Source organism: Spinacia oleracea, chromosome 1 (genome assembly GCF_020520425.1).
Source record: "Spinacia oleracea cultivar Varoflay chromosome 1, BTI_SOV_V1, whole genome shotgun sequence".
Classification (NCBI taxonomy): domain Eukaryota; kingdom Viridiplantae; phylum Streptophyta; class Magnoliopsida; order Caryophyllales; family Amaranthaceae; genus Spinacia; species Spinacia oleracea.
Window position 1 is genome coordinate 86,237,144 of NC_079487.1, and position 72,089 is coordinate 86,309,232.

The window sequence follows — 72,089 nt, forward strand, 5'->3', positions numbered from 1 at the left end:
AAGTAAGAAATTTAAAATGGGCTCGCCCACCTTCAACGGGCGGGGTCTGCGTCACTAGCCGCGCAGGTCCTCAGTTTTCGAAAAATAAAGTCTTCAAATTCAAAATAGGCTCGCCATCTTCAGCCGGCGGGGTCTACGTCACAAACCACGTAGGTCCTTATTTTCAAAAAGCACAAACAAATTTCAAAACAGATTCGTCCACTTCTATCGGACGGGGTGTCCACCCTTAGCGGACAGGTTCGCCATCTTCAGCCAGCGGGGTCTACGTCACAAACCGCGTAGGTCCTTATTTTCAAAACATCAAAACAGATTCGTCCACTTCTATCAGACGGGGCGTCCACCCTCAGCGGACAGGCTCGCCCACCTTCAGCGGGCGGGGTCTGCGTCTAACCACGCAGGTCCTTAGTCACTGCAGCGATAACTTTTTTCGGTTTTCCCTTTTTCCAAAAATTAAAGGATTGGTTTTCCGTTTTTCCAAAAAAGAACGATGTGCTGGATTTTCCTTCGTTTTACGTCCCGTAAAAACAAGGGGGTTTTCTCGTTTAGCTAGCCCTGAAAATGAGAATCTTTAAAAACATTTTTACCTCGTGGTTGGGCTTGGCCAGGCCCAATTACACTTTATAGCTTTAATTTCGAAAACATCTGTAGCTACTCCCAATGACAAAGTGAGGGAGTTTCTACGCCTCTTTAGATACTTCCAATGACAAAGTGAGGGAGTTTCTATACTATCCGTTGACAAATCCCAATGACGCGTGAGGGATATGTCGACACTTCAAGTGATGACCCTTAAGTCAAATGTTATCACTCGGGGGCTCGTGAGACCCTCGCAAAAGCAGGTCACCATGACTTGTGTGGCGCACTCCGTCTAATACTTTGACCATCGTCTTACTCCAAGACTCAGTCAAAGTGGGGGCTAACTGTAGACACCTACTTTTGTCCCCATTCCCGAAAGGGAAGGTTCGATGATGAGAACATAAATCTCCACTTGACAACGCATCTCCTATAAAATAACGAATCTCAATTCTCCTTTTCATTTCACCCGAAACCTGCTATTTATAGAAACCTGCTATTTATGGAAACCTGCTAAAAATAGTAACTGCCGTAATGGGTAGTTGTTAAAAGTGGCAAGTCATAAAAGATAGAAACCTGTCAGAATTAGGTGTTGCACTCCAACATAAATCCCTATGAGAAAGAAATTGCGAGAGAATCCTATTCCTAATACGATTCGAAAATAAGAATTACGTATTAATTAAAATCCTAACGAACCTAGAGTTTGTAACGGGCCCAGACGCATTCCGTCATAAAGTTAATACGCACTAAAAAAACTCGGATAAGTCTCAAACACTCCGGATTCTAAGAGTCCAAATCTGACAAAGAATTCGGCCCAAACATCATTTTCAACGCCCAGTCCTGGGCGCTGAAATTGCCTGGATCCCATTTTCAACGCCCAGAGCTGGGCGCCGAAATCTTTAACGCCCAGCCCTGGGCGCTGAAATTGCCTGGGTACGTGTTCTCTCCTAATTCTTCTTGGATTAGAGCTCTACAATTCTATCTTTCCACGAACTCTTCCCTATAAATACAGCCCCAAATTCGACGTGAAACAACACACAATTCATATTCTGAGTATTGACTCCAACCCCTAAGCCTAAGCCTCACGCTGCGAAATTGATCCCGCGTTAATTCTGTCGCAATCGATCCAAAAATCGAACATAACGTATCCTGTCCCTTGTAGCTGAAGCATTAAGCCTGGAAACTTGAGATACGTTAAATAAAAGGAGAAATAGCAAAGCCAAAGTGGTTAGTTTTCTGAGAACCGTGACGCACCTCTCAAGGGTGCGTCGTAATGTGTCCCTTCGCATGATTTAATCGCTTTCCTCGCCCTTTTATAAATTGTTAAACTATTAAATTTGATTGTTCTATCACGCCTAATAAAAATAATATTTTGGGAAATTGAACTATCATGCTAGGTCCCTTAAAACAATCTAAATCAAATAATCGCGATCGATCTAGTATTATATGTTGCATATTGTTAAAATCAACTCAGATTAGTTTAATAGTTAACGCATGTCCCTTCAATTATTTATGCTGAGCTAGTAAGGATATCCTGCCTCTGGAGTTATCGAAGAGCGAGTACTCCTCTCGGTAGTTACAGTCCCCCGAACCCTCAATCTCTACCTTGCGGGTGTACGTTGAGAGATCCCCACACCAGCGATCACAAGGGAACCTATGGCCGTCGTGGTCAAACATAATTGCACTCCCTTTATGTCACGATAACCGGGTTTTGTCAGTTTTTCTCATTGTCGTTAAAAACTGAATGGCGACTCCTATATTACTAGTCAATTGGGTGTAAACTCACAGGAAATCCAATTACACTTGATTTGACAAAAAGAAACGTCACACCCACGAGGGACGAGGTCACGCATTAGCCTCGTGCTTTTTCGACCCCCCTCACAGATATGCTATAATTAAAATAATTACAACTATTTGATGGTACGCAGACCATATTCAAATAAAAACTTTGGTGCATTAGACCAATTTTACATTCAAATTAATGGTACGCAGACCATATTTACTATCCTATTTGGGCCATACTAGTCACTTTCCACAACCTGCAAAACAGTACATTTACAATATACCATTCATCCATTCATTTATCAATGAATGACCCACATGGCAAGTTAGTAGAAAAATATGCATCACTTAAACATTTGCAGCAACTAATAAAAGGTTCCAACAATCTACAAATTATTCAACCTTATTAGTTCTAATGGAGTTGTTTTAACCTTAAAGGAATAAAGACCTAATCAAGAGTTTAATGATCACAGAATCCAAGAATTTACATGCTTTACTAATTTTAAACATAAAATTGTATTTCCTAGTCCAACCGGAAACTTACAAATTTAATTAAAATTTAAAGCTCACATAACATTAATTTTAAATCCCTTTATCATTTTCCAGTTGATTAAAATTAATTAATTATAATTTTACCAAGGTTTAATTTTATTAAAATAATTAGTATAAAATAAATATTAATAATTAAATTAATCAAATTAAATTCCAAGAAAAATTAGAATTATGAAATTAAATGTAATTCAAATAGTTGTTCATCCGAAAATAAAAAAAAAACAAAACAAGTCATTTTGGCCAAGGCAAGGCTCATGAGCGCAAGGCCCATGCCTCGCCAAGGCTGCAACGTCGCAAGGAGCCAACCACACGCATGGCCGAAGCCATCGCACAACCCACCCCTCGCCAAGGCATGCTGCTCGCGCTCGTTAGGCATGCGCGCATGGCACGAGTGCATTTGTCGATGCCTTGTCGCCACCGCTAGCTGGGCGCAACACAAGGCCAGCGTATGCGCATGGCACCAAGGCCATCGATTCTGCCCGTGTCCGCATCCCACCCTTCGCCTTGCTCGTTCACTCGCACATGCACAAACCAGACAAGCCCATGCCCACGCGCGCATGCTCTCGCTGCCTAGTACCGCATGGGCGACGAGCTCCCTTGCTCGTCGTCGCATGCCCGAACTATGCAACATCCCTTAAGGGTAACACTTAGCTTCTATTGCTTCGTGCGTGCAAGATTGTGAACGATTCATAAAAAGTTAAAACTTTTATATTTAAATTTAACGACAAATTAATAACCAATATTAATTTCACTAAATTTAGGCGAAAAATCGAAAATTTATTAGTCAAATTAATTTCCGATTACATGATTTCTTAGGGGTTAAAATCTAGGTCATAAAATTAAAAACATTTTCTACTTTAATAAATTTTATGGTGGTTTTTAATCATATGATCCTAATTAAATTATCAATTAATTAAGAAAATCAAAAAAAATTCTAAATTATTTGAAATTCAACAAATTAATTATAATTACAAATTAGGTTGTATAATTATCAAAATTAGACCTTAAAATTGTTAAATATATACAGTAGGTCAATCATAAATTCAAGATTCGAAAATATTTAATTTAACATCATAAAATTTACAAATTTTGCATTCGAAAAACTAAAAACTCCGAAAAGTCATAGTTAGGTTTCGAATTTGGGAATTATGGGCTCGGCATCAAATCTTTGATTCTTGTTAAAATTTTAAAACGTTGTTTACATGCGAAATTCACTATAAAAACATAAGATTTCGACCATTATTGACAAAACTTCCGAAAATCCTGCGAACATATAATCAAATAATTGCACGAATTTGCAATTAATTACAATCACGAAATTAATCACCCCTTTAATTCATTTCAAATTTATAAAACTTAATCTATGTTAACTATAATTGATTATGGAATTAATTAGAGGCTCATGATACCACAGTAGGAATAATACAAACAATATAATTCATGCGGAAAAACCATAAAGCCATGAATCCAAATTAATTGTCACATAGTCAATTAGCATAATTTAGGTTACATACAATGTGATGCGTGCCTTCCCTAGCTGCTCCCGAACCGAAAATAAAGAAGTCTTAAGAGCTCCAAGTGTCGCCCCTCCGTAGAAAGTCTACAACACGTTTGGATCCGCCTTAAGTTCAACCAACTAGGATATTACTAAGGTTTTATGCACTCGGGTTAGAATATAAACTATTTTCTCCCTTGAACACAATATATGTAAAGAATATGTTTTGATGTATATGAATTATGAGGGCTAGCCTCATATTTATAGAGCAGGAAATAAGGAATTTGAGTCTTACTAGGAAAACAATTACCAATCCCATTAGGATTGAAATTCTTAACCAATTAGTATTATAGCAATAATTAAACTCTTAATTAATCCAATTCTAGTATGACTAGGAAAACTAACACTCAAAGTCAAAGTTACTTGGCGACTAAGTAATCGGACATTGCTTGAAGCCCAAGACGAAGCAACCAACGCAGCCACAAGGGCCACGCTGGCGCGCGTGCCTGGCTAGGCCCAAACGCAGTCGTTGCTGGCCCAAGGACTAGCACGCGTTGCCGTTTGGCCTCGGCCATGCGCTGCTGCTTGCCTTGGCTCGCTGCGGCCCACGGCTGGGCGCCGGTGCTGGGCTTCGCGCCTAGTGCTGTGTGCTCGGCCTTTTGCTTGTCGAGCGATGGGCCTGCTCGCTTGCCGGCTTGTCGCTCGTCGAGCTTCCGATTCGTTTTCCGATTCCGGAATCTATTTCCGTTTCGAACAAATATTTCCGATTCCGGAAATAATTTCCTATTCCGACAATATTTCCGATTCCGGTAATATTTTCGTTTCCGGCAACATTTCCGATTCCGATAATATTTTCCGATACGAACCATGTTTCTGTTTCCGGCAACATCCGTTATTTCCGAATGATCATAAATAGAGTACTTAATGAATAATATATTCACTTAAATACTTGATCCGTTCACGTACTATTTGTGTAACCCTACGGGTTCAGTCAAGAGTAAGTTGTGGGTTAATATTATTAATTCCACTTGAACTGAAGTGGCCTCTAGCTAGGCATTCAGTTCACTTGATCTCACTGAATTATTAATTTGTTAATTAATACTGAACCGCATTTATTAGGCTTAGAATTAAATGCATTAAATGCAAACTTGGACCAAGGACATTATTTCCTTCATTAGCAACGTAAAATAGGTTATGTGCTCTATGTGGATATGATCGAAGCAACTGAAGCAAGAAAGGAGGTAGCACCAAACCCCTCCCTTTCTGCGGAGGATGTCAAGAAGGCAGCTGAAGCATTGACCGAGTAGGAGAAAGACAACAAGCTTGTTCTGGTTCATGTTCTCCATCATGTGAATAGAATCTTGTTTGACCTTCTCATCACCAGTCGGTGATATTGATATTTCCATATATAAACCGTTAATAAAACAGATAGAAAAAGAAAATAATATAAAGAAGAGATGTTTTTAGAAAATAATTTGTTAGCGGAAATTTTTTGCGTCAGCGAGTGACACGTGTAATATACCGGAGTAGATAGATATGGATAGAAGATTGGATTCGGATTCCTAATCTCAAGTAGTCACATGGAGTAATGTACTCCCTCCGTCCTTTTATACTCGCACCGGTTTGACCGGTGCGGAGTTTAAGACATTTGAATTGACTTATTAATTTAATGAGTGTTAGTTGATAGTGGGGTATTTTTTAATATAGTTAGTGGGAAATGTGTAAGGGGTGGGGAGTGTTGAGTGGGGGGTGTGAATTTTTAAATGATTTTTTGTAAGGAGTAGGGGTATAGGTGGGATAGTAGGTAAGTGTGATAAATAATATAATATTGGTAAAGATTTCCATGTATAGAAGCGAAGCAAGTATTAAGGAACGATCCGAAAAGAAAAGCGGTGCGAGTATTAAGGCGGATGGAGTAGTTTTGTAACAAGAAAACTAGTTCAAGGATACTTTGGTAACCCTTGAGTTGAGTTGAGGTCCTCCACTCGTTTCCAACCCTATTTTTAACGGACCACGCTCATCACACTTCCTTCTTTTCTCTCTCTACAATCTCCTCTCTTTCTCTCTCCAACCTTCTCTGCGTTCAACAATGGCGGCCCGTTCAACAAACCCTGCATTTTCTCCTTTCCCAGCTCCTCCTTCTACCAAAACCCCTAAACCCCTATCTTCCATTTATGCCGTCCCTTTTCCGACAAATTCCAAAACCCCAACCTCCTTCCTCCGCCGCCCTCTCCAAGTCTCCGCATCTCTCTCCTCTCAACCGCCTAAGCCGCAAACCCTCTCCGCCGTCAAAACCGCTGCACCATCACCCCTCACCGATGATTTAAAAGCTGAACCATTTGTTTCCCGGTTTTCCCCTGATGAACCCAGAAAAGGCGCTGATGTCCTTGTGGAAGCCCTTGAACGAGAAGGTGTTACGAATGTGTTTGCTTACCCCGGAGGAGCATCAATGGAAATCCACCAGGCTCTCACGCGCTCCGATAGCATCCGAAACGTGCTCCCCCGCCACGAACAAGGTGGTGTTTTCGCTGCCGAGGGGTATGCTCGAGCTTCTGGGCGCGTGGGTGTTTGCATTGCTACTTCTGGCCCTGGAGCTACTAATCTTGTATCTGGGCTTGCCGACGCGCTGCTTGACTCTATCCCGCTCGTTGCCATCACTGGCCAGGTTCCTCGGCGTATGATCGGTACTGATGCTTTTCAAGAGACTCCAATTGTAGAGGTTACTCGCTCTATCACTAAGCATAACTATTTGGTTTTAGATGTTGAGGATATTCCTAGAGTTGTTAAAGAAGCTTTCTTTTTAGCTAATTCTGGTAGACCTGGACCTGTTTTGATTGATGTTCCTAAAGATATTCAGCAACAATTGGTTGTTCCCAATTGGGATCATCCTATTAAACTAGGAGGGTATGTTTCTAGGCTGCCAAAATCGATGTTTACGCCGAATGAAGAGGGACTTCTTGAGCAGATTGTAAGGTTGATGAGTGAGGCTAAGAAGCCTGTGTTATATGTGGGAGGTGGGTGTTTGAATTCAAGTGAGGAGCTGAGGAAATTCGTCGAGTTGACAGGGATTCCGGTGGCAAGTACTTTGATGGGATTAGGGTCTTACCCTTGTAATGATGATTTGTCGCTCCATATGTTGGGAATGCATGGGACTGTATACGCGAATTATGCTGTTGATAAGGCGGATTTGCTGCTTGCTTTCGGGGTTAGGTTTGATGATCGTGTGACAGGGAAGCTTGAGGCGTTTGCTAGCCGGGCTAAAATTGTGCACATTGATATTGATTCTGCTGAGATTGGGAAGAATAAGCAGCCCCATGTGTCGATTTGTGCTGATGTTAAGCTGGCATTGAAGGGTATGAATAAGATTTTGGAGTCTAGAAAAGGGAAGCTGAGTTTAGATTACTCTAGTTGGAGGGAGGAGTTGGGTGAGCAGAAGAAGAGATTTCCATTGGGTTTTAAGACATTTGGGGATGCTATTCCGCCACAATATGCTATTCAGATGCTTGATGAGTTGACTGGTGGTAATGCTGTTATTAGTACTGGTGTTGGACAACATCAAATGTGGGCTGCCCAGCATTACAAGTACCGAAACCCTCGTCAATGGCTGACCTCAGGTGGTTTGGGGGCCATGGGTTTTGGGCTACCAGCTGCTATCGGAGCTGCTGTTGCACGACCAGATGCAGTGATTGTCGATATTGATGGGGATGGAAGTTTTATCATGAATGTTCAAGAGTTGGCTACAATTAGGGTGGAAAATCTTCCAGTTAAAATAATGCTTTTGAATAATCAACATTTAGGTATGGTGGTTCAATGGGAAGATAGGTTCTACAAAGCTAATAGAGCACATACTTACCTTGGAAATCCTTCAAAAACTGCTGAAATCTTCCCTGATATGCTCAAATTTGCTGATGCCTGCGATATCCCTGCAGCTCGTGTTACCAAGGTGAGTGATTTGAGGGCCGCAATGCAGAAAATGTTGGATACTCCAGGGCCGTACTTGCTGGATGTGATTGTACCTCATCAAGAGCATGTGTTGCCTATGATCCCCAGTGGTGCCGGCTTCAAGGATACCATCACAGAGGGTGATGGAAGAACATCTTATTGAGATTTGAGAGGGGATACTCAAGTTGTATGTATATTAGAATGTTTTTTATCAGAAAGTTTAGAGATTACTGGGTGTTTTCTGTTTAAGTTAGTTTGTTGTTTGTCATGTTGCTTTCTACTTTGAAAAACTTTTTTGTAGTCTGTTGACTGTTGAGCAATAACCATGGTCGATATGATGGATGATCTACTATACCCTTTGCAGAATCACATTAGTGTCTTTGTGTTGTTTTTCGATCTGAGTTAATGACAACTATTAGTTGCCTTGACAAAATATTAAGTGTACCCTAATTAATATGTTCTTTCTTCTTAATTGATTGTGTTTGATAATTGTTAACCAAGAGTATATTAGAATGGGCGGGAATATTGGATATTGTCATATTGTTTGGCCAAATTCGCATTTATTCTTGAAAGAGAACAATAAAATAAATATGCCAAATCCAAAGGTGTAAATGTTGGTGAACCTTAAGTAATTTTGTCACCGTGTTCTGTATTAATGGTAGTTGGTACGATAACTGCAAAGAAGCAATCTTTTTATGATGAGCTGATTATTGTAGCGCTTACTGTGAGTCGAATTGGTGTTTCTTCGTTATGTAAGTTCTGTGGCATATTTATTTGCTCTTCTACAATTGCTATAATGGCTGCCCCAAGGTATCCTAAACCCTGTGTATTTAATTACACTTCTGTTTCTGATTAAGTGATTATCACCTCTGTACTAACTCTTTACCCTGTGTGTCATTAATGAGAGCAAAATTTCAGAAAATACATTTTCTATAGATGTGCTAAACTTCAGCACTTAGTGAACCGCAAATGATGTAACTTGCTAGATTCATAATCTAGTGACTGTAATGATCCAAGGAGATAGTGAATTCAGCTATTAGCCCCCACAACAGCATTTTACTGTAGTTCAGAGTTTAGACACCTGTTGCAATTCAGAATTCATGGAGATGCTATGGAAATTGGGAGAACTCACGGGATGTGTCCTTACCATAGTGTATCCTGCTGGGATTTTCTGGCTAATGGCATATAAATTATAATAGCTTTTGCATTAGCATTTACAAAAACTCAAGGTAATTTTTGTTTGTGCTTCTTCAAAGATAAGATGGAACTTTCTGCCCTCAGGTCCCCCTATTTTATTTTGATAATACAGGATTACAGGGTTTGCTACCAGAAAACCTCCTTACCACCCTCTTTTAGTTATGTTTTGAGATGTGTTTGTGGGAATTTGGAGGGAAGGAACTGGTTTTATTCCATTCTTAATTATCGTAATTTTTTTTCCAACGATTGAAGAAGCGTGGTTGGAAGGAAGGAACTGGTCTTGGTCTTTCTCAACAGGTTCCTTTTCACTCTCTCATCCAATTATGTCTATTTTTTAGGTTTTGTTATAAATATATTGTATTGTGGATGCCCATTATATCTCTGACATCCTTATCCTATATAATACATGTATATGTACATATTATGTTGATGAAAATAAAAATGATAACCGCCAGTTTCTCTCTTCCTCTCTCCCCTTTCTCCCTAATTTCATAACGACGAAAGTGATTTTGAATATGGTGACATAACTCAATTAGAGGTTGTTGATTTATGAACTTCCCCCGAAGGGACTAATTAAGTCTAAAAATGTCTCTCATATATAATGATAATAGATTATGAAGAGATATGTTTAATGGTAGGCAAAATTGCTACCACAATAGTTGAGAATGGAATACATGCAAAAATCAGTGGGAGATAGCTTTTAACTTTACAAAATAATGGTATATGGATTAAAATGATACATGGATGGTAAATGTGGTACAGGTTTTTGTTCATAAATTATGAACACGAGTATGAGTTTATGATATTGATATCATCCTGAAGATGAAGAATGATAAATATGTTTATTGAAATTGATATGTACCACAACTATAGTCAAAACTCCAGAAGAGTATAAGCTATCTTTCCATAAGTTTTGTTAGATTGTCTTGCACAAATGAGACACTAGTTTGTGTCGTTATATCACATCACAATATGTTCAAATTATAGTATTTTATAATTACAGTGATCACTTTGGGAAGATAACCAGCAGTTATCGAATGAAATTTTTTTATATTATATTATATATGTATGATGTGATAATTTAGGCCATCCGGGTTTAAGAACACCCGTCATGAGATTTTATTGTCAAATAAAAGTTTATGTGCTGACACTCCCTCATATGTTGTATATATATTCAAAGGCAAGACATATTGATGAGGTTGAGTTGTATTTCAATTGAATGTCAATTGAGAAAATAAATACAAGAGATATTAATTACTTTGAAAACTTGTATAATGATATGATAGGTGACTTGAAGTTCACCATGATAGTAAGTGACTTGAAGATCACCAAGAAGTTTACTTTGAAAACTTGTATCATAAATCTCTTGATTGGGGCAATCATATATCAGCACGAAATGAGAAAATATGAAAAGAATACAACTGCATAGTGCATCTACTCCCCATGATCAATATTAATCTCCAGAAGAGAACGAAAGTATGAAGCATTTATTAATACACGCTGAAAATTGTATTATTAGTTGGTGAAAGATTTTATGCCCCATAATATATTGAAAATATTTTCCCAACTTAGGGGGAGACGAGCTAGAATAAGTTGGCAAAATCGAAAGATAATATATCGATCCCCATATGAGTAAGTGTAAATGCCAACTATATGTCCTCGCAGTATGTTAGGACATAAATATCTATGACTTGATTATGTTAAATTGTTACATGTTCAAATGCATAAATGTGTATAATGGTCATAGTGCTCGATGTTACTATAATGATCTTGCCAATATTTATTTAAATCTCTGCACCTGAAGTGTAGATTATATATACGGTTCCAACACAGTGATGAGATATAGATTTATTTATATGAAAAGGGCAAGATAATGCAGTTGATGATATATTTGAAAAGAAAGAAAACACTAATATACAGTGTATATATATGAAATACCCTTGAGGTGGTATAGATATCTGAACTAAAATAGATGGCCTGTGAGAAAAGATGAATGGTACCTATTGAATAAGTATTCAGATATCATTGATGAATAGCATGCAAAGTATATGTTGAAGAATTTTGATGATACCGGTATATGATGGAACCGGAATATAATGCATATGCGAGAAATAATGGATTGAATAGGGGATTGTAAATTTATGTCTATTTCGATGTAGACATCATTATAATGATCAAATGAGCTCATGGACCTGAAGTCCAACAAGTTATGGATTTGAAATATCCACGCTGTACAGTGTTTTGCATTTTGAGTCTTACATTCATATACATGTGTAGTTAATATGTAAATGCATCATTCATCATACATTTAGTTTTTTTTGTATTTTATCATGATTGATTTTCATTTATCTAGTTATATATGTTTCAAAACTATTATGATGTCGTATATGAATATGCATCCAAAGAATGGTATGATAGATTTGCAACTTTATGAATTTTATAAGAGGAGTTTCTTACTCCAATGGGCGAAGAGTTGCGAAAGAACTATATATATAATGTTGATTTAATAACATGTTATGCATCATGCAAATAAGAAAAGTTCCTGAAGAACTTGCACATGATGTTATTAAACATCTAGCCCTTTAAGTTTTGCATATGAATATCACAACATTGTTGAGATATTATCAAACTCTTAAAGAGTGTTTTCGATTGAACTGTCGTCTCAACCAGTAGTTTGAGTACTTGAGAAATATGAAATATACATATTAGTTTATTCACGGAAGAATTCTTGTACAATATGAGTTGATTCAAAATTATAAGATAAGAGTATGTAATGTCCTTACATTGAGTTTTATTTTATGGTCCAGAAGAACCATAAATCACATTAGATCCTAAGTTGGACAGTGATATTATTATTTATCATGTATTGTCATGAAAGTATGGCTAGAGAAATTTTGATCAACATTGATGATTACTACTACTTATGACTTCCAGAAGAAGATTTATATATGTCCAATATTTAAGGATATATTTTGTAATATTATGTACAAGCTAGAAAATATATTTATTTCGGGTATTATTGTCAAAAGTCTGGTGATATAAATACCCACCTAGTGCATACAAGTGAACGTTTGAAAATTCAACTCAAATTGTGGAGAATCAACTTCCAAGGAACTTCATGTTGCTACATTTGGAAAGTTATCAACGGCATTAGATTCATTGAATTAGAAGATCTCAAGTGATATATTCATCAGGGGGAGAAAATACGCGTTGCACTCTTTTTCCCTTAACCATGGTTTTGTCCCATTGGGTTTTTCATGTAAGGTTTTTAACGAGGCAACATCCCAAGCGTATTATGATGAGTGTTGTACTCTTTTCCTTCACTAAGTTTTTTTATCCCACAGGGTTTTCTTAGTAAGGATTTTAATGAGGCATCATCTCATGTATATATTACAGGGCCATTGTATTATTTTAGATAATGGACATCCAAGGGGGAGTGTTATAAATATATTGTATTGTGGATGCCCATTATATCCCTGACATCCTCATCCTATATAATACATGTATATGTACATATTATGTTGATGAAAATAAAAATGATAACCGCCAGTTTCTCTCTTCCTCTCTCCCCTTTCTCCCTAATTTCATAACAGGTTTTTATTTATTTATTGTTGTTGAACACTTTTTTGATCTCAAGTTCTCAACCATCACAACTCACAAGTTTATCATTAAAATTTGCAATTCAATTTAATCGAATCCTAAGGCTTTATTTGGTTGGGAGGAATTGGAAGGAAAAGAAAAGAAAGGAAAAGTAAAATAAGGTTTCCTGTATTTCGTACAAATAATAATATGGGAAGTGGAAGGAAAGGAAGGGAATTGGAAGGAAAGCTCCTTTATAAAATTTTCACTTTCCTTTCCTCCCAAAATTGGAGGAATTTGGAAGGAAAGAGAAAATTAAAAGCTGTCATTTATGTTTTCTTTCTCTTTCCTTCATTTCTTTCCCTTAAAACCAAACACAGGAAAATAAAATCTATTTCTCTTCCCTTATTTTCCTTTCTTTTCCCTTCCTTTCTTTTCTCTTCCTTTCCTTTACTAATAATGAACCAAATAGGGCCTAAGACAAGACGACAATTGGGTATATTGCTTAATTTTCAAATATACGATGTTACTTTTATCTGGGTATTGCTTAATTTTCTGCATTTTTATGTTTTTGATCGTGGGGTAAGTACTATCAAATTATCATTTCATCCGGGTTTTGCAAAATTAGACATATGTCAGTCAAAGAGATTGGCACATGGCAGATCGAGATGCCAGTTGGAGAAACTATAGAAGTTTCTAGACGTTGCCAATGAGTTGGATTAAAACATGATAAGCTGGATATAGTGCACATCTTATTATTCTATATTGTGAAATTGTATTTGAATACTCCTAGAAATATTGCTGTTTGATGCAACAGATATGGTTTTGGAATTTCTACGGAGAGAAAAAAGATATGGGATACAACCTAATGAAGATTTTGATTTACTAAATAAGGTTTGTGAAACTATTTTAAGCTCATGCCCCTTTTGTCTCAATTTTGAAATATTTATATTGTCAGCACCGATGAGATTGTATTTTGTAGGCCCTTGCGCTAGGGGAGCAGAAAACAAGTCTATATGAAGAATATATAAAGAAGGTATGCCGTTGGTTAATATAATAGCTTATGCATCTGAGTTTGCCTTATTCTCATCACTGCTTTTTTATGTCACTTCTGTTAGTAGTCAGCAATTTTGGTCCTGTCTTTAGAATCTTATTAGACTATAAGCAATCAGTTAACAGTCTGCATTACTTGAGAGGCTTTGGTAGCGTGCCAATCTCGGTAAGAGGCTTTTCAGGTAATTGCAATACTGACACATATGATATATGTGGGAGTTCATACAGTTAGTCTGGGTCTAAGATGAGTGGACTTAGACTGCAATAGGATTAGGACAACTCAGCTATTAAAAATTAGGTTTAGGGGGGAAAGGGGATGTTTAAGGGGGGAAAATATTTCACTAATGCCGCCATTACTCTCATCTTAAGCGGGATTTTCAGCGCCCTCATTCTTCACCAAATTATCCCGCTCAAAATTTCACCCTGAAAAAAATAAAATAAAAAAAGGAGTACAAGGTTTTGAGATGTTTGTGGCAAGTGACATTATAAAGAAGGAGTACAAGGCTAAGGGTGTTTCTAAAATAGGTGTTGGAGAACTTGAGGCTAGGCCGCATATGATGGATAGAATAAGGTTTAAATGTAAGAAGGGAGGTGTTAAAAAAAGTGCAGGGTCTAATGTAACTGGTTGCAAAATGTTTGTTTATGGTACAGCGAAAAATGGAGAGTTCGTACTTGTTAGTTGTGATTTAAATCATAATCACCCTCTAAGTCCCGAATGTAGTAGAATGATGGTTAATTATAGAAGCATTGACGGACCGACCTTTGATAGGATAATGATATATGAAAGGGCGGGTGTTAGCATCAATAGAAACTTCGGGACTCAATTGATTGAAAAAGGTGGTTTTGATAATATGACGTTTAACAAAAAGGATGTGAAGAACGCCTTAGCTGTTGAACGTCGTAAAACAATGTTTGAGAAAGGAGATGCTGCCGGGCTTGAAGAGTATTTCAAATCACAACGAGAATTGAATTGCGATTTTTATAGTTCAATGCAACGAGATGAAGATGGCATTTTAAAGAACGCATCTTGGTCCGACGCGCGTAGTAGAGGAGCTTGCAAATATTTCAGGGACGTGATTAGTTTCGACACCACTTTTTCTAGCAATAGGTACGTAAATTTATATTTAAGAGCTTAGTTTGTTTTTATGTTTATTTAGGGCAAGTGTTATTATATGTTTTATACTTGCATGTTAAAATGTTTAGTGACTTGCATGGGATAATGGTTTGTTTTTTTGGGTTATAGGGTTTTAGGGTTTAGGGTTTACGCCTTTTGTTTGGCTTATTATCCTATATGAAATGCATGGTTATTAGGTCTTCGATTTTTATATTTATTTCGTGAGCAATTTGCATGGTAATGTATGCAATACTACAAATGTATTCGTTAAAGTTGTTAATTGGATAGGTATCTTATGCCATTTGCTCCCTTTGTTGGCGTCAACCATCATGGTAAATCGATTGTCTTCGCTGCCTCTTTAATCTCACACGAAGACACTGAATCATTTGTTTGGGTGTTTGAGGAATGGCTGAAGTGCATGGGGAAGCCTCTCAAGGGAATTTTGACCGATCAAGACAAGGCAATAGGTAGAGCCATAAGTGAATTTTTCCCCGGTGTTCCACACAGGCTTTGTTTGTGGCACATGTTACAGAATGCTTCTCGCAATCTAGGCAAGCTTGCAGAATGGAAAAGCATTGATACACTCATCCGAACAGCTGTCCACGATATGCTTGATCCTAATGAGTTTGATGAGGCTTGGTGCCTTGTGATGGAGAAATATAATCAATGTGGTAAGGGGTGGATGCAGGATGCGTATGATAACCGTCGGAAATGGGCACCAGCCTACAATAGAGGCACATTTTGGGCTGGAATGTCATCTACCCAAAGAAGTGAAGGTATGAATCGTTACTTCAAAATTCATGTAGACTTAGAATGTGGATTAGTCCAGTTTATTAAGAACTACGAGTTTTGTATGAATATAAAGGCCGAGGAAGAGAAGGAGGATAATTTTGATAGTGTAGATACGCCTCCTCAACTTGATGTTGATAAGAGTATGTTAGCCGAGTATGTTTTCCATAAGGTTTACACGAACGCAATGTTCGCTGAAGTTGTGAATGAGCGTAAAGGTTTAACCCACACAAATGTTACCAAAACTGATTCACTAGGGCCACTTGTATTGTATAGAGCAGATGAGAAACTAACCTCCCCCCATTGGAGGAAAAGGTATAAGAGCTATAACGTTAAAGTAGATAAGGTTAAAGGGGAGCTAAGCTGTTCATGTCAGTTGTTTGAATTTAGAGGTATTTTATGTAGGCACATATTGAAAGCCATGGATGTGGAGGATTTTCAATTTGTACCGGAGAAGTATATACTAGATAGATGGAGGAAGCAAGTTAGGTCATATGAGAGCATTAGCGTTTCATACTATGATCCAGAAGAAACTAAACGGCTAGCAAAAGCTAAAGAGCTCACTCAAATACATAATTATTTGAGAGAATTAGCCATCCATAATGAGGAAGCCTACAAGTTGTATACGGAAGCTACTGATGCCCTTAGCATAAAAATGGAGGATGTGGTGGGTATTCGAAAGACTGGCGATGTAGGGGATAATTCCATTTGTTGGTGGGATCCGGAAGCACGTAATGTGTTTGGTCGTCGTAGGTTACGCCCAAGAGAGCATAATGAACGCGCTCTGAAAAGGATAGCTCAACCTGCTGAAGATGGTGTGATTAAAACACCAGTTGACAAGAGGCATGTTGGTTGACCAAAGAAAGGAGCTTGTTCAATTTATGACAAATCTAAGAAGAATCTAGCATCTACGCACGTTGAGATTGCAGCTAATGAGGTATTTTTGTTTCGTTGAATGTTTTTATTATTTATTTTTTGTTTGTTTTTTGTCGACTATAATGTATGTTGTGTACGTTAATTGTAGGAACTTATTAGGTCTACCTATGGGCATATTCCTAGCTACCGAGCTAGACAAGAACACGCGAACAACGTTCACGACGCACGTGTAGATCTTTCTTACAATGGACCCGTGTTAGAAGACATTCTTGAAAGCTCTCAGATTAGTTTGTCTGAAGATTTATCTCAAACTTTTGATTACGATGCGTTTGTATGGCGCAAAAGACCTGGAAGCCGGAAGCCGGATGACGTTGTAGTTGTTTTTAGTAAATCATTATTTTAGGTGTTAAAATGAGGATCTAATGATAAGTATGTGTAGTAAATTACTATTTAACTCGTTAAAATGCCTATTAATTTGAAAGGATTGTTAAAGTTTTGTGGTGACGATGTTGTTAACTTTCCACAATTATTGAAAACGAACAACACCCAATAATCATCAATAAACGTAAGTAATCAAAACTATACAAGTTATTAAAGTTTGCTTCAGGATGATATCGTAAATTAATTAAATTATCAATTTAATGGTGGCACTTTCTACATGAATATGATTTTGTATACATTTCATTAAATTCCCTAAATACTAAAATAAAATGTATAATTTGTCATTTCTGTTGTTCATACTTTGGTTGAAAAATATTTCTACTCGCGTATTTATGTCAAAAACAATGTCTCCAAACAATCAAATGTCGGGTAGGTTGATGAGTATATCGTAACATGTAGACTCAAGAATTGTTTGTTGAACTTAAAATTATAGCACGAGTCGAACCCTTGAAATTTTGAATGATTTGAAGAGACACATTACGTATAAAATGAAGAACGTTCGGACTTTTGAACGGAAAATCAACAATAACCGATTACAACAAAATATAACTTGATTGTTGTAGATTCTTAAAGTTTAAGGATTCTACTAGCTTGGGTGAACAAAAAATAAAATCAAAAAACATATTGTCACCACGCATGTCATACAACTAGTTGTATATTTTTTGGATTCCTAGCAAATCAAGGACCTCCCGGACCGTGATCGTGTTGTTGTCGCTGCATACCAAGCGTCCAAGAATGTATTTCCGCGTTGCTCCGGCGTTCTTCGTATACGTCTGTGAATTTTGACATCAGTGTTTGCAAAAGTTTGTAAATTTAAAAAACCTATCTATATTAATATACCCTTACCTTCATCCACGCTGTAACAACCTCAACTGAAGACAACAACAACACCATGCATAATAGTGCCCCGTCCTCTTGTATTTTGTTCTTCGGGTGTTGATCGACCATTACTACCATTGCGTCGCTCAAGTTCCATGCATTTTTATTAAACCCGATCATTGGTTGCAGTTTCTTAAATATCATATCCTAAAAAACAAATATGTAAGTGAATCAATTGTCTTGGTTTTTAAAACTAGGAAAAGGGTTTAGTAAGTTTGCCACTCACCAAGTGCTTCACAAAAACAAAACTGAAACTGTTAGTTGTATGAGGCGTAATGCTCGGGTCATACGCGAATACATTGCGGCGGGAAACCTTACACTTTTTGTTTGAATGAGTTGGGTTAAATCTAACCACGAATCACTGACCTTTATGAAAAAGCGGTATGTATAACTGCGTAATAATCAACTCTGGCTACATTAGCAAACATTGATTATTTCCTGTAATTCACGACCACAACTGTAATTAAATTGACTTTACCGTACGAATTCCCTTCATGTCAAATCCTTGTTCCATGTCAAGTTTCATGTCGTTTGCCAGTAACGTAATCAGTTCATTATACTTGGCCACAGAGCTACCCGTTGAAATCAACTCATCCTGTACAAAGATCGTCCTCATTAAACAGGCAGTTCAACAAAAAGAATTAACCCAAATTTTATGAATTGGAATACTTACCCAAAACTTAGGTGTAACCACATACGTTGTAAAGATCTTCATATCACGAAGTTGGGCGTTCAAAAATGAACACCAGGCACACATAACCTAGTGCGAAAGTGCAATGAATTTATTAAAATGTAATGCTTTTAAAACAGTTTTTTCATCAACTTAAAAAATTAAAGTGTGTTCATTAATTTACCTCCACGTCAATCTCTCCATTCCTCTTGAAAGAACGATAAAGGGTACCCCTTGTCAAGGCGTGTGTTTGCGTTTGTAATAAGACATGGTTCTCAAATTTATTATGCTCAAGTATTTTTTCAGAAATTTTCCTATGTGTGGTTGTTACCACAGTTTTTGGTATGAATCGTCCAATTTTTTCCAAAGAATCAACAAATTTCCTGTCTTCATCAACTTCTACAACGTTGTCTTGGACCACGATTTTTTCTTTGGGTAGGGTGGGTGCAACATAAGTAAATTTTTTTCTCCACCACTTGCACTAGTCTCTGCACTAGTTTTTTCAGCTGCTTTGTTTGAAGCATTAGCCTGGTAAATTCAACACTTTAATGTTAAACTACACCTAGGGATAAGTGGGAAATGACATATCTTATAATCTGGAAAGATTGATACCTGTCTATTGCCTATAATTGGTTGACGAACTCTTCATCGTACTGCAGACTTTATTGCTTCCTTCGGAGGTGGGGATGGTTTTCCAACTGTGACATTCACTCTGTCCTTCAACCACGGTGGTAATTCTGTCTGAACACTGATTGGATATGGTTTCCAATACAGAACATCTCGCACCACCTAATTAATTAAAATAGTGAGAACTCATTGCAATGACACGAATGCATAATATCTTATTATCAGGAGCATACCGGTGCATGGCCATAGGTACCATCTTGCCCCGAATCTTGATTAATCAAATCATATATGTCTTTTGTCTGCCAAGCTCCCAGCCTTGGAAAGTGTGTTTTCCACCCCTTTAGCCTGTCTAGGTACGCAATCTAAGTAATGTAAAACGCAATGGAAAAGCTAATTAGTACGCACATTATAGATTTAGCCAACGTAACAGTCATTTGTCTGTACAATATAAACTCACCAATAAAATCAATGCTGATGCTTTCCCACGCTCTTTTCCATGACCAACCATCCACTCATACAAGAAAGCTCACCAGTTCCATTCATACGGGTCATTTATGTATTCATCTTTAAGAATATGTAACAATTTCGGAGTAATGTAGTTATACTTAGTCATGCAAAAGAGACTGCCGAATGACAGTAGTATGAAATGCCTCAGAAACGTGTTCCTACCATCAATTTCACACAATGCCTTGTTATACACATCAATATACTGAATCCCCTTTTTTTGTTATACTCTTCCTCAAACCTGGTTAGTTCCGGGTCATCCCCTTTAAGAGGACTAAATTCATAAAGCCCTTCCGGTAACCCAGTGATCCACATTATCATATCTTCATCTATTACAATACTATAATCCTCACGAATCTGTAAAGTTTTAGTTTTCGCATCCCACCTTCCCTCTAACCAACTCAAGAAGTGCCTATCAATCTTTGTGACTTTAAGATTTAATATTGACACAAATCCCGCAGCCTGCACCCAATTTTCTTTAATTGGACCCATGTTGGTAACCAAGTCATTCACAAGATCCGGGTAAGCACGTAAAGCGGTATGCTGCAAATTTAACAAAATAACACATGTTGTACGTAACATCAAAATAACTAAATGTAACACCTTCATGAATAATGATTCTGGATACACAACCAAAGAACTTACTTGAGCCCTCACGGTGCTTTCACCTTCACCCTTAGGTGGTCTTCCAGGGCCACCCTTAACCCATTTTTCACTTGGGCGCGGTCTTTGCGCTCTTTGGGCATCTGTTAGCGGCGGCCTGCCTCGCTTTTTTTTTTTGCTTAGTTCCTTAATCGTAGAGGGTTCAATGTCATCTCCAGTTTCTTCTAATTCATATTGTATACTTTCCCATATATTCTCCTGATAAAGTGTAATAATATACAAATTAGCTGAAAATATTTCTCTCAATGTATACATAAATGCACTAACCAATTTTCTCCTACCGACGAAGGATAAAACATTATGTTCACGTTACTAAATTAACTTCTCCTTCAACAATAAAATCTTCTAAATATGCTGCAAAATTTTCAACTTCACTAACATGACTTGAAGTTTGGTCAATTGGATTACTTTGTTCGTTGTTAGGTGTTTGTTTTTCCTAATTTGAAAACAAAAATGAACCCCTTAAACTCATGCGTTTCCCAGTATACATTATTACCATTAAAAAAATTTCATATGGTAAGCACATAAACTTGTACCTGAGTGTTTTGGTTCCCTTCTGACTAAGAAACAATCACAGGAGAATTGAGCTTAGAACTATCCCCTTCCTTAGTTGGGTCTTGGTCATTAGGTTCTGGTGAAGAGTACCCCTTTTCTATTTTTGTAACATCAGCAAAAGGATTCAGTGAGGGATCTTCTTCTCTATCAACAATAAGCACGGTCATTCTGATTTATAATTTGTTTTTAAAATCAACAAAATTTAACAATTACCTTACTGAATTGTTAATCCGACATCAATATTTTTGCAGAATTGTTAAACATGCAAATCAAAATTTATTTTTCCTTAAATATCATAACGTACATTCAACTCTGACCAAGAAATGAAATCAACTCCAACTACAAATAAAATTAAAACCAGAATTCATCACAAAATTAGAAACTTACATTATGTAGTTCTTTAAAGTTACCAGCAATTACAAATCTGGCTTTTGCACTATGGTTGTTGGAGTGATGGTGGTCGGTGAAGGAAAATTTGTGGAGGAAGGAGAGAGAAAGTGTTCGTTGTTTTAAAAAAAATAAACGAAAAAAATGAAGTTGTGAACAGTTGACCCTCAAAAGGTAGTGGGACCTGCTTCTTCCATAGCTACAACCAATAAGCTCACTACCCCTTTTACTTTTTCGGTTTCCAAGTATTAGTTTAGTGTGTAGTAATGAATCATAAAAATATCTGCCAGTTTTTTTTTTTTTTTTTTTTTTTTTTGTATTCGTATTATATAAAATAGTTTATTATATCTGATAAATTATTTATTCTTGTTTCACTGGTATTTCCAAGTTTATTTTTGTTATAAATGAACGTTAGTCATTTATTTTAATTAGTCGAATCACCAAGGAAAAAACAATTGTTCCAACATAATAAAATGTAACGTACTAGCCGATGCACCTTACCATGTATTTAGGTCAAATCCATATGTAGACCAAACACGTAAACATACCGGGAGATCTAATCGATTCAATTTAATAAAACATATAGGACTTAGATAGGTCAAATCCATATGTAGACCAAACCCGAAGCAAACCGGGAGATGTATTTAGGTCTAATCCATATGTAGACCACACCCGAAGCAAACTGGGAGTTGTATTTAGGTCTAATCCATATGTAGACCAAACCCGAAGCAAACCGGGAGATCTAATCGATTCTACGTAATTAAACATATAGGACTTAGATAGGTCTAAGCCGATGCACCTTACCATGTATTTATATCTAATCCATATGTAGACATAACACGCAACAATATACCGGACGATCTAATCGATTCAATTTAATAAAACATATAGGACTTAGATAGGTCAAATCCATATGTAGACGAAACCCGAAGCAAACCGGGAGATGTATTTAGGTCTAATCCATATGTAGACATAACACGCAACAATATACCGGACGATCTAATCGATTCAATTTAATAAAACATATAGGACTTAGATAGGTCAAATCCATATGTAGACCAAACCCGAAGCAAACCGGGACATGTATTTAGGTCTAATCCATACGTAGACCACACCAGAAGCAAACCCAGAGTTGTATTTAGGTCTAATTCATATGTAGACCAAACCCACAACAATATACCGGACGATCAAATCGATTCAATTTAAAAAAACATATAGGAGTTAGATAGGTCAAATCCATATGTAGACCAAACCCAAAGCAAACCCGGAGTTGTATTTAGGTCTAATTCATATGTAGACCAAACCCACAACAATATACCGGACGATCAAATCGATTCAATTTAAAAAAACATATAGGACTTAGATAGGTCAAATCCATATGTAGACCAAACCCGAAGCAAACCGGGAGATGTATTTAGGTCTAATCCATATGTAGACCAAACCCGAAGCAAACCAGGAGTTATATTTAGGTCTAATCCATATGTAGACCAAACCCGAAGCAAACCGGGAGATCTAATCGATTCTACGTAATTAAACATATAGGACTTAGATAGGTCTAATCCATATGTAGACATAACACGCAACAATATACCGGACAATCTAATCGATTCAATTTAATAAAACATATAGGACTTAGATAGGTCAAATCCATATGTAGACATAACACGCAACAATATACCGGACGATCTAATCGATTCAATTTAATAAAACATATAGGACTTAGATAGGTCAAATCCATATGTAGACATAACACGCAAAAACGTACCGGAAGATCTAATCGATTCTACGTAATAAAACATATAGGACTTATATAGGTCTAAGCCTATACACCTTAACATATAGAACATAGATTGGTCTTCGTTATTTTTAACCAATTTCATATCTTCATAAGCAATATTAATCGTGGCATACAATATTTAATAATGATAATTAAATTATCATCAGAGACTTAAGCATGCTTAATATTTTAATATTTCTCTTCTCATTACACTAATGGCACCTGCCATCTTCATTTTCATTGGTGCACAGAAACACACAATTTCGGCGGGTAAACATTTACTCGTTGTAATTAAGTATTCGATAATAGTATAAACATCTTTACGCAAGATGAATACAATTTCAATGCTTAGAGTTTGCAGTTAATTAAGTTAGTGCTACTAATAAATCAAAATCAATTTTTATTAATTAATGTAGTTTAGGACAAATTATTCCACATTTTGCCGCCAACTTCTATACTAATAGGTCATCACCCATATGATATATAATCTCCATATTTAGAACATCTACTTCACATTCACAAACAACAACTACAGTAATTCCCTAAATCACAAGTACATTCCAAATACAACATGGCTAGGGGCATGGCAACAAGATCTACTGCGAGCAAGGGAAAGTCTGTCCAGGAGACCCCCAAAGCAATCACAGTTAATGGAAAAGGTATAGTAAACTAACCCGACTTTAAGTTTTCAAAATGTTCCTCCATTCTATATTATTTGTAGGTGTTTAATGAGATACACACTTTTTTTTAGCCGTTCCGCCAACAAGAAGGTGGTCGAAGTACTTGGCAGTCGAATTGGAACAAGAACGCTTCAAAATCGAGTGGAGGAATTTCATGAGACTAGTAATTAAAAAAATTGGACCTTCTGAAACATCGAAAATGCTTAGTGAGTTATATTACACTCCTAAAGTAAGTGAAGTTTTCATGGAGGAAAGGGACTCGTACTTATTGGAAAATTACGGGTGGCAATCTATTGAACCCAACAAAGAAGGCCAACGAATTATTCTGGTCGCAAAAGCAGACGATCGGTTGCTTAAACGTGAACCAATGTCGGAGGATGAATTATTAATGCGGGAAGGAAAACAACGCAAAATTGAGATTGTGGATCTAACAGGCGAAGATTAGGTTTTTAATTATGCTCAATAAACAATATTTGTATTAGTATTTAAGTTATTTCAATGTACTTCATCCTTGTTCAATGGAAAATCCTACTTTATTTGACTTCAAACATTATAAACTTAAGGGTGTTGAATTATTACTTTTTAGGGTAAATTATTTTTTACCACCTAAAAAAATTGATAAATTGTTTTTTACCACCTAAAAAAATATAAATTGTCTTTTACCACCTAAAAATAAAATAAAAATTGTTTTTTAACACCTCTTAACCGAAAATGTGGACGAAAACGTTATGCGATCCCATTTCAACGAATATATTTTTTATTTCCTTATCTTATCCCACGATTTTCATGTATATAAGCTACAATTTTCCCTTACTTCAAATTAATTCACATTACGTTTTCATCCATTTTGTAGTTAAGAGGTGGTAAAAGACAATTTTTATTTTATTTTTAGGTGGTAAAAAACAATTTTTATTTATTTAGGTGGTAAAAAATAATTTGTCAATTTTTTTAGGTGGTAAAAAACAATTTTATAGGTGGTAAAGTAGGTTAAATTGTTTTTTACCACCTAAAAAAATTGACAAATTATTTTATAGGTGGTAAAGTAGGTTAAATTGTTTTTTTACCACCTAAAAAATTGACCTATTAAACATACATTAAATATGTATTGTATGTTAGTTAATTATAAACAATATTTAATGTATGTTTAATAGGTCTCACATGTTGGCCTTCCACCTATTCTGTTTTGGTGTTATGCTTTGTAACCATCAACACCAGAAATTGCAATTGAAGAACACAAAACCTAGATCCGCCACCATTTTTTTTACCCTAATAACACCAAATATCAGATTAATCAATTGGAACGACGTAATGAGCACAGCACCAGAACGATCGAGGTAAGACATACTTCATCTCTTTCATTTGATTATTAGGTGGTTCATATTTGATATTGGGGGAATGAAATTCCTTTTTAATACATTGTAGTGACTCAAACGAAACAGATCTTATTATTCTGAGTATTTGGCACAATGGTAGATTCGTTTACCATCCGAAGAAAAGCTACGAGAATGGAGAAAATCAAGTTTATGTTGTTTGTAGATCTAAATTGGACCATGACTACCTGCACTTAATTGTCAGTTCTTTTGGTTATGACGATTACAAGATCTGGGTTTTCGAAGACTCTGAAAGTTTCGACGACACCGGATTCGCCATAGAAACAACACTTGATTTCAACAAGTTCATTGACATGACAAAGAAGGACAACGTCATCAATGTCATTGTGCAGCACATGGACAAATTTGCGGAGGAAAAGTTAATTACAAAGCGGAAGTCTGCGGTTCAACATCTTCAGGCATTTAAGAGAAAACCGAAGGTAAGTGTTTTTATCAAATTTATTTTTGTTAAAATTATAACATGCTAAAAGTAAAACAACATTAATTAGTTAGAAAATGATTTAATTTGTAAGTATTCCTACACGCAGGAATTAAAGGGTACAAAGCCCAAAGTTGATATTACGGATATTCCAGCAAATGGAAAAAATGAAATAGATATTAGACTTGTCCAGAAGGTAAATTCAAGAGGATTACTTGTGTTCATACTGTAATTATATAGACCTAATTATCTTTACGAAACTAAACATTAAATTGTACTAATTCACAGATGCTTGGAATGGGTTGTGGTGTTAATCATTTTGCATCATTTTTTGCAAAATTACGAAACACTCATAAACAATGGGTACTTGAAATGGGGTTGGAGGATCTTCTATTTATGCGAATCAATGAAATTGATCACCAATTCAGATTTTGGATAAATAGTAGGTTTGATCCTAACAAATTAGAACTCAAGATAAGGGAAAACTACAGAGTCAAAATAGATGAAGTGGTGGTTGGTCGGGTTTTAGGGTTACGTTCAGATGACCATCTTCAACCCCCAACACTATCTACCAAGGCCGAGGCACAAAAACTAAAACAAATCTACAAAGGTAATACACCTTACGGTTCCATAACGGAGTCAGAGGTAAATAGGAAAATACTCGAGGATCCGAACAATAAAGAGTCCTTCAAAACACATTTCTTGCTATACGCCCGAGGTACAATTTTGTGTCCAACAAAGAAATGCGGTTGGATTAGCCCGTTGCATTTACACATGTTAAACAATGCGAGTAATGCATCGGAATATAATTGGGAAAAGTATGTCTTGGATTGGCTTGTGAGGTATGGAAAAAAAAAGTTCGCTTCAAAGACATCAAAGGAGGGTTACGGTGGGTGCACACTTCTGTTGCTGGTAAGTTTCAGAATTTTGTATACCCTAATTTTAATAACCAATTTTTTGGCATTTTAACTATACATACTTTTCGTTGGGCAGATTATATACATCGACAGACTTTCAACTGCAATGGTGAATCTAAACTTAATTCCCGACGCCTGCCGGCTTCGGGTATGGGATCAGGAAAGCGTCAATAGGGCTTTGAAATCGGACCAAAACAATGACGGTGATTACGGATTTGGTAAGGTTGTGGAAAACTTTGAGTACGGAGATAATTAATCGGGAAATTCTGTACGTTATATTAGTTATACAATTTATTTCCTTTAGTTTACATATTGTTTATTTTTTAAAACCTTTTTGTATAAGTGTAATAATTTGTTTTAATTGTGTGTGTATTGCATTTTAATTGTATTAATATACTTGTCTGTTCAATTAATTTTATATGAACAATATTTCAGCATTAGGATAAAAATCCTTACCTACAACGGTCAAATTTACAACTATAAATTTCAAACACATTCCACTTATTTCTCATTCATTCTCTTACTTTTTCTACCTCCTTAAATTCACTGCTCATATTCATAATACAAAACATGGTGTTGGAAGAGGGATCCCCCAATTCCATTTTTTCAGTTAGAAGTAATCACCGAAATGGTGGATCACAAATTTTGTGCCACCATGGTTACTTAGCAAGGCTACAGAGGTGCAAGCACACGAAGAACATTGGAAGAGGCTTTTACTCATGCCCGGTGTGGAAGGTAAGCTTACTACGTATTCATTTGAATATCTTGGTTGATGTTTGAGCTACCTTAATAACTGAATTGAACTTCAGATAGGATGACACATGCGATTTCTTTTTCTGGGAAGATGAGGTGAACGGAAACATCATAACTAAACTACAGTCCGAAGCATGTGATCTACACTTACAAAATACACGCCTTAACATTGACAATTTTTGGCTTCGGGAAAAAAATGCACTTTTAGAGGAAACAGGTGGATATCATGCAACAAATAGTTGAAGCAAGAAATAATGAAAAACTTATCGTCAAGATTGGATTCATCTTCTCGATTTGTTTCCTAGTTTTTTCACTAAGAATGTGGTCAATGTAATGTCATAGGATCGAGTTTGCATTTTAAACTAATTCTTGTAATTTTGTTCCCTTTACTTATTTCGTTCACTTGGTCTGCGCTTCGATTCCTATGTTAAGTTCAACAAACAAAAATTTATTTACTCTTGTTTAATACAAGTTATGATATTGGTGATTTGCTAACTAAATTTTTGGGTAATTTAATTTATTTATTGTTACTCAAGCTAAGAAAATGCAATTATATTACTGTTTTGTATTATTACATTTAAAAAATACCATTATTACCAACAAAATTAACAAACTTAAATAAAATAACCAATCCTTCACTACAATTTACAAGTAACCCTTTTGCATTTTCTTTTCTTAATGTTCAGCTACATACAATTACATAATAACAAGTACTAATTATTCACTTTTTTGGTTTTTATTGTCCAACTATATTGGTACAAGAATTACGTTTACGTTAAATCACTTAAATTAGAAACTTATTAAAAAAAATTAACAAAAGATGCACATGTTAAACATACGTCCATATAGATTAGCCTAAAAATATTTGTGTACATTTCTTGTTAAACTTCTTTGCACATTTTTAAAAATTCATAATAAATTCATATTTAAAAGTAATGATGACTAAAAAACTTTCCCTCTTTTCAAAAAAAGCATTACTGCAACACGCAATAAATCCTCTCCATTAATTTTTTTTTTTTAAAATAAAAAATGAAAATACAATTAAATGTAATGCATAAACAACTAACCTACTGCAACATATGCGAAACAAATAAAGGCCAATACAATAATATTTCTTAAGTAATTAAATTACATGGAAGTCGAACAGTCAAAACTAAAAACAGATCAAAACTATCTTACATCCTATACTAGTGTAGGGGTCTACGTGTTGAGCATGTGGCCAAGATTCACATATTGCATGCAGCTGCAGGCAACTTTTACTCTGCCCAAATCAGCTTCCCTGCTTTCACACAAAAAACCGAATGCTCCTTCCTCACTCTTCATTTACAAGCTTAGACCCCAAAACACCCTAAAACACCAACCTCAATTCACACGACAGTCAAAACTGAAGTTAGAAAATGGAGAAAGGGGAACCATCACAACGAAAACGCAAAAGATCTTTAAATTATAAGGTAACTAACTGATTTATGTGTAATTTTTAATCAATTCAAATCATCCAATTCAATTTTAGGAGGTTGTTAACTTAATTAGGATGATGATTAAATTTGTACTTACGATTACTTGTTTAATTCTACTTGTTTTCCATTATTATTGTGTTGTAATTTGTAGGTTCATAGTTAAAACAATAAGTTAGAGATACAAGTTATCCCTAAAATTTGTGTTGTAATTGTTTTACAATTGTAATTAAACAGTAAAAATGAAATTTGTAGGGGTACAGAAGTTCGTAATTAATGAAAAATTTAATTTTTTACAAAATTTGGGAAGCTATGTAGTTGATCTGGATGATAATTTCGTTTTATTGGGGGAATGTGAATGATAAAATTCAAAGTTTACAAAAAAAATAACATGCAAGAAGTCTTATGAATCGCTTATTGAAATTAATACTTACAATTGTTAGAACTTTGGTAGATTCGAATCGAGTGGAACATTAAAGCAAAAATATACGAAATCAGAGTTTAGGAACACAATGTCGTTATTTAGTTCAACAAATTTAATTGGAAACGAAGTACAACAAATTAAGTAGTGTAAAGCTTAAGTTTATAATGATGCACAAAATAAACAGATTACAAACACACATAAACAATTCAACATAATCGATTGTAGAATGTGTAAGATAGTGGTTCTTTAACACACATTTGGTATTAATATATGTAAATGTTTCTTTTTGGTAGCAAGACTATTTCTTTAGGTACCCTGGTTTTCGATTCAAACCAACGGATAAGGAGTTATTTGGATATTATTTGAAGAGAAAGGTTACAGGTCAGTCTGCTCGTGGACACACAATTCCTCAGTTAGACGTGTACAAATACGTTCCAGGGGATCTTCCTAGATTATCGGGTTCAGAAAGTAAAGATTCAATTTGGTATTTCCTAACACCAAACAATACGAAGTACCCTACAGCCGAAAGATCAATGAGACCGGCTAAGGGAGGGGGTTGGAAGATCAAGGGGAAAGACACTATTGTGTATTCTGGATCACGTAGAGTAGGGTATGTGAAAAAATCAATTTACTTCACTAACAAGGTTACTAAGAGTGATTGGGTAATGCTTGAGTACAAATTGATGATAAGCTCACCGAGGATGGTGTACCTCAACAATCTCACGTGCTTAACAAAGTCTTTCAAGTTGGTGACAACGGGAAGGACATTAAAGGTGGGTACGGGGGACCCTTCAAGGAGGAAGACTGGGAAAGCGAAGAAGAAGATTAAATTCCCTTAACGGGTGATGGCATAATAGATGATGGAACAGATTACGGACAATATATGTATTACGGACAGATTACGATATACGATTCCGATGCAAGGTCGTATCGTATAATACGTTTTCCAACCAATTCCCGAAAAGCTATTAAATGAATTTCCGATTCATTTAATCCGGTGATCTGTTACGTGTCATTGGTGTGACCTTGTAGGTTAAGTCAAGAGTAAGCTGTGAGTTTAATATTCATTAGAACTCACTGATCGGAAGCATTGCTCCAGCTAGGTGTTCCGATCACTTGATCTCACTGAATTAATTGTTCGCAATTACTTTGAACCTTGGTATTAGACTTAATGCACCTTGGGTGAATGACATATTTCCTTCACTAGAAGATACCACTGTCATCTCTTTATTTCAGCCAGATCCTGAAACATACAAATTATTTGATGTTATTCTTCTATTGTGTGAAGGCCATATTGTTTATCAAGGACCACGCGGGGAAACTGTTTCGATATCCAGAAAGAAAGAATCCTGCTGATTTTCTACAAGAAGTGCAGTGATAAATCATCTTGAATATAAATCATCTCCATATCTGTGCAACGATAAATCTTGAATACATTATCTCCATTCAATTGGATTGAAATAACCTTCTGCTGCAAATTTTGACACAGGAAGTGGAACCAGTATTTCCAATTCCTATTACTGGAATGTATATTCCAATCCAAATTCGTATTATCCTTTTCAATATGATTCTCATAAGATTTATTAGGGTTGTGTTTAGAGTTACTGGCTCAGGGAAGGGCCTCATGGCTGGATGGAGTTTTTGAAATGAATGTTTTGTCTGGATGGAGTTGTTTGAAAAGAATGTTCTTCTCTTGTGGTGTTGACTGTTGAAGTGCTTGGCATAGGCAATGGTTCAATATTCGAATAATCGAATTGGGTTCTAGGTAGTATTCAAAGATGGTGTTCGTTTTTTCTAACAGGCAGTGTGATGAGTTTGGGTCTAAATAAAGGGCGTTTTGAGTCATAACTGTAGACACCTACTTTTGTCCCCATTCCCGAAAGGGAAGGTTCGATGATGAGAATACAAATCTCCACTTGGCAACGCATCTCCTATAAAATAACGAATCTCAATCACCCTTTTCATTTCAGCCAAAACTGCTATTTATGGAAACCTGCTAAAGATAGTAGCTGCCGTAAAAGGTAGTTGTTAAAAGTGGCAAAGTCATAAAAGATAGAAACCTGTCAGAATTAGGTGTTGCACTCCAACATAAATCCTAAAAGAGATAGAATTTGCATTCCTGGTATAATTCGAAAATAAGAGTTACGTATTAATTAAATTCCTGACGAACCTAAAGTTCGTAATGGGCCCAGACGCATTCCGTCATAAGTTAATACGCACTAAAAGACTCGGATAAATCTCAAAAGCTCCGTGTTCTAAGAGTCCAAATCTGACAAAGAACTCGGCCCAGATCCCATTTTCAACGGATTTCGGCGCCCAGCCCTGGGCGCTGAAAATGCCTGGGGCCGTTTTATTTCCGGATTCTCTTTGGATCCGTATTCTAAAATCTATCTTTCCACGCACTCTTTTCCTATAAATACAGCCTCAAAACCGACGTGAAAAGACACACAATTCCATAACCTGAGTATTGACTCTAGCCTTAAGCCTAGCCTCACGCTGCGAAATTGATCCGGCGTTCTGTCGCAACCGACCCAAAAGTCGAACAGAACGCATCCTGCCCCTTGTAGCTGATGAATTAAGCCTAAGTACTGGAACATTGCTTGGAAACCCGAGATTCGTTAAATAAAAGGAGAAATAGCAAAGCCAAGTGGTTAGTTTTCTGAGAACCGTAACACACCTCTCAAGGGTGCGTTGTAACGTGTCCCTCATATGATTTAATCGCTTTCATCACCCTTTTATAAAATTGTCGAACTATTAACTTGATTGATCTATCACGCCTAATAAGATAATACCTTGGACAATTGAATTATCAGGCTAGGTACCTTAAATAAATCTAAATAAGATAATCACGATCGATTTAGTGTTATGTGTTGCATATTGCGAAAATCAATTCAGAATAGTTTAATAGTTTAACGCATGTCCCTTCAATTATTTATGCTGAGCTAGTAAGGATAACCTGCCTCTGGAGTTATCGATGAGAACTCCTCTCGGTAGTTACAGTCCCCCGAACTCTCAATCTCTGCCCTGCTGGTGTACGTTGAGCGATCCCCACACCAGGGATCACAAGGGAACCTATGGCCGTCGTGGTCGAACATAATTGCACTCCCTTTATGTCACGATAACCGGGGTTTTGTCAGTTTTTCTCATTGTCGTTAAAAACTGAATGGCGACTCCTATATTACTAGTCGATTAGGTGTAAACTCACAGGAAATCCAATTACACTTGATCTGACAACGTTACGCCCACGAGGGACGAGGTCACGCATTAGCCTCGTGCTTTTTCGACCCCCTGATCACAATAACTTTTAACTCTATGGGGTTAGGTAGTTGGTTGATTTCAAGTGTATTGAGTTTCGACTTGATGGGTACTATTAACTTTGGGTTCATACTAGGTGTAATGGCTTTATCTCGTTTGGTTTAGTGAGCTTTGGACTTCCTGATTCATGGTGTAATTATGAGCTTTAACTCTATTGGAATTCGAGTTATCTCGTTCATCATAATGAGTTTTGGACTTCCTATTTCATGGTATATTGAGATTTAAACAATTTATTTTGGTTGCGAATTTTGTATTAACTAGTTGTTGGACCGTGCACTAGCGCGCACAATCTCCCAAGGTATAAAAAATTATTTTGTAAAAATATTACGTAAAAGGCGGGCATCTACAAATTTATCGTAAATGCTAGAAAAACAATGCTAAAATTCAGTCTACACGTAATTGATAATACAATATTGATTACACGAGGCCTCTTGCTATAACATATATTCTTCTACACAAGTACTATTATGTCTCTATTTACAAGACATTCTTTATAACACGAGCGTTAACATCTAATGAAATCTTAAATCTTAAACTACAAAAATATTCCGATGATCAACCTACGTAGGATTCGAACCCACAGCTTTATGCAATTGCATAATGTTCTGCCAATTGAGCTAATAGGTGAAGTACTTAAGTTGGTCACTGAATGCACACTCGGTCAGGTGAAAAGAATAGAGAAATTCTCATCCCCCATGCTAGAAAATAGCACAAATACTCTTAATGCTCATTTCTGGGCTAACACAACAATTCTAGTGGTGCAATACCTCCCCTCCCTTATAGTAGGATCATAATTTCTTAACATAAGAAAATACTTCTACCGGGGACAATTTGACTTCTGAAGAGTAAAAGTACAACGAAAATGATAAAGGTCGCAACATGCGACCTTTAAGCCGTGTCACAATGATGACATGGCATGCTTATGTGTCGCGATTTAAATAGGAAATTAAAATATTTAACTAATATATTCTATTATACATGTTTCAAAAAAAGGTAGGAAAATCTTAATATTCTAATTTGTTTCCTTCTTTATATTGATTACCGTATTTACATAATTTCATAGTAAAAATATTGCATTGATAGTAAAAATATCATGATGACGCATAGCCTACGTGGCGCATACATGTACCAATTAAACTCCAACACGTAAGATTGCGACAACTAAATGTTGTCGCAACTTGCGACCTTTATCATCACCCAAAGTACAAACACTACCCACAGTTTACCTCAAAAGCTATAAACAAAATCCTTCCATCAATCCCCGTGTAATTATGAATGTTAACATGCTCTAAATGAAATTAGAATATGACAAGAAAAAGAAAATGGTATATGAAACCAGAGAGATGAAATATCCAAGACAGGAAGTAGCAGCTTCATAAGAACATGCCGAAAGTGAAATTGTTACTGAAGCAAAGAGCAACAAGAAAACGAAAAAGGTATGAAGATCCCAAACCTAGCCTTCTTCATTTGATTAATACAGCCTTATTGGCATATTTCCACCAGGACCTAGGATCAGATTTAACGGAGAAAACTGCGCAAACGTGTGCATACTTTAGAAGCCGATTAAAAGCAACAACATTTTCTGCTAACTTTAGCATATCTCTATAACCATCCTGCAGTGTGGCATAGTAAGGTCCTTGGCACCATTCAAATCATCGCACAACAATGGATACTGAAGTCAAAAATTGTACATTCGATAAATAAATTGTCACAATATCCAAAATCATTGTTGCCTTTTGCAAAGGTTGTCATAACAGAAGAAAATATGATTGCAGTTTAAAGTACTTGACAATTCCAGACACTGGTTATAGAATGTAGCTATGTTTATCTAAAAGACTCCCACCCACTTTACCATCCTTTGTGCCAAATCTGAAAACCTAACTCGCCATTGTGTTAGTAAATTACCCTGCTCAAAGATATGAGCATTGAGCAAACAACACGAACTTTTGAGAATTAGTATCACAATAAAGGTAACATGAACTTACCTGTTTGTAATAAGACTGAATTTTCATTCAGGCAGCCGATCATCCAACAGCAAACATGCTTTTTTGATAAATAATCCGATGAGATTAGTAGTTGTTCATAGGACTGCAGAATAAAGAAAATATAGATAAAGGTATCTTAAGAAGCTACAATACATGAGAGGTTGTTGTAGGATCTACAAGTTCTTCATATTTCCCAGAAGCATGTTGATGTATGTTTATTGATGCGATCCAGAAGAGAATTAAACTGCATCATCAAATAACCACGATTTGAGTTTGATCTAGTACAATGGTTGAATAAATATTCCAATTCTAAAAGAAGCATCAAATACCCTATCTTCAATTCTATCATACATATCTTCTTTGGTTGAGCACCTATTCTTTGGTCACCCTTCGAATACTTTCATCTCCCATATCTTCATCTTCAGATTCTTTGTTTCCACTTTCTCCAATAGGTTGAGTCCTGGTCTGGAACTGAATTGCAAATTTATTGGTTCTTTGTCCAAAGGGTGTCATAAAGCTTGACTGCTTACTGGTTGAGAGGGGGCTTCCATTTTTTCCGTGCCTTGAATCACCTAACTCTTCAGATTAAGCTGTGGGTCTGTCAGTTGGGGTGTCCAGAATACCCTTTTTGTATCTTCTGGTTCATAGTTCAAGAGCCTGCGTAAAAGACCTGGCTCAATATTGTACACATAAACGGAAGTATTATGCCCAGGAAAAAGAGGTTCAAGAACTTGAAAGACATAATCCTCAAATCTAGATACTTTACTTTCGCATAGTTCACTTTAGCTAAGCAATCTAAAAGTTCATGGATTACAATAAACATGTGTTACTTTCAAACACTTAGGATCAAGGGATGACCTTAAATTAGTGACAGCCATGGAACTACAAGATCCTCGTACGAGTCCTAACCCATTTCCAAGAAAACTACAAAAAAAGTTGAATTGACTTTATCAAAATTTCACAAAACATCCGTTCACGTAACTTCCTTGGTCCTTCTAAGATGTTGCTTAATTTCAGATATCCAGAAAAGTCATCTAAGAACTTGGATAGAGGAGAATGATTTTTCAGATATTAAGCCACTGCTCAGGAAACATAAATCTTGCATTGTTGAACCTAGATGCTAATGAAGACAAGAATGTTTAGGGAACATAGTGGTTACCTTGTCCTCACATACATAGTATATGTAGTACGATCCCCTTGAGAATCTAAGGAAGGTGATGTTATTCACGACTCTTATATAATGTATTAAAATTCCTATAACAAGCAGATGCGAGAAATAACTAATATAGTAGCACATGCAGCTTATCGCGCCCACTTACAATTGCAAGGTTATTCCAAATATAACACTCAAATTCTCAACAGCAAAGAAAAGGAGTACTTTGAAAATATTTAGTCATGCTGAGTAATTAACGTCAAAGATACAGTTTAGGAAGGATAAATGAGAGCAACTATTGACCATTCCAACTAGGGATGGCAATGGGTCGGATCTGAACCGGGTCCGACAGGATCCATACCTAGACCCGCTTTTTAAGAGGTGGATCCAGATCCGACCCAAATCCGATGGCTCTAAAAAAATTAGATCCAGACCCAGATCCACTGGATCTAATGGGTCTAGGGTCGGATCTGGGTCCTAAATGGGTATAAGCGTATTTATTTTCTAAAATAATTTGTCCCCTATTTTTCTTATATTACGTAATTTTTTCGCCCATTTTTCTTATGTAAACGTAATGTTGCTTTAATAAAACCACTAAATATGGAATATTCGTTAATTTTGTTTAGGAAAAAAATCATACTAGCCTTGTAATACAATAAGTATTTAAGTTTCTAATATTATTATTAATATGTCACGTCAAACAATATTTAAATAGTTTAGCATCATAAGAACTATATAAAGTTTAGCACGTAAAGATTGAATCATATTTAAATTTTAATAATTTTTTTTTAAAATTATATATATGGGGCTGTGGGTCGGATCTGGACTGGATCTGGATCTTTAATTCTTGGACCCATACCCAGACCCGCCCCATTGAACAAAGACCCAGATCCGCCCCAGATCTACAAGGTCTAATTCTTTTGGACCCAAACCCTTATAAACGGACCGGGTCCAATCGGATCTGGGTCCGGTCTGAAGGAAATAATGCCCTTGGTCCAAGTATGCATTCAATGTTAAGTCTAATAAATGCGGTTCAGTATTAATTAACAAGTTAATAATTCAGTGAGATCAAGTGAGCTGAATGCCTAGCTAGAGGCCGCTTCAGTTCAAGTGGAATTAATGATATTAATCCACAGCTTACTCTTGACTGAACCCGTAGGGTCACACAAATAGTACGTAAACGGATCAAGTATTTAATGGCATTAAATACTCCATCTATGGATATTCGGAATCGACGGATCTTGGTTTCAGTGGGAGCTGAGATCGTCACAGGCAAGAAATGAATACTCCGGAAACGATGATATTGCCGAAAACGGAAATATGGATCGTATCGGAAATATAAATATTATCCAAGTCGTAGATGTTGCCGGAAACGGAAACATGGTACGTATCGGAAAATATTATCGGAAATGGAAATATTGCCGGAATCGGAAATATTGCCGGAAACGGAAATATTGTCGGAATCGGAAATATTATCGGAATCGGAAAATAATTCCGGAAACGGAAATATTAAATATTTGTTCGAAACGGAAATTGATTACGGAATCGGAAATATTGAATATTGTTCGTATCGGAAATGAATTCCGGAATCGGGAAATTAATCGGAAGCGTATCGTACGAATTAGCATCGGACGAGGCCTGCCAGACGAAGGCCCAGCACGAAGCCGGGCCATCGCCCAGCAAGCCAGCGCGCCACAAACGCACCAGCCAAGGCTGCGCCAGGCCCAGCGCGCGCCAAGGCTACGGCAGCGTGTGGGCTTGCGGCAGTGGGCTGCGAGCTCGCGGGCTGCGCGCGCGCATGGCGCCCCTCGTGGGCTGCTGTGCGTGCGTGTGTGTTTGTGTGCTACTCGAATCCTAAAGCTACCGGGATTTGTCATATGATTAAATCTAATCCTAAAAGATTTAGTTTATTTAATTAGAGTCCTAGTAGGATTATAATTAAATAAATTAGTATCCTAATAGGATTCCAAATCCTTTTCCATAACTCTATAAATAGGTGCCTAGGGTCACATATTTACATCGAGCATTTAAGTATTCAAAGTGAGTTTTTGAGAGCAAAATTCAGTCATACAATTGCCTATAAAGTGCCAAAAATTCTAAGTACCTTAAGGGCGATTCTAGTTGGTCAATCTTAAGGCGGATCCGGACGTGCTGTGGACTATCTACGGAGGGACGACACTTGGAGTCCTAAAGACTTGTTCTTGTTCGGTTCGGGCGCAGCTAGGGAGGGCACGCAACAAAGAGTATGCATCTAAACTATGCTAAATGATTATGTGTAAATAATATGTTTTCCTGGCTTTATGGTTTTTCCGCATGATTTATGAATTGTCATATGTATCATAACCTAACAGTGGTATCACGAGCCTCTTATTATTTTCATAATCTAAAATTGCATGAACATGGTTAAATATTACAAATTTGCAAGAATTAAAAGGGGTGATTAATTTTCGTAATTGTTAATTAATTGCAAATTGCGTTTATTTAATTATACGTACGCAATTTTTCGGCAGTTTCTTCGTTACTCATCCAAATCGAGTGATTTTTGTGTCAATTCTGCATGTAAAAGGCATTCTAAAATTTTGAAAAAATAATATTTCTCTGCCGAACCCAGAATTCTCAAATTCGAAGCCTAACTATGACTTTTCGGAGGTTTTAGTTTTTCGAATGCAAAATTTCGTAAATTTAAGATGTTAAATTAAATATTTGCGATTCTTGTTGATAAATCTTGAATTTTTGATTGACCTACTGTATATGTTTAACAAGTTTGAATGCCTAGCCTTGTTAATTATGCAATCTAATTTGTAATTATGATTAATTTGTTGAAAATTAGAATAATTTAGAATTAATTTGATTTTCATAATTAATTATAATTTAATTAGATACCTATGATTAAAAACCACCATAAAAATTGTAAATTTATGTTAAATTTTAAATTTTTATGACCTAGACTTGAATCCATGTTAATCGGAAATCAATTGAATAATAAATTTTCGATTTTTCGCCCTAAAATTATGAAATTAATATTATTTATTAATTTGTCATTAATTTTAAATATAATTTTTTAAAATTTTATGCGATTCTCTCATATAACTTGCACGCACAAAGCAATGGACGCTACGTGTTACCCTTAAGGGGTGTTGTATAGTGCGGGCATGTGACGACGAGCAAGGGAGCTCGTCGCCCATGCGGCACGAATGCAATGAGCAAGGCCATGGTGCACGAGCACAAGGCAGCAGCCCTGCCTTGTGTCGTGGGCTTTGAGCAATGGAAGAATGGGCGAGGGCGAAAGCAAGGCACAACAGTCGCGTGTGGGCAGCAAGCGAGCTGCGCCACAGCGCGCACTGCCGCGCGCAAGCGTGCGGAGCCTCGCGCGCAGCGAGCGCAAGCTCGCGTGCCACGAGTGCTACGCCCAGCGTCGATGCCTCGCGCAGCGAGCGAGGCTCGCAGGATCGAGCGCTGGTAAGCGCGCGCAGCGAGCAATGGCCCGCATAAAGCGAGCGCTGGAGAGCACGCGCAGCGAGCGCTGGCTCGCATGAAGCGAGCGATGGCTCGCGTGCATCGAGTGCTGGCGCGCGCAGCGAGCACCAGCTCGTGTGATGCCTTGCGAAGGAGAGTAGCAGCAGCGATGCGACGCAGCGCATGGGCTGCGCGCACATGGCCAGCGATGGCTGTGTGCGTGTGGCCCATGGGCGTGCGTTGCGTGGGGTTGTTGCCTTGCGATTGGATCGTTTTGAAATTTTAATTTGAAATTTTCAGTTTACGTAATTTTAATTAATTTTAAAATTAATAATTTAAATTATTTTCTTGGATTTTAATTTTGAATATTGTAATTATAATAAATTTTATTTATTCTAATTATTTTACTAAAATTAAAATCATGAATTAATTTAAATACGACTGAAATTAAATTAAACTTTTTGGATTCAATTATAAATTTATATGAGCTTTAAATTTTAATTAAATTTGTATGTTTCCGGTTAGACTAGAAATACATTTTTATGTTTAAAATTAGTAAAGCATATGAATTTATTGGTTTAAGTGGGAGCCCTTTTAGTCATAAACTCTTGATTAGGTCTACAAATCCTTAAGGTTAAAACAACTTGATTAGAATTAATAAGCACTGAATAATTGGTAGATTATTGGTGCCCTTGATTAATTGCTGTAAATGTTTACGTGATGCATAATGTGTTTTACTAACCAGCTATGTGGGCCATTCATGATAATGAATGGGTGAATGGTATATATTGTATATGTACTGTTTTGCAGGTTATGAAGTGACTAGTATGGCCCAAATAGGATAGAAAATATGGTCTGCGTACCATTAATTTGAATGTAATTGGTCTAAAGTACCAAAGTTGTTTCAATTCAAATATGGTCTGCGTACCATCAAATAATTGTAATTAGTTTTAATTATAGCTTATCCTATTTGAAGAAAATGGTGCCTCCCACGGAGATTTTCAAGACGGACTTTGAAGTTAAAGCTTCAAAATGAAGTCGGGCCATACTAGATCACATTTATCTTATGCATGTTTTAAGGTATTTATTGCTTTTAATTATGTCTTAAAATGCATGAGATCAAAAGCTTGATTATGTTGCATGATTAAGGATTTTAGTTCACTTAAAATCTAACCAACATAGTAAGAGCCTTAAGTTCCAAACTTAAAAATTGAGTTAAAAGGTGCCATGCCAAAATATACACTTGCTTGGATATCCTTTACATCAATCTAGTAATAGTTTTCGCTCAGCGAGGTGTTACTTATTGGTCCTAAAGGGGCAAGGTACACAAATAATTGTGAGTACATGTTAGTTTTGGTGAAACTCAGCGATATAAGTAAGGAGTCCTTTTATGTCGTGGCAAAATCGATAGGTTTACCTAATAAGTTCCTAGACGTACCTATCAACCAAGAATAGTTTCTAGACTATTAGCAAAAGGCTTTTGCTTACCTAAGATGTTTTAGGATTAAGTCGACAAACTGTGCTTAGTTCTTCAATGATTTTAGGATCTTGGAATCATTTTATTCACACCTGCCGGAACACATAACTTGAATAAAATGCTTAATAAACATTGAATTATGCATGTATGCTAGAATTTAAGTTTATTAAGAGAAACTGTGAATGGTTATTTATTTGTTTATTCTTTTCAATTGTAGTTTTAAATATGGCAAACAACAATTCATTCAACATTCGATCAATTCTCGAAAAGGAGAAGTTGAACGGGAAGAACTTCCTTGACTGGCAAAGGAACTTGCAAATAGTTCTTATGCAGGAAGAAAAGGAGTATGTCCTAGAAGAGGCGATGTCCGAAGCCGCAGGCGACGGGGTCACTCAGGCAGCCCTCAATCATTGGATTGATGCCAACAAGGATGTGAAATGTCTAATGCTCGCCACCATGAGTGCAGATCTGCAGAAAACGTTCATCAACTCAGATGCTTTCACAATCATCAGTGAGTTGAAGAACATGTTCCAAGATCTGGCTCGAGTCGAAAGATTCGAGACTCATAGGCAAATTCTTGAGACCAAGCTTAAGAAAGGCGAGCCCGTAAGTCCACATGTTCTCAAAATGATTGGACTCATTGAGAATATGAGTCGGCTGGATCAGCAATTTTCTCAGGAAATGGCTATAGACACCATCCTCCATTCTCTTCATAGCGGGTATGGTCAGTTCAAACTGAACTACAGTATGAATAGTCTGGACAAAACGCTCACTGAGCTTCACGGTATGCTGAAGACCGCTGAAAAGACGCTCAAAAGTGATAAGCAGGATGTGCTTATGGTGCGTGGGGGCAAGTTCAAGAAATCTGGAAAGAAGAGGAATGCTAAGAAAGGTGGCAACAAGGCCATCCCAACTAAGCAAACTGGCGCCAAATCTGTAAAGAGGAAGGTCAGTCAACCCACTTCTGAATCCGAATGCTTCTACTGCAAGAAGAAGGGGCATTGGAAGAGAGATTGCTTGAAGCTAAAGGAAGATCAGAAGAATGGAACAGTCGTTCCATCTTCAGGTATTTTCGTTATAGACTGTATACTTGCTAATTCAACTTCTTGGGTATTAGATACAGGTTGTGGCTCACACTTATGTTCCAATCCACAGGGACTAAGAAGAAGTAGAAAGTTAAGCAAGGGTGAAGTCGACCTACGAGTGGGAAATGGAGCACGGATTGCTGCATTAGCTGTAGGAACTTATTATTTTTCGTTGCCCTCCGGGCTAGTTTTGGAACTGGAAGAGTGTTTCCATGTTCCAAGTCTTACTAAAAACATCATTTCAGTTTCTTGCTTAGATGCTAAGGGATTTTCCTTTTTAATAAAAGACAATAGTTGTTCGTTTTATTTTAAAGAGATGTTTTATGGATCTGCTAGATTAGTCAATGGACTTTATTTATTAGATCACGACAAACAAGTATATAACATAAATACCAAAAGGGCCAAAAAGGATGATTCAGATCTCACCTATCTGTGGCATTGTCGATTAGGCCATATAAACTTGAAACGCTTAGAAAGACTTCAAAAGGAAGGAATTCTAGAACCATTTGACTTAGAGGATTATGGTAAATGCGAATCATGTTTACTTGGCAAAATGACAAAGCAACCTTTCTCTAAAGTTGGAGAAAGAGCAAATGAACTATTGGGTTTAATCCATACAGATGTATGTGGACCAATGAGTACAAATGCTAGAGGTGGTTTCAGCTACTTTATCACTTTCACTAATGACTTCAGTAGATATGGTTATGTCTACCTAATAAAGCATAAGTCTGAATCCTTTGACAAATTCAAGGAATTTCATAGTGAAGTAGAGAATCAATTAGGCAAGAAGATTAAGGCACTGCTGTCTGATAGAGGCGGTGAATATCCGAGCTATGAATTTAATGACCATCTGAAAGAATGTGGAATTCTATCAGAATTGACTCCTCCTGGAACACCACAATGGAACGGTGTGTCGGAACGGAGGAACAGAACCTTGCTAGACATGGTCAGGTCAATGATGGGTCAGGCCAAACTTCCATTAGAATTTTGGGGACATGCACTAAATACAGCTGCACTCACTATAAATAGAGCTCCGTCTAAAGCTGTCGAAAAGACTCCATATGAATTATGGTTTGGAAAGCCTCCAAATGTGTCTTTTCTGAAGATTTGGGGATGTGAAGTATACGTCACACGATTGATTTCAGACAAACTTCATCCAAAATCTGACAAATGTATCCTTGTGGGCTATCCAAAGGAAACAAAGGGGTATTACTTCTACAATACATCTGAGAACAAGGTGTTTGTTGCTCGAGATGGTGTCTTTTTGGAGAAAGATCACATTTCCAAAATGACAAGTGGGAGAAAAGTAGACCTCGAAGAAATTCGAGTCGAACAACAAACTCTAGAGAATGCTCAAGATGACATTCAGGATGAAACTCAGAGATCTTTAGAAGAATCTGGTGAGAATCATGGTCAAACTAGAAATGTTACCCCGCGTAGATCGCAAAGATATAGATCTCAACCGGAAAGGTACTTAGGTATTTTGACGAACGAGAGCTATGACGTTCTATTACTTGAAAGTGATGAACCTGCGACTTACAAACAAGCTATGACGAGCCCTAGCTCCAAGCAATGGCAAGAAGCCATGCAATCTGAATTAGACTCCATGTCTGAAAACCAAGTATGGGATTTGGTCGATTTGCCAGATGGCTACCAAGCCATTGGAAGCAAATGGGTTTTCAAACTGAAAAAGGACAAAGATGGGAAACTTGAAGTTTTCAAAGCTAGATTGGTTGCAAAAGGTTACAGGCAAGTCCACGGTGTGGATTACGATGAAACCTTTTCACCAGTTGCAATGCTAAAGTCTATTCGGATAATGTTAGCAATCGCTGCATATTACGATTACGAAATATGGCAGATGGATGTCAAAACTGCTTTCTTAAACGGCGTTTTAACAGAAACTGTGTTTATGACACAGCCTGAAGGTTTTGAGGATCCAAAGAATGCTAAAAAGGTATGCAAGCTAAAGAAGTCAATCTACGGATTGAAGCAGGCATCCAGGAGCTGGAATATACGTTTTGATGAAGCAGTCAGTGACTTTGGTTTCATCAAGAACGCAGACGAATCTTGTGTATACAAGAAGGTCAGTGGGAGCAAAATTGCTTTCCTAGTATTATATGTCGACGACATATTACTTATCGGAAATGACATTCCTATGTTGAACTCTGTCAAGATTTGGCTTGGGAAATGTTTTTCGATGAAAGATCTAGGAGAAGCACAGTACATATTGGGCATCAAGATTTACAGAGATAGATCTAAAAAGATGATTGGACTTAGTCAAAGCACTTATATCAATAAGGTGCTTGATAGGTTCAAGATGGCAGACTCCAAGAGAGGCTACCTACCCATGTCTCATGGAATAACTCTAAGCAAGACTCAGTGCCCAAAAACACTTGATGAGCGTAGACGAATGAATGGGATTCCATATACATCATTGATTGGTTCAATAATGTATGATATGATATGTACACGCCCGGATGTTGCGTACGCACTCAGTGCTACGAGCAGATACCAGTCAGACCCAGGAGAGGCGCATTGGACTGCTGCCAAGAATATTCTGAAGTACCTAAAAAGGCACAAAGATGACTTCCTGGTCTATGGTGGAGATGATGAATTAATTGTTAAAGGCTATACGGACGCAAGTTTCCAAACCGACAAAGATGATTTCAGATCACAGTCTGGGTTTGTCTTCTGCCTCAACGGAGGAGCAGTAAGCTGGAAAAGTGCTAAGCAAAGCACCATTGCGGATTCTACAACTGAAGCGGAGTACATTGCTGCACATGAAGCAGCAAAGGAAGCTATATGGCTAAGGAAGTTCATAGGTGAACTTGGTGTAGTCCCCTCCATTAAAGGACCAATAGCCCTGTATTGTGATAATAACGGAGCTATTGCACAGGCAAAGGAGCCTAGACACCACCAGAGAGTCAAGCATGTACTTCGTAGATTTCACCTTCTACGAGAGTTCGTTGAAAGAAAAGAAGTCGAGATAAACAAGATCGGAACTGATGACAACATATCAGATCCATTGACTAAACCTCTGCCGCAGGCGAAGCACAACTCGCACACTGCAGCTATGGGAATCAAGCATATTGGAGAATGGCTTTGATGACCCTGTTTAATGTTTTAAAGTTTTAGAGTTTAAATCTTTGTAAAACATTATTGGTTAATCATTCACAATAAATGAAAAGAATTCATTTTTCCATTTAATTTGTGGTTTATTAAATGATGAGTCCCTTCAATTTGACGATATATTCAAGATAGACTGTCAGGACCAGTCCTGTGACTAAGAAATGTCTATCAAGTGAACTTGAATGTCAAAGGTTGAAAATGGTCCCTAGTCGGAGTTTTCTATAAAATTGGACGCATAGAAAACGTTAGACGACTAGAATGCAAGATGACTAGTAGTTCTGTTTCTTGAACTATGTGGACATGGCAATGTCATAATCATTTGCATAGATACTTACTTTGGGAAGACTAGTATCGGACAGACCTATGAAACTTTACTGTAAGAGATGAAAATCTGTCATAAGTAAATTTCATTAAAATTATTAGACACTAAATCCTCAATACCTGAGTGATTTGAGATTACTTGTTTGAGAACTGGTTGCTTTGACGTTGACCAACCGTCGCACCGTAAAAGGAGGCTATAAAGGCAATGCTCAGGTAATCACCTATCAAACGAAGTCTAATCTCAAGATCGCAAGATTGGGATTGTCCTCCCATAAATCGGGATGAGATGCTGAAATTTGTACAAGGCCACTCGGAGAGCTAGAAACTGTAACATGCATGGCCGTGCTCAGATGAATCATAGGCTATGATTATCTGTTTATTTGATAAGTTGAACTCTGAAACCGAGAAACACCTCTGGACATAATAAGGATGACAACTCTTACCTTATGTTCAAGAGCAAGCATCGAGCAACAAAGGAATTAGGAAATGCACACTTGTCCCTAAGGACAAGTGGGAGACTGAAGGAAATAATGCCCTTGGTCCAAGTATGCATTCAATGTTAAGTCTAATAAATGCGGTTCAGTATTAATTAACAAGTTAATAATTCAGTGAGATCAAGTGAGCTGAATGCCTAGCTAGAGGCCGCTTCAGTTCAAGTGGAATTAATGATATTAATCCACAGCTTACTCTTGACTGAACCCATAGGGTCACACAAATAGTACGTAAACGGATCAAGTATTTAATGGCATTAAATACTCCATCTATGGATATTCGGAATCGACGGATCTTGGTTTCAGTGGGAGCTGAGATCGTCACAGGCAAGAAATGAATACTCCGGAAACGATGATATTGCCGAAAACGGAAATATGGATCGTATCGGAAATATAAATATTATCCAAGTCGTAGATGTTGCCGGAAACGGAAACATGGTACGTATCGGAAAATATTATCGGAAATGGAAATATTGCCGGAATCGGAAATATTGCCGGAAACGGAAATATTGTCAGAATCGGAAATATTATCGGAATCGGAAAATAATTCCGGAAACGGAAATATTAAATATTTGTTCGAAACGGAAATTGATTCCGGAATCGGAAATATTGAATATTGTTCGTATCGGAAATGAATTCCGGAATCGGGAAATTAATCGGAAGCGTATCGTACGAATTAGCATCGGACGAGGCCTGCCAGACGAAGGCCCAGCACGAAGCCGGGCCATCGCCCAGCAAGCCAGCGCGCCACAAACGCACCAGCCAAGGCTGCGCTAGGCCCACCGCAAGGCAGGCCCAGCGCGCGCCAAGGCTACGGCAGCGTGTGGGCTTGCGGCAGTGGGCTGCGAGCTCGCGGGCTGCGCGCGCGCATGGCGCCCCTCGTGGGCTGCTGTGCGTGCGTGTGTGTTTGTGTGCTACTCGAATCCTAAAGCTACCGGGATTTGTCATATGATTAAATCTAATCCTAAAAGATTTAGTTTATTTAATTAGAGTCCTAGTAGGATTATAATTAAATAAATTAGTATCCTAATAGGATTCCAAATCCTTTTCCATAACTCTATAAATAGGTGCCTAGAGTCACATATTTACATCGAGCATTCAAGTATTCAAAGTGAGTTTTTGAGAGCAAAATTCAGTCATACAATTGCCTATAAAGTGCCGAAAATTCTAAGTACCTTAAGGGCGATTCTAGTTGGTCAATATTAAGGCGGATCCGGACGTGCTGTGGACTATCTACGGAGGGACGACACTTAGAGTCCTAAAGACTTGTTCTTGTTCGGTTCGGGCGCAGCTAGGGAGGGCACGCAACAAAGAGTATGCATCTAAACTATGCTAAACGATTATGTGTAAATAATATGTTTTCCTGGCTTTATGGTTTTTCCGCATGATTTATGAATTGTCATATGTATCATAACCTAACACGGTCTTGGACCCATTCCTATCCATAATTTCAGCAAACATGCAATAAAGCAATCCAAGATGTTAATTGTCAAATAGAAGACAAAGTAAAGGTAGCCATGAGTAATAGCTAGACAAATCACAATAGAAAAACAATTACAAGTTCATAAGAAACACAAACCCCGTGGCAATACTGACAGCAGTGACAGGTTACATGTTCAAAATTAAAAAAACACGTAGGTAAAACTATATCCAAGAAATTATAATATGAGGGAGAAAATAGTTAAGATCTATGTACTTGAAAAATGATTTACTGCAATATGCTTAAGTTCGTCAACTGTGATTTAAACTCAAGTTCATCAAAAAATGAAAACAAGTTTACTTCTGCCTATAGGTCTCAACTTTCCTTGATTGGTTAGTCTTTCAAAGGCTTGTACCAAAGTCGACCCGAGTGGGGCAAACTTTCGGTCTCGGACCCATCTTCCAGGGCTTCTTCGGGCGGGAGTCTCTTCTATAGCATGGACTTCTTGGGCTTGGGATGTGTTACCCCGATTATAGGTGTTGTTTTTATATGTGGGTTTGCTTTGTATGGTTTTGGCGAGGTCGTCCTCGATCTTTATTCCCACATCATAAACTCTTTTGAAAGTGTCAAGTCCCAGGTACCTAAGGTGTTGTCTGTAAGCCGGGTCCAGGTTGTAAATGAATTTTTGGACCAATTCTGTTTCGGGAGGCCTATTGATTAGCTAGGCCGCCTGGTCCCTCCATCTAGAAAAGTAGGTCGTGAAACCCTCATTTTTCTTTTGGAAGAGAACTTCCAGCTCGCGCATGGTGACTTGGAAATCCATGTTCGACGAGTATTGCTTGATGAAGACATTGACAAAGTCTTCCCAAGTGGGGAAGAGCTTAGGGTGCTGGTGATCGTACCATTTGAGCGACACAGGTTCCAAGGACAAAGGAAAGGCAGGTAAGTACATGGACTTATCCACGCCTTTCAAGTTCATGGCATTCACAAAGCTCAGTAGATGATCACGGGGGTTGTCCGTGGCCTTGAACTTTGGTAAGTCAGATGAACTGAACTTTTCTGGTAGTTTGCCAGGAAAAGGTTCAGGACCGAGGGAGAAGTATTTGCTCCCCATGGTTTGCTGTAGGACCATTTTTTCAATCCTCTTCTCATTATCGAGGTCATTTTTGGCTTGCGCATCCGCTAAAGCTTCATTTTCCATTTTCAATTGGCCCATCAGTTGGGTCATTTGGACCATCTGGTCTCGCAAATCTTCGATGGATATGTTTGAAGGTGCGAATCGAGGTTGGGGAAGCGGAGATCCTTGACACGAGGGATGACGGACGGAGCTTGGAGTCACTAAACCTGATGTTGGCGATGTATCTTCGAGACGCACTAACCGTTGATTCCCTGATCGGCACCAAGTGGCAGGACCAGTCCTAGGCATAAGATAAGCTAAAGTTTAGGTTCCCAAAGTTTCAAGCATTACTTAGTCTAGACTTCGACTCTCCAAATTGGTTTTTCACTCTTTCTTTTGTTGGTACACTTTTGGTTTTTTTTTCTTTTGGTCATTCTTTGGATTTTCGAAACACTTGCCCGTGTGACATTCATAGTTATTAGCATGTTCGGTTTTGGTGCCGAGCATTGTCGTCGTAGGAGGCCTAACAATGACACAAAGAGTTATTAATTTTTTCACGAGTCGCTTTTGGAACCGAGTGCTTTTCTTGCGCCCTCGTAGCAATTCTTTTTAGGAAAAATTGATATTATCGGTCCCAACTATGGCCGATTTACTTTAAAAGGTCCCAACTTTTGATTATGTCAGGGTGGTCCCAACTATAGAGAGTGTTTTCCAAAAATGGTCCCTTAGTTAAAATTAAGTGCTAAATAACTTAATTAACACTCATATCTCTCGTGCAATAATCATATTTTTTAATTAAATGAAGTAAATGGAACAGTATGATATGCTTAAATCAACTTAATTAATAGTTTAATAAATCAAAGGACCATTCTTGGAAAACACACCTTAAAGTTGAGACCACTCTAGAATAATCAAAAGTTGGGACCTTTAAAAGTTAAACGGCCATAGTTGGAACTGTCAATATCAATTTTTCCTTCTTTTTATGAACATTTTTTTTGCGCTACGTATTTTCCTTTCGCGCGGGCACCGAGGCTGCTGCGCCTGACCAGAAGGCCAAGCAGCAACTTCAGCACCCAGCGAGGGGCGTGAGAAATTCTGGTGCCCAGCCAGGGGCGTTGAAAATGCGTCCCTGGCTGGTTCTCGTTTTATGTCTTTTGTTTATGCGACTTCGATTTGCGTGCTTGCCTAATAACGTCCTTTACGTGTAGCAGCGTTTGTGGGATTCGTTACAGGCCATCCCGAGCGTCGCTTATTTTTGTGGCGATCATTCGGGTTTGCGGAACACGTGTTTCGGTATAACTCTTTGGCAAATTAGTCTATGAGTGTTTGGGCAATTTTTAAGGTCGTTGGTTTTCCAGGATAGTTTGTCACACACAATCACATATTTTGCTACACATAACTACATTACAAACATGGATTTGAAAATTAAATATGTCACGTAGTTTATGATAGGCTTCTATGGGTAGTTTATATGCGCCTGGCTTGGTACCGCTTCTATCGTAGATCCAACACATGCCCCGGTCGAGGTAGTGTCTTCAATAGACGAATTTCGCCCAAGAGGCCAACCCGCAAGTGCAAGCCAAGGGGGCATGCAGGCGAGAGGGACCTAATGAGCGAGCGATTGGGTTCGGGATAGGTGTACTACCTGCACAAGTACCGAGTGGGCAACATGCGCGACGTATGCACCCCCCTATTGGCGGAAAAAGGTATCCTTAGTCCCAACTCCCGAGGGAGCCGAGATTCGTTATGCGGTTCTGCCCGTTCACATTAATATGCTGATTTTCAGGTCGTCCTAACTTGATGGGGAAATAAACGCGGGGTAGGATCTTTTCACCATTCGCCTATTTTGATTACCTACAAGCACGAGTATTTCCTTCACTATCCCCAGTGGAGTCGCCACTGTGAGGAGGTCGAAAAAGCACGAGGCTAATGCGTGACCTCGTCCCTCGTGGGTGTGACGATTCTTTTTATTCAATCAAGTGTAATTGGATTTCCTGTGAGTTTACACCCAATTGACTAGTAATATAGGAGTCGCCATTCAGTTTTTAACGACAATGAGAAAAACTGACAAAACCCGGTTATCGTGACATAAAGGGAGTGCAATTATGTTTGACCACGACGGCCGTAGGTTCCCTTGTGATCCCTGGTGTGGGGATCTCTCAACATACACCCGCAAGGTAGAGATTGAGGGTTCGGGGGACTGTAACTACCGAGAGGAGTACTTCGCTCGTCGATAACTCCAGAGGCAGGATATCCTTACTAGCTCAGCATAAATAATTGAAGGGACATGCGTTAACTATTAAACTAATCTGAGTTAATTTTAGCAATATGCAGCATATAATACTAGATCGATCGCGATTGTCTGATTTAGATTGCATTAAGGGACCTAGCATGATAATCCAATTTCCCAAAAATATTATATTTGTTAGGCGTGATAGAACAATCAGATTTAGTTAGTTTAACAGTTCATAAAAAGGGCGAGGAAAGCGGTTAAATCATCGAAAATTGACACATTACGACGCACCCTTGAGAGGTGCGTCACGGTTCTCGGAAAACTAACCACTTTGACTTTGCTATTTCTCCTTTTTTTTAACGAATCTCAATTATGGGACAGGATACGTTCTGTTCAATTTATGGATCGATTGCGACAGAACGCGTGAACAGCTTCGCAGCGTGAGGCTTAGGCTAAGGGTTGGAGTCAATACTCAGAATATAATTGTGTGTTGTGTGTTTTTTTTCACGTCGAATTTGGGGCTGTATTTATAGGGAAGAGTTCGTGGAAAGATAGAATTGCAGAGTTCTAATCCATAAAGAATTAGGAAAAAACACGTACCCAGGTATTTTCAGCGCCCATGCCTGGGCGCCGAAAATTTCGGCGCCCAGAGCCAGGCGTTGAAAATAGGGTCTGGGCTGTTTTCTTAGTCAGATTCGGATTCCTGAAATCCGTAGTGTTTGAAACTTAATCGAGTCTTTTAGTGCGTATTAATCTTGTGACGGGATGCGTCTGGGCCCGTTACGAACTCTAGGCTCGTTAGGATTTTAATTAATACGTAACTCTTATTTCCGAATCATATTAGGAATAGGATTCTCGCAGTTTTCTATCTCATTTAGGATTTATGTTGGAATGCAACACCTAATTCTGACAGGTCTCTATCCTTTATGATTTGCCACTTTTAGAAGCTACCTTTTACGGCAGTTACTATTTTTAGCAGGTTTCCATAAATAGCAATTTTCTATAAATATCAGGTTTCGGGTGAAATGAAAAGGGGAATTGAGATTCGTTTATTTTATAGGAGATGCGTTGTCAAGTGGAGATTTATGCTTTCATCATCGAACCTTCCCTTTCGGGAATGGGGACAAAAGTAGGTGTCTACAAAAGGATCATAACAATAGTGTCAAATCGTTTTTCTCTTTGCAGCTTCTGAACCTGTGATCATTCAAAAACCACCAGAGAGTTAAATAGAAAATAACCTAAATCCATAAGAAAATGATAAAGGATCAGAGAAAGAAAAGAAAGCAAAGCAATGATATCCTCATTGAAGTATATTTTTATTCTTGACATTAAAAAGTCTCTAACGTCACGATACCAAATATCTAAAGCCAATCAGGCACACAAAAGAACCAACAACTAACAAGAAGAGCGAGAGACCAAGAATAGGAAGGAGAAAATGTGTTACCTTCAATAACATTGTCTTTATAGATGATCCTCAAACCTAATCATGAAATTCGCAAATTGATATTGATCCATGAATACTGAAAGGAATATTTCAGACTTTTTTCTAATAGCACAAGCTCATGTAACTAAAGAAATTATATTGTAAATAGGCCAGTTTCTACATAATCTATGTTTTTAATTTTCCCATATCAAACTCAATGATACCCTTTAAATTAGGATCTGATGTGGAAGACTACGTTGATATGATACGTAATGTAAAAATTCAAAAGGTCAAAACCTCAGTGAGTAATGACGCTAACACAACTGAGGACATTAACAATATCTTCTTTCTAGTCACCTGATATAAACTTCTTACAGAATGACACCCATTTCCTGTTGAACTTCTTACAGAATGGCACCCAATTCCTGGAGAACTCAGAAGTTTCAGAAAAATCTTCAAATGTCAGCATCTGAAACATAGCAAGAAAATTTGTCGACTAGGTAGTCCACTGGTAGAATGGAAAACAAGGTATTATCTGTGATGATAGGCGGCTCTATCAAAGGATCCACTGACAAACACATCAATAGGAGCTAACTGCGACGACTCTCCTTCCCGGTCATGCCTACCAAAAAAATTGCATGGTTTTTATATTCAGAGCCTTATCCCAATGACCACAAAAACAACAGTGCCACACACGCACACATAATAAAAAGACAGTCGTGGGTCGGTGATTACACCAGTAACACATACTACATACATGTTAAAGAGTAAGACATTAGTAAAGCACACTGACCTGAATGTGACCCTGTTAAGGTACGTCTCACGGGTGATAAGATACCATTTTGGAAAGTGATCCAAAATCCATGACATTGCATACCAGATCTCACATATGATTAATGTGAGCCATAGCGGATATGCATCCTCCCGCAGGATGGGTAATATGAAATTGCAAGAAGACTAAAATGATCCCAGCTCGATAAGGAGTGAGATGCGATGAAGGGATAGGAATAATGTTCCACCTCAAGAATTGCATGATATAAACGTACCCAAACCTTTATCTCCTCTTAGCGTGAGTAGAGCATAAAAATGAAAACACCCAGAAATTCGAAAAACATTCGTTCAGTGAACACCCTACCCCAAAGCGGGGAAAAGATGAGTCATATTCTTATCCTGGTTCAGTTTCCAACCTTCAACTCTTTCCTTCAAGTCCACACTACCAAGCCCATAAGAATTCAAGTCCTTTGAAGGGTCCTCAATTCTCACATAAACTGTAAAAACACATGGCATTAGCATCGAGTATAACATACAAAGAGAAGAATACTGAATACTGAATACTGAGATTCGTAACAATACAGCAGCATAAACAACAATATCACCTTGCAGGCATGTCAATATAAGGAAGAGAGTGGTTAACACGCTTCTCAGTTCTCAGGGCCTATAGAACCTGACGTGCTTCTCACATATTGATTATCTAGTGTCGCACTTGCAATTGGTATTTCCCATAAACCTGAGACAATAATGAATATTAGTGATATTACTACCAGATTAAGTTTGAAAGTCTGCAGTCACTAACAAGTAATTGCACTTCACACACCTTGGAAAAAACTAAATAGCTCCACTATCAACTTGTAGCATCGAATCACTAAGTATTTTGAAGCTTCTTGCAAAAACATATGCTTCCAGATTTCAAAGTCCGAATACAAAAATATACTTTTATATAAAAAAAATACTGACCATTTGGGAACTAAACACAATACAAGATGCACATATATGACAAGCCTAGTCCAACAATTAAAATACGGAAACAACATGAACAAGAAAGTTGGCATTTGTCACCTACCACTTGACCATTGGTAAGGAGAGGAATTGGCTGAGATCCATGCCTAGAAGATGAGAGTTCTTTAACTTCTCCCTGCCATTGATGTCTAGCCTTGCTGGTTCCCCTTTCATAATTGAATTCCTTATCCAAATCATCAACCTCCTCCTATTCAGCATCGCCCTCCACACCAAGACTCCCTGGTGCAAAACTCATGTTATTTAAGTACTCACCTACGCTAAAGTGGCAGAGCTTGATACAAATAAATAAGGATTATTAAAAGGTAAGCAATGAAAACCAACAAAAAATACAAACTGACACCAAACACATCACCAAGATCCACAAAATACAAATCAAAATCACGCAAAATTCCCAGAATCTTACAGTTTGTTCTACATAAACCCTAACCCTAAATATATGGCCGTATAAATGACAAAGTACACTATATCTGGACCAAAAGAAAATCAAATTTTTCAGCATAAATACCAGATTAGTAGAACATTCAAATAATCATCAGAAAAAGTAGCATTTAATTTCCAATTTAACCTTATCCATCGACAAAATCCCTCAGAACAAAACCCTACATGATCGATCTCAATCAAAGACAATCCCGACATCTGGAACAAAAATACCATAAATCAACTAACAAACACAATAACACCAAGGGAACACAATAATCCAGAATAATTCCATCAAATACGAAGAGAACACAATAAACATATAATCCATAATACTTAAACCAAAATTTCAATGTGAGATCCATCTAAATTACTTCATTGTTCAACATCACTACTGCATAATCAAAACAATCAATTTTAGGTAAATAGAGCTAAAGACACTGTTGCATCACAAATTAGACAACTCAATAACACCAAGAAAAATACTCCGAATAAACAATCTCTGAGATAATAAATTCAATAAAAAAAAAGCAATAAATCCTAATGTTTAATTAATAATATCAAAAACCTATAACTAACACCAAAGATGAACATCTAACAGGCCAATATTGTAAAAGGCGGCTTAAGATTGATTCAGTTAAAACAGAAAAGGCATATGAATAGATACATGAATCTTGAAGATAAATTAACAATGGTGTTAACCAGATAAGGACGGTAACCACCTCTCATATTCTCTCCTGGTGTAGAGTTCATTAGCTTTGACATTTTCATCTAAAATCTGTAATATCCTGTTATTTTTATTGTTGTAACTTCCTATTATGTTTTTGGTTTCAATTTGTATGAATAAAATTGTAAAGTTTGTAAATTAATATTTTGATTATCACATTTTTTTTTTAAAATATTAGGGGCCCATTTTTAAGATTTGTACAAGATTAGAACAGGACCTACGAAAAGTTTAAGACGGCCTTGTTCATATGACCTGGTTTTATACCCGTTATACAGGAAACATGTATACAACTTCACACTCTCACACCACACTAACACTATCACTGGTTTTGGAATCTTTGTTAACCCACCCCTTTTGACTTCTCTGCCTCTGTTGGTAGTTCGCATTATTCCAACGGAAGAAAACAATCCAGTTTTATGACCCTGAATCCGTAGAAAGGCAAAGAGCATCAGGTTCTTCTATTATTTTAGGAAGCATCTTCATGTACATCCAAAAGCCTTGGTGAACTGGATACCTATTGTTATTACTAGCTAATGAGTTGTGATATACAAACCCTGAAGCTCACATAACTTGTTTGTATTTCAGGCTAATAAAAGAGACAACACGTAGTGAAGGAGTTGCTTCGTAACCAACATCGGCTCTCTCCATGAACAATGCCCTACAGTGGTGCCTCCAGCAAGTCGAGTTGGAGGAGGCAACGTTGGAGGACTACACTGATCAGTGATGTCTTTCAAAGATGTCTTCCTTTTGCCTAGCATGCTACTGTATGTGTGAAAGTTAATTAGTGCCACGTAATGTATCATGACAATATGCATCTACACCTTTTGTAAGAAGACCTTATTTATGTTGCACTACTTTAGTACTTAAACTATCCATTGCACCTTTTAGGTTACGTGTGCGTTAGAAAACTTGATGGAACCTACATTAATTTTTAACTATGTTTCTTGTCGTTTATTGTATAAATGTCTCCAATATATAATTTTCATTCTCTAATTAGGCTTATGATTTGTATAATATTTCGGAAGATAGATATTTATAATTTGGGTGACAGTGCGCGCTAGCGCGTGGAGCAACAACTAGTGAACCCAAAAGAGGCAACATCCAATGTCAAAACACTTTCCGATGTTGAAGGCCTCTATAAGTCTTTTGCTGGCACTCATGACTCCTCTGATCCCGTTCTAGATGTCAAGGTATGTACCTGTTGTACGGGGTCATATCCAGAGAGGACAGAACATTAATGACAGAGCAAACTCTGACACACAGGACACACCCAAGTCAAAGAAAGACTCTAAGCCCCAAGCCAAGCATACGCAACCCAGACAGATCAAACCTCCCCAGATCACATGTAGGACATAGAGCAGAGCCAGATAAAGTTGCATCAGTCCAAGAAAGGACCCGCAGGCTAAACGACAACGACAAAGAATAAAGTACATCGCCGTCATACACGTGGCGGCATCCAAATAGGCCAAAGTACAGAATAGTACGCCTATAAATAGCACCCACATCACTCATGATGGGACACATTCTTACACACGGTACTTGCTCCACCTTCTCTCTATATTCCCTCTCTAAAGACTTCTTATCTATTTGCTGACTTAGGCATCGGAGGGGGTTTCCTCGGTTAAACCCCCGAGGTTAGCTCACGTTTGCTCTGCTTGACAGGGCCAAGGTGCTTCGGAACGTCCTCCCAGTTCCATACTCGGAACAAGTGGCGCTAGAAGGAGGGAACTTCCCAGACCTTGCTTCTAAAAGACCTACCCTCTCACATAATAACTGAGTCAAGCGAACCGATAATCCAGCAGATAGAACCACCCACCTCAAAAAATAACCAGAAAACCACAAATGTACCCTTGTTCGGTATGCCTCAAAGTCTTGGTCCGCCAAGAGAGACACCACAACCCAGAGCTGTGGCAACCCCTAGCCAGGGCCAGGGTATCCCAATTCCAACCAGTGCCTCACTAGCACGATTGGGGGCACAGTTCTCACCCGACCAGATGCGCACAACCATAGAAGTCCTGACCTTCCTTACTCAAACAACACCACGAGCCCAGGTCATGAGGACAGCCCTAGAGGTTGAGGTTGAGCAGAGGAGAAAACGTCCCAGACCCCAAAACAGTCCGAACGTCTGGAGGAGGAATCTGCAGCAGGAGATGGAAGGGGCTAACAGCCAAGAATATGAGGCAGAAAGTATCACGCCAAGCAGAGCTCAACCCCGAGCAAGGACCGAACAAGCACCCAGTCAGAGGCACCACTCCGGGTCAGGTATGCCAAATCCCACCCGAGCAATAGTTAAGCCTGATAATTCCCCCTTCTGTGATGAGATACTCTCGGAAAAAATGGAAAAGATAAAAATGCCCACCTGCAAATATTCCGGAAAGTCAGACCCAACGAATCACCTCTCTGCCTTTGGGGGACACATGATGCTATATACCAACACAGACTCTATGTGGTGTAAGGTCTTCCCTTCCACTCTGGAGGGGATAGCAGAGAGCTGGTTTGGTAAAATACCCAAAGGCACCATAACCTCTTTCCGGCAGTTAGCTATCTTGTTTCGCACCCAATATGTGGCAAACATTGCCAGAGAAAGGATGACAGGGGAGCTGATGTCAGTCATCCAAGGACCTCAGGAATCTCTGAGGGAATACATATCCAGATTTAATATGGAGGCGTCGAATATACCCAAGTTACAGCAAGAGGTGGCAGTCCTGGCTATGATGACTGGTCTGCGGGATGGAGAATTCAAAAGCTATCTGGGCAGAAAGTCATTCACAACCCTGGCTGAGGTACTGGGGAAGGCAAATGAATTTATAAAAAGCGAAGAAATTGGCAGAGCAACCTCACGACGATATGTGGCAAGTGAGAACAATTACGGCAGTCAAATCAAGAAAGAGCCATACAAAAAAGAATACCCAGACAAAAGAGAAAATCAGCAGCCCAGAAAAGATTGGCACGGGCAGGTCAGAGGAAGAGGTAATGAGTTTAAAACTGAAAAGCGAGGCAAATTCAACGAATACACTCCTTTGGTTGCATCCAGAACCCAGATTTTTGCTATCAGCAAGGAGGATGAGAAATGGCAGAGACCACCAAAAATGTACAACAAATACAGGGACACGAAGAAGTACTGTGATTTTTACAAGGATCATGGTCATCTCACAGAGGAGTGCACTCACTTGAAAGATAACATTGAGGACCTGATCCGAAGGGGGTACCTGACACAATTTAAGGCAAAAAGCTCGTATAGCAGGACCTACGAAAACAGGGATGATGATGGTCGATTTGATAACAGAAAGACAGAGCAAAAGCAGAATCACCCAGCAGATCAGAAGAGGTCGAATGATATACTGGTCATAACAGGAGGACCAGTTTACGCTGGTACTACAGCCAGCGGTGCTAAGGCCAGTGTCAGCGAATTTAAACACCAGGTTAATTACCATAACTCAGGAAAATGGCCTGCCCCTCCAAAAATCCCACAGTGCACCTTTACGGAAGATGATTGTAAGGGCATAATTTATCCCCATGATGACCCAATGGTGTTAGCTCTGGATGTGGCTAACAGAAAAATCCATCGAATCCTGATAGACGGAGGCAGCTCTGCGAACATTCTATTCTGGCCAGCTTTCCAAGAGCTGCAGATCGAAGAAAAACACGTAAAACCAGTTAACTACCCAGTAATTGGTTTCACAGGGGCAACGGTGATACCAGAAGGAATAGTCAGCTTACCTGTCCAAATTGGGCAGGGGAAAGATATCAAGGATGTCATGGTTGATTTCATGATAGTGAAAGTACCTGCAGCATACAACGCCATTCTGGGCAGACCATTTATCCATGATGCAGGAGCAGTGGTGTCTACTTATCACCTCACCATGATGTACACAACGAATGATAATAGATCAGCTAAGGTCAAGGGAAACCAAGAGCAGGCCAAGAGATGCTACCACACAGCCCTGAAACAACCACCCAGACCCCCACCCCTGGCAGAGGCAGACATTCCCTTGTCCAGAAAGAGGAAGAGAGCAGAGCGTAAAAAAGACGCACTACTGGACATGGAAAATTTTGAGCATCGTGAAGAAGGACTGTTAACGCCGGCCCCAGCAGAAGAAACAGAGGAGATAGAACTGGAAGAAGGGGTAGAGGACAGAACATGCCGAATTGGCACAGATATAGACCTTTCCCTGAGGGTAAATATCATCGATCTGTTGCGAGAGCACGCGGACATATTTGCTTTCTCTGCTGACGAAATGCCAGGGATTGATCCCAGCGTCATGGTCCACAGGTTGAATGTTAACAGAGAAGTCAGGCCAGTAAAACAGAAGAAAAGAACTTTTTCGACAGAGAAAAATGTAGCCATCCAGGAAGAGATCAGCAAACTGCTAGCAGCCAAATTCATAGAAGAGTGTGACTACCCAGAATGGTTGGCTAACGTTGTGATGGTAAAGAAAGCGAATGGTCAATGGAGGATGTGCGTAGACTTTACAGACCTAAACAGGGCTTGTCCGAAGGATTGCTACCCGCTACCCAGGATAGATCAACTGGTGGATTCCACCAGCGGGCATGCTGAGTTTCATGGATGCCTTTTCGGGTTATCACCAGATCAGTTTGCTAGAATCAGACCGGAAAAAATCCGCCTTTATTACAGACGCTGGAGTTTACAACTACAGGGCTATGCCGTTTGGTCTAAAGAACGCAGGGGCCACATACCAGAAACTGGTAGACAAAATATTCGCAGGACAAAAAGGCCGAAACGTGGAAGTGTATGTAGATGACTCCATAGTCAAGAGCAAAAAGGAGGTTGATCACATTGAAGATCTGAAGGAAACCTTTGCAACATTGAGGCAATTTGGTATGAAGTTAAACCCAAAAAAATGCGTGTTCGGTGTTAAGTCCGGAAAGTTTTTGGGGTTCCTGGTCAGTGAAAGAGGAATTGATGCCAATCCAGAAAAAGTAGAGGCCATACTCAACCTACCAGAACCGAAAAACATACGAGACATCCAGAGGTTGACTGGGAAAATGGCAGCACTCACCAGGTTCATCAGCAAGTCCGCGGATAAGTCCCTCCCCTTTTTCCAGGTGCTAAAGGGAAATAAAACGTTTAAATGGGGAGAAGAGCAAGAGAAAGCATCCAAAGAGGTGAAGAACCATTTGAAGAGCCTCCCAACCATAGCCAGACCAGAAGTGGGGGACATATTGCAGCTATACATCTCTGCCTCCAAGAAAACTGTAGCAGCAGCTCTGGTAGTCGAGAAGAATAAAATCCAGCAGCCAGTCTACTTTGTCAGCCACATCCTCAACCCCGCAGAACAGAGGTACCCCCTGATTGAAAAAACGGATATTTCATGAAATACCCCCGAGTTTTGCCTTAATTCACCAAATGCCCATCAAGTTCCAATAATTCACCACATACCCCTCACAAATGACTTAATACCCCAAATACCCCTCCATGACGTCATCATCCTCAATTAACTCAATTACCATCTAATTAACCCACTCATTTACCCATTTTTCCTAATTAACCCATTTTTGTCCTAATTAACCCATCTTCCTCTCACTTCTTTCGCCACTACCCCTTCTTCATCTCACTTCTTCCGCCACCACATCGCCCCCGTTTTCTCCCTCCTCGACCCCATCACCGCCGCCACCACCTCGCCCCCATTTACCATTTGTCGCCCCTCGCCTTTTCCTCCTCCCTCACGTCCTCCCTCCCTACATTACCACCACCGCCGCCACTCATCATCATCATCCGATCTCCTCCTCCGACAACACCAACACCACCAGCCTCCTCTGACAACACCACGTACACCAAAATCGACGCCGGATCTCCTCCTCCGACAACACCAACACCACCAGCCTCCTCCGACTACACCACGTACACTGAAATCGACGTCGGATCTCCTCCTCTGACAACACCAACACCACCAGCCTCCTCCGACAACACCACACCAAAATCGACGCCAGATCTCCTCCTCCGACAACACCAACACCACCAGCCTCCTCCAACAACACCACACCAAAATCGATGCCGGAAGAATCAAAGAGAACAATCGCCGCCGTCATCAAACCCAAAACCACAAAAAACAACCGAAATCGACGCCGGAAGAATTGAAGAGAACAACCCACATGAACGAAGTTGGGTTCTCTTTCCTCCATCAATCCCAAACTCAATTTTCTCAACAAAAAACACCTGTTTTCGCACAAACCCCCTTTTATTTGCATCAAAATTAGCCATGTTCTTCACCCAATTCTTCAATGCTCGATTTTGGGTATTATTATTCTTCACCCGATTTGTTGTATGTTGGGATTGCAATTGATGTGTGTGAATTAGCCGTAAATGGAAGAAGAAATGAGGGAGAGATAAAGATCTGGGAAGGTGAGGGAAGAAGGAAGGTGGTGAGGAGAGAGAGTGAAGAAGGGGGGCAGCCATGAAAATCTTTGAGGTGGGTGGTGGGTTAATGGAAGAAGGAAGGGGAGTGAGAAAAGAAAAAGAAATGGGTGGGTTAATGGGTTAACGGGTGGGTTAATATGTTAATGGGTGGGTTAATGGGTTATTGGGTGAGTTAATTAGGAATTAGGAGGTTAATTAGGGATTATGTGAGTAATTAGATCGTAATTGGTTGATTATGAGGATGATGACGTCATGGAGGGGTATTTGGGGTATTAAGTCATTTGTGAGGGGTATTTGGTGAATTATTGGAACTTGATGGGCATTTGGTGAATTACGGCAAAACTCGGGGGTATTTCATGAAATATCCGTTGAAAAAATGGCCTTTGCAATCATGATAGCTGCCAGGAAATTGAAACCATACTTTGATGCACATAAAGTGCAAGTGTTAACCAATCAACCCTTAGAGAAGTCATTGCAAAGGTTAGATACTTCTGGTAGACTCCTGAAATGGGCAGTGGAACTCTCGGAATATGACATCGAGTACAAACCCAGAACCGCCATAAAAGCACAAGCACTGGCAGACTTCATAGCAGAGGCATCGTACGAGGAGGAGGAAGAGCCATTGGGGACTTGGCAGATCTCGGTAGACGGCTCCGCTGCAGTCACAAGGTCAGGTGCAGGTATCATAATGGTATCACCAGAAGGCAACGTTTTTGAATATGCTATAAAATTCAAATTCAAAGCTTCAAATAACGAAGCAGAGTATGAAGCAGCAATCACAGGAATCCAGATGTGCAAAGCAGCAGATGCTAAGAAAATAGTGCTCAAAACCGATTCGCAGCTGGTGGCCAGCCAATATAGAGGTGAATATGAAGCCAGAGAACCGTCTATGCAGAGGTACTTGGCCTTGATGAAAGAAGCAGTAGCCCAGCTAGAGAGCTTTGAGATTCAACTGGTTCCCAGGGCAGAGAACAACCAAGCAGACGCCTTGTCCAAATTAGCAAGTTCGACGTTATAGAACTTGGAAAGAACAGTGATGGTAGAGGTCCAGGAAGAAAAGAGCATCGACAAAAAGCCTGCAGTTAACTTCATTGACACTGAGCCACAGTGGTATGACTGTATAGTCTCATACAAGCTGGGAAGGGGCCTTCCCACGGCAGAGCAAGAGCAGAAAAAAGTAAAACGAAACGAGCATTGGTTCGTCATTTACCAGGGTAAACTGTACAAGAAATCCTTTTCCTTGCCTCTGCTGAGATGTGTGTCAACAGAGGAGTCGCAACGAGTCATTGAGGAAATACACGAGGGAATATGTGGAAATCACATAGGTGGCAGGACATTAGCCTTGAAAGCTCTCAGAGCAGGATACTATTGGCCAACCATGGTAAGTGATTCTCAAGCATATGTTAAAAAGTGCGACAAGTGCTAGAAATTCGCCCCAGTGATCAACCAGCCCTCTAATGACTTACAGCCAATCATCAACCCTATACCATTCGCCCAGTGGGGAATGGATATCCTGGGGCCATTCACAGCAGCGAGCGGAGGAAGAAAATTTCTGATCGTGGCAGTTGACTATTTTACTAAGTGGATTGAGGCAGAGCCCACTAAAAGCATAACAGCCAAGCGGATGAAGGACTTCATCTGGAAGAACATTGTGACAAGGTTCGGCATCCCAGAAAGTTTAGTCTTCGATCATGGAACACAGTTCGACTGCACTCCTATAAAGGATTACTGCGCTGAACTAAGAATAAAATTCGCATACGCATCTGTATGCCATCCCCAGAGCAATGGTCAGGCAGAGGCAGCAAATAAACAAATCCTGGGAGCACTGCGAAAGAAGGTAGAAGATTTTAAGGGTGCATGGGCCGACCTTATTCCAGAGATCTTGTGGTCCAACAGGACCACTGAAAAAGAAGCAACAGGGGAAAGTCCTTACAAACTAGCTTTTGGGGCTGAGGCGGTCCTGCCTGTCGAAGTGGGTCTACCTAGCTTTAGAGTGCAGTACTATGAGGAAGGCACTAATGAGCAGCGTATGAGGGAAGCATTAGATCTCTTACCAGAGGTCAGGCTGCAAGCAGAGCTCAGGTTGGCAGCGAACAAAGAAAAAATGAGCAGGGCATATAACAAGAGGGTAAAGCACAGACCTATGCAAGTGGGGGATCTGGTCCTCAGAAGAACAGCTGCCACTGGAAAGGGAAAGGCAGAAGGAAAATTCACTGCCAACTGGGAAGGACCTTACCAGATCACAAAAGAGGTAGCCCTAGGCTCGTACCATCTAATGACGATGGAAGGAAGAGAATTGAAGAACAGCTGGAATGCCAACATGCTAAAGAAATACTATGTATAGACACAAGAAATTAATACTATAACAAGGCAATAGAAGCCAGAGTAGTTCTTTACTTTTGTAATTTTCCACGTTTACAAGCATAGTAAAAATTGGCCCAGCTACCTTCGATAAGAAGAAAACGCGTCAGGTCTCTTAGAAAAGTAAAAGGTGAATGGCTAAAACTCGTACAGAGAAAAAACGCTATCCACAAATAACTTGGTCTGATCAACCAAGTTATTGGGTGAGTTTTTCTCAACGAGATTTAGGCGAAAACACTTCTCGAGTTTTGTCCTGGCCAAAGCCAGGACAATTCAATAATGCGCAGCCAAAGTAGGCTGGAGTAAATACGAAGACACTTCTTGAGTTTTGTCCTGGCCAAAGCCAGGACAATTCAATCATGCGCAGCCCAAAGTAGGCTGGAGTAAATACGAAGACACTTCTTGAGTTTTGTCCTGGCCAAAGCCAGGACAATTCAATCATGCGCAGCCCAAAATAGGCTGGAGTAAATACGAAAACACTTCTTGAGTTTTGTCCTGGCCAAAGCCAGGACAATTCAATGATGCGCAGTCCAAAACAGGTTGAAGCGAATATAGAAATACTTCTTGAGTTTTGTCCTGGCCAAAGCCAGAACAATTTAACAAAACGCAGTCCAAAATGGGCTGGAAGAAGATACGGCAATACCCCATAAGCAGTAACACCTCATAAGCTCGGACAAGGCAAGAGCCAAAATGAAAGTGACAGTGCGCAACCTAGAATAGGCCAGAACAATCAAACACGCAAAGCAGGTCAAAAGGAAATATGGGGGAAGCAAAACAATAAAAATAGCAAGTAGAAAAACAAGGTAAAACGCAACATAAGCACGACGAGTTAACAAACAATGGGACCGGCGGCTATACCTCAAAAACTTATGCAATGTACAGCCTTACAAAATGGCCACTGTCGATCAAAGCTAAAAACGATAAATAGTATTTCCAGAAACAAATTTTTACTCTCCACGCAGGGAGGACAAAACCAACTAAAAGAAATAAACTATGCATTGGCTGAGGTAGTGCAAGATGAACATGGGGACAGCCGCCTGTGCCATTATTGCCTAGCATCATCTTCAACATCAGACAGAGGAAATTCCCCAGGGTGGACATTCTCAACACAATGATCAGGTACCCCATCATCCTCTGGCACCGTACCGCCTGCAGCCAAAGATGCTTGCTCGGCCTCCCTCTTCTTTCTCAGAAGCTCAACATGGAGCCCAGCCAACCAAGCAGCTTCGATAGGAGACCAGTCAAGATCAGGATGCTTCTCTTGCACTATTAGCGAAGCGGCCTTCCAACCGCCATCATAGCTCTGAGTGCGTAGAGCATACTGCTCATCTGACCGACGGAAGTCGCGAATGGCAGCCGCAAGTTGATCTTCGATGGAGTTCTGCAGTTGGGCCATTTCATTGTCATGAGATTGCTCAACAGAGAGAAAATCCTGCTGAAGAGTCTCAACTTTCTGCTGCTCGGTAACCAGATCAATTTGGGCCTGGGAAAAGCTAGTCTGCAGCTGGTCACGCTCTTCAGTAACAAGCTTCAATTGATCATTGGCCGAAGTGAGGCAGGTCGAAGATAGCTCCAGATTATCAGTTAGCTCCTCAATTCTTTTCTTCTGGGCCTCTATATGAGCAGCGTTGGCAGCAAGTCGTTTTTGATAAACTATAAAAACTTCTGTCAACTCACGAACAGCGTTGCCACACTAAGAACTTAGAAAAAGAGGCAAGCATTGTAAGTAAGTGCATAGCAAAAGAAACGAACCAATGTACCAAAGGAGAAGAGAAATAAACCAAGTATACCTCCATGACCTTCTGACAAGCATTCGCCCCAGGAGTGTACAAACGCTCCTTGGGCAAGTCGCTGGGTAACTGCAGGCCTCTCAACATCCTCAGGGCAAGTGTCCCACCTTTCTCAGGGTAGTTCCCATATAAGATTTCTGATTCTGATACGTCCCAGCGCGGAACAAAAGTACGATCCGAAGCAGAAGGACCAGAGAAGATAGCAGCCAGCTCAGGGTCGGCCTGGGGACGAATGTCGAGAAATTCTTTCTCAACAAACTCCTTATGCCGACCTGTGATATGCAGGTCAAGATCATCAGCAGCCAGATCATTTCCTTGAAGCTCTTGCTCCAAAAACTGTCGAAGAGAACTACCAGAGTTGTTGCTGCGATGGGGATCAGGCGCAGAAGGGGAGGCTCGGAGTAGCTCAGCCCCACCATCAAGCCTGGGTTGTTTCCCAGGACGCTGAACAAAAGGCGGCTCTTCAGCTTCGATGTCCACAGGATCCGACGCAGAGCCCGAACGACCTGGCTGGTCACATACCTCATCAGCCACTTCCCCAAAGTCATGACCTGCATCCTCTGTTGGAGCTTCGAGCCCAGCCTCGAAATCAGCTCGGTACGACGAGAGCCTGACAGGGCACCGCGATGGGAAGCTCCACGAGAGGTCTGCCCTCGGCGAATAGGAGTGCTCGCAGAGCTAGTGGGTGTAGAGGAAACCACCCGGGACACTCTAGGAACGATCCCAGAACCGCCACCCCGACCAGATCGGCGTGTAGAACTTCTCCGGCTGCCCTCTATTTGGTCAGCCAAAATTTGATACCCATTCGCAGCGGGATCGGGGGGAGCAGCGCAGATGAAAGAACCATCAGCCCGAACACCCAATTCCTCAAGATTCAAGAATCGACGACCTGGAAATAAATAAATAAAAAAAAAACGTAAGGAAGAGAAAAACAACTCGCACAAAGAGAAAATAAAACACGAAGTAAGAAAGTAACACAGAACTAACCTTGAGGGTGAGTAGAACAAAGAAACATAGCGGACAACACGTCATTCCGCAGAACATAACTTGAATGCGGAAGCCAAACACGAGGCAACCGCCCAACCTCTTTACCGGCAGCATTAAACTTTGGCTCGGGTGAAAAATGCTCAAAAGCCCTCTCCTCCAGGGCAGCACCATCTACAATCTCGACTCCCTCTAGCCGAGTCCGAGGTCGAACAAAACCCTGAGCAACAGGAAAGTCAGCAGGGACAGCGAGCCAGTAAAACCTATCCTTCCACTCCTTTTGACCGGTAGGCATCCCATGGCAGGTCAATCTTCCACGATTGCAGTAGATGGAAAACCAACCAATCTTGTTCCCAGTACCACTGTTGCGCAGATGATGGACTCGCTTACAGAGAGAAAGGGTCTCAGGGAACTCCAAAAACCGACAGACCAAAATATAGCTGATCAAAGTACGAACAGCGAAGGGGTGGAGCTGAGCTAAGAAAACATTAAACGCACGAAGAATCTTCACCAAGGTAGGATCCAGAGGAAAGCGCAAACCAAAGTCCAGACTATAGGCATAAACGCCTATGCACCCCTCTGGTGGATGAGTGATCCGAGCATCGTCGTCTGGCACGATAAGTCGATAACCATCAGGCAGACCATAAAACTCTTTACCAACAACAGCGTGATTCTCTTTTCGCGCATCATCAGTCCACTTAACATTCAGCTTCGCGTGTAAGGGACCAAAAGCAGAGGCCTCAGAAAGGAAGGGCGTCGAATCCCCAGGAACGACATTCTCTTCCACGTAGTTCGGAAAAGGCCTCATCTCGTTTACCTGGGCCAAAATATCTTCCCCACCAGCTTGCTCACCCACAGAAATAGTGACATGGATGGCCATCATAGAACGAAAAAAAGATTCCCGGCGTCTGTAAACACGTAAAGACAGTTCAGACTCATTAGCTCCAGCAAGCTGCTCAAAATCATCTAACCAGGCCTGTTCAGACAGAGGCTGAACATCAAGCCCTGGGGGGACATTGGACGGCGGATTTATCCTAACTATCCGCGACAGATAGTCATAGCGCATCTCCCTAAGAGTTTGACGTAAAGATGGGGACAGGTCGGCTGTAGAGTCAAAACGCCCAGAATCACCCGCATCTGGGGGGGGAGACTCCTCCCCAGAGGATTCATCGTCAGAGGACAAAGGAATCACAGCAGGCACAGAGCGAGACAAAACATCATGCATTGATTTGGTTCTGTGCTCAGCAAAAGCTCGAGTCTCCTCATCAGAAGATAAAGAGACAGAGGAGGGAGAAGAGGTAACATAGGAAGCAGAGGAAACGCTTTTAGCGTCTGAGCTACTAAGGTTTTGGCTATCAGATGCGTCAGACATTATGAACTGAAAGTCACAGGAAAAGGGAAAAGGGCACAAAGGTAAATAACACAAAAAAAAAGAAAAGGAAAAGCTACTCAACAATGGCGGAAGTTCAAAAATGACTCAACAATGGCGAAAAATACCAGAAATTGAAACCCAAAAACCTCCAGAAACACTAAAATCAAGCAAACAACAAACGAAAGTCGCACAAAAGAATCGGAAAAACAACAAAAGATAGAAACTTACCGGAAAAGGAAGATAGGGTTAGAATCAAAAGGAACACAGCAACGGAAACCTCCCTTCGCGAAGTGGCAAATGAAAACACGAGGGGCAAATGACCACCACAAGCAACGAAAACACTAGCAATTGACCGAAAAAGTGACGACAAACACAGAAATGAGCAAAAGATCGAATTTTGAGAAGACTTTTGCAAATAGCAAGCAACGGAGAATGAGAGCACTCGAGTATTTTTCTCAGAAACACCAAGGAGAGAGAAAGTAAGAAATGAAGATGAAGAAGGAAGGAAGCTACCTTTTCTTTTTAAAAGCCAAAGAAGAACGGCTAGGATGCGAGCAACGATACAGTTGCACAAGCAGGATGAAGGACACGTGTAGACCTCAGTTCAACTAAACTTAAGCATGATGAAGGACGGTCCAGATTGAGCGACGATTCCAATTGACTCTTCAGATGGGCAACGAGTGGCACAAGGAAAAGCCGGTTAAAATCCCCAAAGATTTCTTACCATTCACCCCAAAGAAAGCCCGCCCAAAAAAAAAAAAAAAAAAAAGACCTAATTCGAAAAATTAGATCTACTCTTGAGGGACTGGTAGCAAGAAAATACACAACCAGGACAAAAGCAAAAAGCCAACAAAACAAGCATTGCAGCCCCAAAGAGGCCAGATCAAGGACAGAAGAGCAGACCTGACTTAAAAGGTCAGCTCTACTCTTGAGGGACTAGTTGTACGGGGTCATATCCAGATCAAGGACAGAAGAGCAGACCTGACTTAAAAGGTCAGCTCTACTCTTGAGGGATTAGTTGTACGGGGTCATATCCAGAGAGGACTAAACATTAATGACAGAGCAAACTCTGACACCCAGGACACACCCAAGTCAAAGAAAGACTCTAAGCCCCAAGCCAAGCATACGCAACCCAGGCAGATCAAACCTCCCCAGATCACATGTAGGACATAGAGCAGAGCCAGATAAAGTTGCATCAGTCCAAGAAAGGACCCGCAGGCTAAACGCCAACGACAAAGAATAAAGTACATCGCCGTCATACACGTGGCGGCATCCAAATAGGCCAAAGTACAGAATAGTACGCCTATAAATAGCACCCACATCACTCATGATGGGACACATTCTTACACACGGTACTTGCTCCACCTTCTTTCTATATTCCCTCTCTAAAGACTTCTTATCTATTTGCTGACTTAGGCATCGGAGGGGGTTTCCTCGGTTAAACCCCCGAGGTTAGCTCACGTTTGCTCTGCTTGACAGGGCCAAGGTGCTTCGGAACGTCCTCCCAGTTCCATACTCGGAACACCTGTGTATATCTTGCTAACAGTAGTTGTATTTTTATACCTAGTGCATGACGACCATGACCATAGGTTTAGTTATTTTCTATTATATTGGGATTCGGATTTTATGGAATATGCTTAATCTGTATTATGTAAGTGAAAAGATGAGGTTATTTTAGTAAATACACTTTTGGTGTCCCCTTAGGTTACTAAAATACCCTCCACACTTATAGAATAGAGAATATAATGACAACTTACCCAATAGGAAAAGGCCAAAGAAGCATTTTAATAAATCTAGCCACTTAATTAACTTTTTACCATTTTAATCAATCTGTTTATATGCGTTTGACTCTATCTAACTTATATGTTTCTTATATTCTCACGCATCGCATTTATATTATATTTTTTTACATGTTATTTCTTGTTTAAATGTAATAACACGAATATGTTCCTTATATTCGCACGCATCGCGTGCATATAAGACTAGTTACCATTAATTAGAAAGCTCTCGGTGTAGAGATAAATTTATTTTTGTGCAAAGTTGGTGTTACATTATGGGTTGGTATGCACTATGAATTACCTAGTGTGTAACTAATTCTACCTTTTACTTGCCATAATCGCACCTCGTTTTGCCTAGTATGATGATGCAACCCGTCCACTTTGTTCCAGGAGTATCTTAAAGAGGAACCATACTTATAGAGGAACTATATACTACTGAAGATATTGAGAAGATTACTAATGAAAGTCTGCAATAAATCTTCAACAACTCCCCAACGTCTTTAGATATTTCGAATGTAGCCTAAAACTATAAATTGCATCAGGTAAAATACTACCGATGCAACTATGGTCATCAATTACTTACAAGAATTTTACATTGTATGAAATTCGGAATGTAGGTGCGAGTAAATTTGTGTGAACCGATTAGTGTTATCTTCTTCAGATAATTGTACATGTGGAATTCTGCAGGTCATCTCGACACAACCAAAATAATTTTGTTGATACAACAATTCAAAATCATTGTTTTAGACAACATAGAAGTATGTATCACATAATGCAGATTATGAATAAAAGTGAAGATGAATTGGGCCATCATATTAACGATATTGTTGCAAACAAACACCCCCTTCATCTGTTGTATACCTAATCACACTGATGTACAAGGCCAAACTAAAAACACTTCCTCCACTTTTTCAGTTGACTCCCTAACACTTTTGGCACTATTCACACATTCTATTTTGATTTGTGTTTAAGAAAAAAGTCCTATGGTGGTGCCCTACGTTTAGGCTTATTAGTCTTATATACATGCACGTGATGCGTGCGAGAGTAAAAAAAAAACTAAAAGGTGTGTTGTTAAGTTTAATTACCACATATAATAGGCAAAAATTTCACAAAACCCATCATAAGAAACATTAATCATCATTTATACTAAAAAATTATTAATAGTGCAACAACGTTATTCGTTTTGTTTCCGCCTTTGTTTTCGTTGTGTGCCAAGTGTACCGTATCTCTTACTCTTATATTTTTTGTACATGCATTCGCCTTTTCAAACTTTCTTGCATAATAGCGAGAAGCACGTTAAAAAACAAAAGAGTTTTTTTTTAAAGCCAAATGAAACATGTAATGGTTTAGGTGGATGAAATTTTCCTTTATACCCATTTCAACCTCATCCTATCTGGAGCTGTGGAGCATCAGAATCAAACTTACTTTCATTTCCTTAGAGGTTTAACCTTATAATAGACAACAAAAATGTTTTAAACCACCATGTTAAGAAGTAACAACGATAAAAACCACATTAATTGAAAAAGAGCATACGAGAATCAATACAATGAACTCAGAGGTGCAACAAAGCACTTGTACCTCTTCCATTAATAGCAAAAGAATCACGATTTCTACAATCCAACACCATTAAGAGGCTCGTCACATCCAAGATGTGAAATGACAAAAAATAAACTAGATAGTTCTTTGACAAAGACATCATCAAAATGAGGCTACTTACAACTTACTACTCCATCCGTGTTTTAAAAAGAGATATACTTTGATCGGAATGTAGTTTAAGGAGAGCGAGTAGAATTTATTAAAATAAGATGAATGTGGGATAGTGAGTGAATTATTTATTACAGTAAAAAGACGATGTGCGTAATTGTGAGACCACAAAAAAGATAGAAATATTAATATAATTGGAAGTGGGGACCAAAACCTGTAAATAAAGGAAATCGTATCTCTTTTTAAAATACGGCCATTTAAAGAAAGTGACTTTTTTCACTACAACATATAAGATCAAAGAGGAAAAAAAATGTCGCCCTCACTGATCCAAATCTCGCCCTTTTAAGCTATAAGGGCGAATAAAATATCGCCCTTAAGTTGCCCTATTAGCGCCATCCTATTAGCTAACTTCCTAGGGCGGCTTTAATATTTCACCCTTTTTAATTAACACAAAGAGGGCAATTGATATTTTTCGCGCTCTTTGTTCACAGGGCCGGTCCTGAGAATTTAAGGGCCCTCGGCGAAGTTGGAAAAAAGGGCCCCCTTAATAAAAAAAAAAGACCAATTTTTTCTTTCGGAATCAACATAATACTACATTATCATAAACTTAGTTTTGCAAACAATTATTCCAAAGAATTGAAAACAAATTAACAATTAGAATTTTCGTAATAACTAAAATTCCAAAA

At 38.9% G+C, this 72,089-nt stretch overlaps 3 protein-coding genes and 2 long non-coding RNA genes across 8 annotated transcripts; 3 read left to right on the top strand and 2 right to left on the bottom strand.

The window, feature by feature from the left end:
* The first annotated feature begins 6,373 nt into the window (after window positions 1–6,373).
* Window positions 6,374–8,693, top strand: LOC110802734 (acetolactate synthase 3, chloroplastic). The gene has a single exon (XM_022008186.2). It carries the CDS (start codon window positions 6,489–6,491, stop codon window positions 8,502–8,504), a length of 2,016 nt encoding a protein of 671 aa, XP_021863878.1. The 5' UTR covers window positions 6,374–6,488; the 3' UTR covers window positions 8,505–8,693.
* A 5,941-nt stretch (window positions 8,694–14,634) lies between these two features.
* On the top strand, window positions 14,635–17,352 carry LOC110802719 (protein FAR1-RELATED SEQUENCE 5-like). Its single transcript, XM_022008173.1, has 3 exons — window positions 14,635–15,278; window positions 15,573–16,920; window positions 17,098–17,352. The coding sequence occupies exons 1-3, from the start codon at window positions 14,635–14,637 to the stop codon at window positions 17,350–17,352; spliced, it is 2,247 nt and encodes a 748-aa protein (XP_021863865.1).
* A 10,076-nt stretch (window positions 17,353–27,428) lies between these two features.
* LOC130465496 (NAC domain-containing protein 86-like) lies at window positions 27,429–30,328 on the top strand. The gene is made up of 2 exons (XM_056834276.1): window positions 27,429–27,593; window positions 29,783–30,328. Exons 1-2 carry the CDS (start codon window positions 27,429–27,431, stop codon window positions 30,326–30,328), a joined length of 711 nt encoding a protein of 236 aa, XP_056690254.1.
* A 3,109-nt stretch (window positions 30,329–33,437) lies between these two features.
* LOC130465999 (uncharacterized) lies at window positions 33,438–36,048 on the bottom strand. Of its 3 annotated transcripts, none has more exons than XR_008926008.1 (3): window positions 35,119–35,639; window positions 34,790–35,033; window positions 33,438–34,476 (listed from the first exon to the last, which is right to left on the bottom strand). It is a non-coding gene; the product is annotated as an uncharacterized lncRNA (long non-coding RNA). The 3 variants fall into 3 exon arrangements; XR_008926007.1 differs by adding an exon at window positions 35,648–36,048 and having other exon boundaries at window positions 33,441–35,033; window positions 35,119–35,446; XR_008926006.1 differs by adding an exon at window positions 35,648–36,047 and having other exon boundaries at window positions 33,441–35,033; window positions 35,119–35,459.
* A 16,183-nt stretch (window positions 36,049–52,231) lies between these two features.
* On the bottom strand, window positions 52,232–55,165 carry LOC110802724 (uncharacterized). 2 transcript variants are annotated; one of them, XR_002537295.2, is made up of 5 exons: window positions 55,031–55,165; window positions 53,935–54,110; window positions 53,471–53,601; window positions 52,888–53,362; window positions 52,232–52,716 (listed from the first exon to the last, which is right to left on the bottom strand). It is a non-coding gene; the product is annotated as an uncharacterized lncRNA (long non-coding RNA). The 2 variants fall into 2 exon arrangements; XR_008927113.1 differs by lacking the exon at window positions 55,031–55,165 and adding an exon at window positions 54,976–54,992.
* Window positions 55,166–72,089: the final 16,924 nt, after the last annotated feature.

What these genes read in the sequence shown, in the direction of transcription:
- LOC110802734 (XM_022008186.2), top strand. Translation starts at nt 6,489, where the DNA reads ATGGCGGCCCGTTCAACAAACCCTGCATTTTCTCCTTTCCCAGCTCCT.
- LOC110802719 (XM_022008173.1), top strand. Translation starts at nt 14,635, where the DNA reads ATGTTTGTGGCAAGTGACATTATAAAGAAGGAGTACAAGGCTAAGGGT. An exon ending in ACCACTTTTTCTAGCAATAG is followed by an intron (nt 15,279 to 15,572) that starts GTACGTAAATTT and finishes TTAATTGGATAG; the next exon opens with GTATCTTATGCCATTTGCTC. An exon ending in CACCAGTTGACAAGAGGCAT is followed by an intron (nt 16,921 to 17,097) that starts GTTGGTTGACCA and finishes CGTTAATTGTAG; the next exon opens with GAACTTATTAGGTCTACCTA.
- LOC130465496 (XM_056834276.1), top strand. Translation starts at nt 27,429, where the DNA reads ATGGTGTTGGAAGAGGGATCCCCCAATTCCATTTTTTCAGTTAGAAGT. An exon ending in ACTCATGCCCGGTGTGGAAG is followed by an intron (nt 27,594 to 29,782) that starts GTAAGCTTACTA and finishes TCTTTTTGGTAG; the next exon opens with CAAGACTATTTCTTTAGGTA.